Here is a 65,771-nt window from a genome sequence, read left to right on the forward strand (position 1 = left end):
GCGGGGGGACAGCATCCAATAGATGTTGGGATATATCTTTCTGGACCAAAGTGGTGACAGACGTTTATTCCTAGCGTCGCATCACCAGGCTGGCTAAAAAAGCTAAATGTGTTAAAAAAGCTCCCGGTATCCCAGTTTCATCTGTACAACCTGCAGTGCACCACCTCAGCTCACTACCCTCAGAGATTTGCCATTGGCTGCTGATGCAAATTGTTTGGTTGCTCATAATTAGCGTGCACAATGTGCTCCTCAGTGGTTTGCTTTGAAACAATTTGTCAAAGAGAGTCTTGTGGCATCATAATAATCAAAAGCCACTCTTGGATTAGTCTTTTCTTGGTTGGGATTTTGGTGATTTGTCTCCGGGAAGGGGTTCAATTCCTTGTGGCGCTGTTGCTGAACAATCCCGCCACTGTTTCTCCTCCTGCGTTATGGCTGATTGGGTGCCTAATTATGATCCTGCAAACTAAAGCGGGGGGAATGATCTCTGTGATCTCTACGGTTTATGTCGATTCGCTATTACAGGGTTTTATTGCTGCGTGATGGAGCCAGAGAACACAAGTCAAATGTTTTGAAAACCTGCAAGGACGCATTTTCTGACTGGAGTTTAAACCCGAGATGGAATAAAGTAATGAACTCACGTCTTACACCTCACACCAAATCAACTCTATTTCGTCTTGTGTGTTTTCTTAGCCACAGCAGCAATGTGGCCAAAGGAGGATAACAAAAGTCCTTAAACCACCAACACAATTTATTGTTTGTCTTCGAAAGTGATCCACATGACTTTGACTGTGTCACATTGTCTGACTGCCCCCCTAAGTAAAGGTGCGGTTAAGTCTCGGCAACTAAAGCTAACCCGGCTAAGGTCAAGGTCATGGGTCAAATAAACCAACTTTGACGAGAGGTTAGTCGACTTTGTTACCTGCTCTCTAAACATAAGCCAATACCTCTGAAAAAAACGCAACACCTTAGCAAGTACATTGGTCATATTTTGTCACTAGACGATGCATCTTCAGAAAGCAGAAAGCCGATGAGCGAATGTCATGAAAGCTGCAAGCAGCAATATAGGAGGCCAAGTAACAGGGCGCTGCACTATCGTACCTTTCTGGAGCTTAAGTCGAGAGGTCATCCGCAAAGTGTTTTGCCATTTTGTTGAAGCTGACAACAGTTAAAAGACATTACCTTCAGTATCAGTTGCTATGGTTCTGGTGTTGTGTTTTGCTGGTTTGCTCATTCACAGATAAAGCCAATCCAACTGTGAGGATGATCTGGCAGAGGTGTTATGTCTAAGAGAAATCCAAAGGGAAGCCACTTAGAGGGCCGTATTTATCACTCCCATTAGTAGAAACCACAGAGGAAAAACACAGGCGGGTATCGAGCACAATGGCGCAATTGTTTACCTGGGCTAAGGGAGGCGGATATTAAGTGCCTTTAATATTCACATATATCTGTTACCAGTTTGTATTGCAGGCTTCTTGTTTAGCGCCGAGCCCTGGGGGGGAACAGGTGGATGTTAGGTGGGTCGTCTCGCTGCGTCTGCACAAACCCACGCACACACACACACACACACACACACACACACACACACACACCGGGAGACAACATCGCAGAATGGATGGCACAGTTCAAATGTTTTTAATTAGCTAGTAATAGTGCCTTTGTATCCCGGATCTGTATCATTTGCATACCTCATGAGTTGGGGGAAAAAAGGGCGATTATGTTCTATCATGCCACCCATCGATGTTTTCTTTGGGCAAGTGAAGCTTGGCAGGGGTGCCGGTCTCTGCATTTTAACACAGAGCATTTTGTTTTAGGTCTAATTACACAGCAGGCAAAGGCAGTGGGGCCTGTTTCTTCCTCCTCTCCGTGGGTGACAGTTATTGACAATTGGCCCTGTCTAGCCATAATACGCCCGAGGCATCGATCAACCACTTCCAATGTAAACACTGCAGGGAGAGGAGCTTCAAATGGGGCAGGTTTTACCTTGACAACTGTAACTATTCAACAATTAGTCCCAGAATCCCTGGGTGTTTACACTCCTTGAAATGAAAGAGATTGCCTTTCCTCTGACAGTGGGGATTCTTCAGATTCGGCGTTTTGTTTTCATTGCCGCGGTTGTGAATGGGCACAGCGGATGACACCCACTCCAAGATGCCAGTCTGATTCTCCAGATATGTGTGTATGAATGTGTGTGATTGCCAGAGGGTCAAATGGTATTTGCATTCTCGGCCGCCTGTATCATGTTGCAGATTCAGAGCGGACCAAATCTGAACCGTTTGGCTGTCGCTTTATGGAAAATTTTAAGTTTATTTTTAAGTGTTTTTTTCTCATCCTCAAATACTCCTTGTGTGTTTCATGAGTGTGAGTTTGTGTTAAAGAATGCAACATCAAAGATGAGCAGCACGGGTCTCTTTAGTCGGTGTCTTTGCCCGCTGAGTGACTCAATCTTGTGTGAAAATGGTTGGAAGGGTCGGCGCCCGTGAGTGACCCTTAGCTATGTCCTCGGTCCTCTGACTGCCCCACGTCCGCATCCAACACTTAGTCACACCAGCTTCAAAGGAGGCCGCCCGTCACACCCCGCACATCAAAGGCCCACCGTCAGCATCCGCGCCAGTCAAACTGTACAAGTGAGGGAATCCATACGCACCTTTCAAGAAGTACCCGTGGGTGTCACATCCTAGCGGTCCCGAACGGACATGTGACATTAGTCGGGTATCCATTACATTTTTTTTTTGCACAGGTATTTTATATGGTCATGTTTTTGTGGTTAGAGTGGACAGTTGCTATGATAGGGAATGAGGGACATTGGGGATCCTTGTCAGTGCTGAAGACCCTTTGGCCATCAGGGCTCGCCACATAACTGCTAAGTTCATGTTAGTTTGAATTATTTATTAAAACAGAATTATTTCCTTCTGGTTGACATTAATGTGTGAAGAGGCAATGTCAATCAACACATTCAAGTGTGGAATCAACATACAAGAAGGCATAATACAGTAAAACAGTAAATCAGTTATTGAAGATAAATACACTATTTAATGTCATTGAAATGTAAAAAACATGAAGAATTTGGGCTTTGCAAGTGTCCAATTTAGTGGAGCGTGTCATGTATTGCGCACCCAGATGTTTACTGCTGCAAGAGGACACTGTTCACCACAAACAGTAAACAACATTTACAGCTCACTTTAGGCTTCAGGTGATAGAAAGTGAAGAGAAGAATGAGGAGAGTGAAGTAAAAAAAGGAGTGTTAAGAAAGGCAGATACATTCTGTGTATTTGACAACAATAGTCAAATTATAGCTAAAGAAGTTTTTTTACAGTTACCAGATGCCGGGTTGAAGAAACTATAATGATACCACTGAGAAACTCAAGAAATTCCACCTTAAAATACTCAGTAGTCCTCATGCTCCTATCAAATTTGGAAAATTGGTAAATTTGTCCTTGAATGCCCGAACACTCCAAATTATTTTAAGAAAAAAAAAATGTAGGGGAGGCAAAGATACTAAGGGAGGAGACAAGAGGGAGAGGAAACGGGAGCTCGGTCTACAGCCACCTCAATGAAAGCATTGACAACTTCCAGTAGATTCATCTTCCTTAGCACTGACAGCTCTAATCCCTTTGAATATCTCCAGACTGAGACACACACACACACACACACACAACGTCAGACTGTCATAGCAGCACTGTGAGCTGCTTTTCGGCCTCAGATCTCACGCTTTAGTAGAACACCGTTTTTCACGTCTTTGCTCTCGGGAGTTCACAAGTCGCTCACATGAGCTGTGAGCGCAGGTGGTCCCTTATTCTGCCAAAGTGATCCGAATCTGAATCTGCGTAAATTACAGCGTCTGAAAACCTCACTTTCACGACAAGTTCAGACGAGGATCGAGGCAGCAGATCATCTCTCTCTCTCTCTTTGTCTCATGTCTTCTTTTGGCCTTTGCTTTGTCTCCCTCATACTCTACATTCATTTTTGTTTCATTTGATTTGATATGTATTTCTATGTATTTTTTGTCTTCTCCTTTTTCTATATTTTTTATAGAAATAGTCAAATTTCACACAAACCGTTGACCTATTGGTCTGCTTCATCTCTGCCACCTTAAATTAAAATAAAATAAGATCGGTAGAATTTCTAATCTAAAGACATGCTCCTACAGCATTGTTTTTGTGGATGTAGTCACCACGACGTCTACTATTGGTTTCTGGTTGTGGAACCTCAAGTTCTGCAATTTGGCCGTCGCCATCTTGGTTTTTTGGAACCAGAAGTGACACGAGAGGGTGGAGCGAAGTACAAACGAACGCTGAATAAGAATTCTTTTGTCGACCAAAATACAATAAACGTTCATGAAGTGAGTGTAAAGTTGTAAGAAGAAAACACACTTAATGATAAATAAGCTAATATATATAGTTATCTTGCCCTCGATGGACTGGCGGCCTGTCCAGGGTGTCCCCTGCCTTCGCCCTATGTCAGCTGGGATAGGCTCCAGCGCCCCCGCGACCCTAATGAGGATTAAGCGGTATTGAAAATGGATGGATGGATATAGTTATCTATATAAAAAGTGAAATTAATTAGGCTTGAAACAATAAATATAAACATGGAAAAAGCATCTGTGAACATAATAAAGTACCCAAAAATGAATTATGGAGACAAAATTAATTGTGAAAGGAACGCGTGAACATAAATATGTCTTCTGTTCCGAAGGCTCCAATTTTGGACCTTGAGACTTTTATTTTTTTAACATCTGTTGTTTATTTCGGGATTAATATTTATTCCCTTCGAGCTAATTACAGATGCATTTTCTCTTATTTTCTCAGCGAACCTGTTCTGAACATTGTGGGAATGTGAGCAGACGGTTGTTCAGCTCTGTGGGACGGTCGCGCGTTCTCAGCCTGCTCTTTGGCTGTACAAACAAACTGAGCGCCGCGCGCCGATGGGGGACAAAAGGCAGGCTTATGGGCGAGGCGAGGAGGAGTCAGGTGGATCAAGGAGCGATGTGGGAAAGGTGGAATCTCCCGGCGATCCTCACTGGACCACCACTGGGAAGAGGAGCGTCAGATGTGCAGGATTCAGCGTTCTCCAGGGAAACCGGGAGGCTTTGACGCACTCACCTGCAGCGCATGCTTTCTCTCACACACACACACACACACACAGTTTCTCTTCGCACTTTGTACATTTAATGACTCAATAGAGGTTTTCTAATGAAGCTTCAAACGTCTGTCGTCATCTCCCTAAAATCGGAAGTATGAAATTAACACTATGCCAGTGTTTATATAATCCACTCGGGTTTGACACTTTGGATAGTGTGAATATGATAACTCTTCCATAGTGTTACTATCTAACACTCACAGTGTTGTCTTATGACACATGAAAGTGTATTTTTAACACTAAATTGTGTATTTGTGTTACATTAGTCTAGATGTGACATAACACTGAACAAATACAACAAATCATTGAAACAAATGTTTCCATTTATTCCGAAAATATATTCCAAGCACCATGGGCTTTACTTAACTACATACCGTATGCACATTCACAAAGAAAATAATGGTACAATATGTAGGCTCTCATCTTTACCATAAGCACTTTGTAAGTCAAAGGGCTTTGATTACAGCTTTCTCATCACTTTCACACACTTGGTAGGCATGGAAATGCTCACTAAAATGGTCAACCACAATCTTGTTCACTTCAAAAGTAGTACTAAACAATGTTGACTAAAAATATCTTCTTTATTATGCAAAACCCAGGCATATCATCTCACTGCAAATGATTAGTCCTGCCCTGTACTCTGTCCCACTGATTATAAACCAGTAGGTAGAAAAGTCATTCGTACATGCAGATCTCGAGCAAACATGTCACTATTGTACAAATGATTTCAAAGGTCCATATTCATTGTGGTTTAAAGGTGATGTCACCCAATGATATCCTATGGACATTTGATGTTTTTTTGCAAGAGATTTATTTATATTCTCGAAGTATCAATGGTGTATCAATGGTCTGATTTTTCTCATACAGGCTGGGTAATGTATCATGAAGTGATGTTTAGGGATCAGGTTCCTATGTGGATAGGAACCTGTTTGAACAATTCATGGTGTTATTAAATGCTTTAAATGTACAGTCATGCCGAGTGTAACAGATGGAGAAAATGTGATGTTGATTGTCTGCAGTAAAAGCAGCAGCAAAGTCCAGTTTTGGTCTCCCTCTGGCACAATGTCACCAAAAAGTAAAGGATTTTTTCTGACAAGATAAAGAGACTGAGCAGAATTGAGTCCTGTTATTGCCACTACCATCCAATTTAATCCTTGTACCCATAGTCAAAAGCATAAATCCTAGAGAACACAATATTGTCAGGATCTGGAGTTTTTGTGTCTTGTTTCATGTTTTATTTTGAAGTCCCTGCATGTCTCCTGTGTCCTCTGTTTCTCTTCACTTCCTGTCCCTGTGATTTGTCTGCCCTGTTGTTCCCTTCCCTGTCCTGTTAGTCTCATTCTCCAGTGTTGGTTGGTCCTGTTTAGATCCATGGTGATCGCTTGTTGTAGACCTGTTATTTTGTTTGATTCCTTGATTCAAGTGATTCCACGATTTAGGAAGAATAAAGTTTCTCTGCAATGTTGTCTGCGTTTGGGTCCTGTCTCTCGGTGCCTGCACACATGACACATATTTTGTTTTGACAAAACCGTTTTCTGAGAGATAACAATTAACAATAATTTAATTATTAATTATTACTTAATCTCCACCCCTTCAAGAATGTCGTGCATTATGTCCAAAGAAAAATTGTGGCAAACATGAACGAACTTCAGGCTGTAAAGAGTTGAATTTCTCTTTAAATCAAACACGGACAACTCATCCAGTGTGTCTCATTGCAGTGCATTTCAAAAAGCTCTTTTTCACGCAAGATTATCTTGGGGTCATCCTCATTGTAAACATTCTGTGCATCAGAATACCACACAACACAATAGAGAAATAGAAAATTACAAATATAAAATAAAGCAGAACAGACAAACTAAAATAGGGGAACCAAAGAACTGCATAAAAGGACGACATCTTGGAGGTAATAAAAGGTGTACCAGTCCGGTTTTGGGGAGTGGAGTCAGCAGGAAGAGTAGAGTGTGCTGGGGGAGCTGTAACAGTTCCTAATTTCATGCCACCATCTCGCTCTTGGGGACTGTTGTTGTGATGACGAGCTGCAGCGATGCGCTCAGCTGACCAGAGGGAGGGGATGGAAAGCGTGGAGCGATCAGGCCAGGAGCAAACAAACCCTCCGCGGGAGGCTTTGTGGATGCAACGGGGCCGACGAAGGAGTCCAAGCCCCCCGATGGCCGAGATGTGTAGTACACATTCTTCCTGTAGTATGACTCCACAGAGTCAATCTCATAACTCACTTGCGATGCAGTTGTGCTGTGTTGGAAACACACTGGCACTTTCCGTTTCCTCTCCTGACCAGGCACAACAGTAGGTAAAGGAATATTGAGAGCCTCTGCCTTCTCTGACGCACCTTGAAATATCTCGGCAAACTTCTCCTCAGAACTCAATGCTTGTATTGTGTGAATTACACCATCAATTAGCTTGTAGGCTGTGGAGTGGTCCAGGCTTTCTTCTTGCAGAGCGTTTGATGCAAGAGCAGTGACTTCAAATGCTGGGGTGGTGATATCCATGCAGAGGATGAATGCAAAGTTAATCGCATTTTTGTACATTTTTGCATCCCCTAGGGCCAGGTCAGGTGGATTTCTTTCACAGATCTCATTTAGGAGCATCATTATAGCTTTCAGATTTCTCTGAAGGGCCTTCAGTGCTTGTTCCCTGCAAGCCCAACGGGTATCTGATAGCCTCTTGAGCTCCACAATGTGTCCCTCTGGATGCAGTGACTGCTGCAATCTAACTAAAGCAGCATGGCGCTTTGAGGAGCCACTGCAAAAGGCATACAGCTTCTTCGTGAGGTTGAAGAAGGTCACAAAGTGCTTTGACTTTGAGGCTTCCATCAGGACCAAGTTCGGGCAGTGTGCTTTGCAGTGCACATCGAGGTCCTTCTCATTGAGTGTGCGTATTCTGGCTTTAAGACATGTGTACATGCCACTCATGTTGGCTGCTCCATCGTAGTCCTGGCCATACATGTTTTTCAGCTCCAGACCATTCTTCTGTATAAGGGAGACTACAGTATTCTCCAGCTCCTGGCCTGTTGTTGTATCAATGTTGCAAACCCTGTCTAAACGGCATTTATACAACACAAAGAAGATGCCTGCCTGTATATCTCTCCCTCTCTCTCTCTTCATTAAACATTACAAACGTCAGTAAACAGCTGGACAAGGCTTTGAAACCACGGATTTTGTGAGTTTTTTGTTTGTTTATTTTTTTAGGAAACGTCGGACCAGTTGCGACGTAATGTTTTCAGCGGCGCTAATGTTGTGGTTAATTTATCACCAAACAACGTCGGGGGATTGCACAAACACCGTCATTACCTGTTTGTCTGATGCTGCGGGTCAGAGAAGAATTAGGCTGCACCCGTTTGGCGGGGCGCGGCGGGGGCTTGTGAGCACCGCGGAGCATGTCGGGGCGAAATTCTCAAAAGAACTCAAATAAATGCCCCGTCATATATCAAAACACATTTGGGGGGAATTGATGACAGAGAGAGTCATTTTTATTCTTAAATACTGATGAATGAAGACAACATTGGGCTCCAGCAGAAGGGGCACTTTTCTCATCCAGGGCAAAAGGGCAGGTGCTTGAGCACCACTAGGGGTCTATCTGTGCACGTGCCTGATGCCTATACTAATAGCCTTTGTACTGGAGTTTAGAGTTCTACTGGAGTGAGGAGGACAGACGGAGAGACTTATACACGAGAGCTGTATTGGACTGTGGCCTCCTTTCTCTTCCCAACTCCACGATCGTGAACCTTAACTGACTATCGTCTTTGCCATTAAATATTGTTAAACTTTAAATCATTGGATCCTGAATTTTCCTGTGGCCACGGGACCCAAGGTTTTGAATTATTTTTAAAAAATGTACACACTTTGATAATGCTAGTGTTATGCATTAAGTTTATCCACATTGTGTTACAGACTCTCCATTTGTTTTACTGTTTTAATTATTTGTGTGTGTGTGTGTGTGTGTGTGTGTGTTGGCCTGGGTTTGGTTGCTGCTGAGACACGGATGACGCAGAAGTTCAACCCGAAATTTCAATTTCTGCAACACTTAACACACTCAATAGACATGGGTTAGAGAGCAAGGCAGAGTGGGAAAGGAGGAGGAATCGGACAGCCATCATACCATTCAGGATTAGGTTGCTTTCCAGCGTCATCGCCTCCCCCTCTTGCCTCGCGGCTGAGTGTGGCGGCTTGGTTCTGGAGAAGAAAAAAAACCTGATCGGTTGAGCGGAATAAAACATACAACCTTCCATCCAGATATCCAGGGGGACAGGGAGCAGCGGCTTCAGCATTTTCCGACCCGCCCCCGGCCTCCCTCACTCTGTAATCGGATCCCAGGATCCGCTGCTGCCCGGTGAAGGTAAGCAGCTCCTGAGCTCCGTGCAGCCCGCCTATAGCTCTCCAGCTCCGTAACCCACCGGACCCGGATCACCGGTATAATGTAGGCACAAGCAATGTTGAGTCCAGCGGGGAAAAATGCATATACTTAGAAATCAAAACGATCAGCTCACACATAATTTAGGAACATATGTAATAGTGGTATTTCTGGACCGTGCCTATTTGAATGGACGTGTTGATGATTTGGGTTGGGTGAAGGTGTTTTCCCCCTCACTGGGAGCTTTATCAATAACGTGTTGATCGATAACACGTAGATTGGAGTTCAGCACAGGGGAAGGACCCAAAGTGTTATGGCCCGAAACGTCCACTTTCGGGCACGCTGTGTGCTGGTGAATCGTGCGCCGGAGGGCCGGGCTGGATATGAGCAGCGGACAGTCAGCCAGAGAGGGGTTCTCTCTCTCGGGGTTGGTCACGCAGCAGCGGAGGCGGGACAGAGGCAGCTATTCAGCTCCAGTAGCGAATGTACATGTAACTTGTTGTGTCCGTGCGTCCGAATAATAAAAGCTTATTTCCCTGACTCGTGCTCAGACAGCTAGCATTAATGCAATGTGTAGTTGTATGTGAGGACTTCTGCATCCGCTCACTGGGCACGTCACCGTGAACCCAATCCGTTTCTCACACCATGAATATTTATTCACAAATAGAGACACTTGTAGATTTTCTTAATATACATTATCAAGATATCCCTCAACACATGTACATTATCATTAGTATGTTTATTATTTATTTTTATATTTGTAGTTTTTTTCTTCTGAAGCAAAGATGATAATCAGCTTGTCTTCTCTTAGTTTAGCTGCTAGCGAGGCTAGCTGGCTAGCTGCTAATCCGTGTAATAATAATAATAATAATAATGCATTTAATTTATATAGCGCTTTTCATAATACTCAAAGACACTTCACATAATTAAAACATCCTAAAAGTTAAAAATAAATAGATACAATTAGCACGGTTACATTATCATATCTGGGTTACTAACAGTTCTTATCAATTATTTAGTTTATGTCGTAATATTATTATGGGTATTGTTACTGTACTTATAATAAACCTATATTAATATATTATTCAGTGCTGACAGTAATCCCTTTATGTTGTTTATTGATTTATTACCGTAATATTAGCTTTTAGCATTAGCAGCTAATCAAAGCCATAACCTCAATCAAAGATTGCTGTTTGCACATGTGCAGTAGCCAAGTGTGTGTGTGTGAAGTGTGTTCTACCATCCTGCGCCACTAAGTTACTTCCAAGCATACCTAAGCAATAACTGTTGGTACATGTTTATTGTGGGGAAACCTCTCAAAACTTCACAGGGCTTTTCTTTCACCTTGTTTTCAATGAATATTATGTAATAATTATGGGCTCCAGCATTTTGGCCCCCATATTATTTTTGGACCCCACGCTAAGACTGCTTCAATGACTTGGGCCCCATCCTATGATAAAGACAAATACACGTTCACTAGACAAACGGAATAACTCAAAGTGCACTTTTATTACCATTCGTGAGAAAACGAGCTGATGGATTTCTCACACATTCGAGTTTGTAGAGTCTCACGTTTTCCTGTCAAATCTGGAGCGGCTGACGTACTGGAGATGTGAGATTATGCAAATGAGCACATTCACATGTTCGCCACAAACGTCACACACTTCATCCTCTGATGGGAACATCACAACAAACACACTCGCACACAAAGGTTGGGATTTAATGAAATCCTTGTCCAAGCTCCTGCATTTGCAGTCCATGAACACATTTTTGTCACATTTTTTTGTCTCACACTTTTTTCGACTTATGCTCTCATGTGAACATTTCAATGTTTTATTTCATATTCTGGCTTTGCAGGCAACAGGTTTCACTTCAGCATGTGAATATATTTTAGCTGTAACACACGTGACAGAAAATGTTGTTTTATTTTTCACTTATTTCGGTTAAAAACTAGCATTTGGCATTTTGTTTGGCAATTTTCCATCCGAATAAAAGTGGATATCCAGAAAACGAAGAAAACCAAACAGTATATACGGTATATATGTCAAGGTGTTGTGAAACCTGATTACTTGAAGATCATCGTTTAGCCCTGAAGTAAAGATCATGGTTAAAAGCACCATAATTATTTTCAATGGTTTCCCATTGGGGGGGAGGGGGGGACAAACATACACACCTTTATGGCTGTATTTGAAAATACAGCCTGCCATGTTTTTCCAATGAGCTCTGAGAGAAAACACGAGCGTGAGGATGGCAGGTCTGTGGGACCCCGGCCTGAAGTAAGAGGAGAGATTAGAGAGATTACAGTTAAAGAGTATCTCGTCCTGTGGAGCCCCTTCTAAACACCGGCTCCCATCAGAAGGGCCTGGACTGATGGAGGAAACAGCAGAGATTATACCGTTTAGCAGTAATCCCCCTCCGCTGGAGCAACGCCAGCACGGAGCAGAAGACCACCGCTCGACTGGAGAGACAAAGAGACAGACAGCGGCGGAGAGTCCACGTGTTTAACAAGAGTCAAACTTTTTGGAAAAGTTAATGATCCTTTCTAGCGTTCGGCATGTAACAGCAGAGCTGCACCCGGCGACGTTATTGGCAACTCCTGAACTGGAGGAATCACTGATGCTACAGTTTTACCCTTCTGTTTTATGAAACTTTACCATCGGAAAAACATTACGGTGTTAAAGCTTTGGATTTTATTCACCTTCCTGTACACATCTCTTAATGACAACGGTTTGTTTTGTGGTCAACGCATAGAGGAAGATGTATGTTGTACAGATTCATGGATAGGTTACTGAACAGGCCCAGGTGGCTTCTGGGCCAGAGACATTTTTTAAAGGGCCAGTGTGAAGGATATAGTATTCATAACTATGTTTTCATTAGTTCTTTTACATTAAGCCCTTCAGATCCGCTGTGTTGCAGCCCTGTGTTTCTACCATTTGCGTTTTGATGTTACCTGAAGGCCACCGTAGTTCTCAGACACACTTGGTGAGGTGACTGGAGGGTATTCAGTTTGTTCCAATCTGCAACTTGACCACCAGATGCCACTGAATCCTAAACACTTGACCTTTAGTAAGTACCCTATAAAGGGGACCCTAGGGTTCTCCTATTTATTATTTTATATTGTACAATTAATGAGTAATTAAAAGAAAAATCTTTTTTTATTATTTTTTTACCAAGAAATCTGGGATTTAATTATATATCATCCACTTGTACATGCTCTAAACACAACTCGAATAATAAAGAAAAGAATAGAGAATCCGAGGAGAGGGAACCTCCTCTGTTGCTCTCCTGAAGGTTTCTTCCCTTTTTTCCCTGTCAAAGGTTATTTTTGGGGAGTTTTTCCTGATCCGATGTGAGGTCCTGGGACAGGGATGTCGTATGTGTACAGATTGTAAAGGCCTCTGAGGGAAATTTGTAATTTGTGATATTGGGCTATACAAAATAAACTCAATTGAAAATTGAAAAAATTGAATTGAATAGAAAAGAAAGGAAGAGAAAATGCCAGATTTGGCAGATCTCGCCTGATTTTTCTTTACTAAATACTCTCTAATTTATTTTCTGCTTTACTTTATTACAGTCAACCTTTGCAGGGAGACTTATCAGATATTGTACTATGATTTAGGAAAGGTTTAAACAGTCAGCTGCATTATTCCTAAATATCTTTTTAAAAGTGCTTTTTTCAGACTGTGTGCCAACTTCATTTAATAATAACCAGACTGATATTTACATATCTGAACAAAAGTTTACAATCATTATTGTTATTATAACTCACACATTATTCAAATAACCCTTGTGGTTGCTTAGATCAACTCCTAAATAGTTTTTGTGAGGTTAATGTTGTTTGTTGGGAACAACAAGTGGAGTGGGGTTCTTTTTGCTTTATGATTGAGTCTTTTTATCTGTAGCGTCAACAAAAGTGAAAGGCTGTTCAGGTGGAGTTTTGGACCAGCAGCACCTGAGAATTCTGGGTCTCCTGCTGAATGAGACACAAAACTACTTCAAATGACTCGGCCTGCAGTCGTTGAGTGTTTCTCTCTCAGTTTGGGTGTTTTGCTCCTTTCACATGTCCCATATTTCCATAATCCCTCCATGTAAACAAGCCCTCGATGAGAAACTTGTGATTTGGAGCTTTCTCAATAAATCTCACATGATCATAGAAATTCAGGCCAATATGAGTCTATCTATTTAAAAAACAACAAACACATTTGATGCAAGAAAATATTTTTAACAGTATCATGTAATTGAAGTCTAAAAACTATATGTATGTATGATCATTCTGTGGGTGTGTGTGTGTTCAGTACCGGCATGTGTTTCTGTGTGACTTCTGTTAATCACACTTGAACTCACACGAGTGAGTCACGTTAAACTGAATAGTTAGACAGTTAGAGCGGCCAAGTCTGCATATTTATAAATTAAATTATCTCTGCAAATAGCCGTTGACTTGTATATGAATGTGTGTGTTTCTCAGATGTTTTAAAATGCAACCAGACAACCTGATTAATATAAAAACTGCCAGACAAACTGACTGACAGGCTCGCTGACTCAGTGTCTGAGAATGACAGTCAGAGATCGGAATGAGCGAGTCAGGGAGGAGAGACATGAAGAAACAGAGAGAGAGAGAGTAATGAACCATTTTGAAAATATAAAGTAGAAAATGACTCTGATAACTGGTTCAATGCCAGACCACACACATGAATGAACAGATATGGATATCTACAAACACACACACAATCACACGCACACACTAACACATGTAACAGACATACAAACACACACACACAAACGCTGCATACCTGGCTGGGTGGGCCTGATTGCTCGAGGCTATACGGTAACTCGTCTCCGTGGCAACAAGGACGTTCAGGTGACAATCAAAAGTCAATTATAAAAGTCACTTCAGTGGCGTGGTCTTGTCTACGTAATATACCTTTACATATATTTGTTCTGCATGGGGAAAAAATATAATAATAATGTGCATGAATTCATCACTAGAACTCTAGAAAACACATTAGCTTTAAATGGTATTTAGTGAATTACGCTCAGATGCTGGTTAATCCGTTTTACAGCTGAATGAACTCTTCTTCAACATCATTATCATCTAGGTGGATACACATGTTTTAACCTATAATTTCCAAATGCTATGTTCCCCCTGACTTGTAATTGTGAGTACATGAGTCATGATTTAATTAACGAGGAGTAGGAAAATGTTATGAAGGGATGTAATCTCCCCACTTCACAGTAATGCGACCACAGGATCACCGTACGGTCGAACCCCTGTGACATTAGGATAGGAAGTGTAACTTTAACTATTACATATTTCTGTTCCTGAGAATTATGTTAAATTGGCATCCAGCTCACTCAATAGACTGCCTGACATGTCAAGTTATTTGTTCTTGTTTTACATTAATTTACAGTCAATATGAGCTTTCAGCAACATATTCACTATCAAGTCAAATGTCAACGTTTTCATTAACATTATTGAGTTTTGGGGTTTTTTCTAGTACTTGTTTGTACCTGCAGAGGGCAGTGCAGGTCTAGAATTAGAAAGCTGTGCTGGGCTCTGTAACTGTGTGACAGCTGTTGAGTTTCACAAACTTTAGAAAGAGTCATAGAACAGTGTCCATATGCAGTAGCCTATATTTTGACATTTCAGCCCAGATGCTAAAACAACGTATTCATTTTTTATGAAATTCTATCAAAGACATGTTGAATAATCTGTCTAATCATGACAACACTTACAGGAAGGTTTGTAGGTTTGTGCACGTATCGTACTGTACTGTGTTTGTGCAACATGCAGTACAATAAACAAGCTTATCATTACTATTGTGTATCGGACTGGGATGTACCAGACTGACTGTGTTTCCTGTTTACCCGCTAGATTTATGGGAAGAAAAGAAGAAGATAATGTCCTCTCCCTCTGAGTGTTGTGTTCAAGTGCACAAGGTCAGAGGGGGGTCGTCCAAATCTCAGCATTACGTAACTAAAAAGTGAAACTATGTGCAAGGTTTTAGTAGGTAAGTCTCTAATAAAGAAATATGTGCACCTTTGTCTGATCCAAAGCTCGTCTTCAAACACAATAACGAGCGTGAAACATATTCTACTTTGGAGTAAAGATCTACTAAATGACAATATCAGAGAAAACTCTTTTGAGTATTGTATGTATTGTAAAAATTCATACATTTTGAAGACACTGCAAGTGAATACGGTAAAAAGAATTGAAACTTTTTATTTGTTATCTTTAAATGTGCAAATGAGGCATCATAGAATACTCAAGAGGAATTTAGGAAGTAATGCAAATAGTAAAAAGTTTAAACTAAACAGCAAAATGTGAATTTGGATGTTCTCTTTCCGCTAGTCTGACAATGACAAAAACAAAGCCAAAGTTGTTTGCTATCCTGTTTTCCGGGAAACGGGGATCAGGAGGCTCCGTCAGACCACCACTTGTGTCTTGCACCATATCAACTAGATTTATGTTTCCGCTCTTTCCTGTGGAAGCCTTTAAAACTCCACAGTTGCTGGTTTTAGGTTTAGTTTAGCCGACATCATGGTGTCAGAGAGGGACGTTCTTGGGGCTGCTGCGGTTTTCCTTTTCGCCCTCATTTCACAGAGTAAGTTTGTTATTTCTTTCATAACTGATTTTACGTAATTAGATTTGGCTTCTTAGTAATTCATGTTCAATGTTTTTTATTCCACTGAAGCATTGTGTTCCTAATCTAGGTTTCTGGTCAGCCACTATTCTAAAAGTGTCACCTACTTTTTAATTTGCTCATTATTCTATTCTATTTTCATTATTCTTTAGCAATGTAGTTTATAAGTTTGGATTACATTAAAATGCTCAAATGCCCCATAATTCTAAAAAATACTATGACAATAAACTCTCTAATGTTCTACTGTAGGGCGGTGTGACTTTGCACCTTTTCATTTTGTGCAAGCTACATGAAACAAGCGTTTGAAAAGTTCAAATAGTTTATGTTGAACATTTTCCTTTTGGCTGTGTGTTTTGATCGTTTCAGGTGAGGGTATCGTTGGCGGCAGAGAGGCAGCGCCTCACTCCCGGCCCTACATGGCCTCCATCCAGGTGCCGGAGGGAGAGAACATGAAACACGAGTGTGGAGGGTTTGTGATTGCAGATCAGTGGGTGATGACTGCAGTACACTGTCTGCCAGCAGGGTAAGGCCCCCTTCTTTTAACTATGTGGGAGGCAGGACAGGCAAAATTAAGAACAACGATATCGTACATTTGTTTTGAAGTTTTAAAGTTTTTACTCGTGCGAATATTCTCTGTGTGACAGCTGAGCACCGATATATCTACATATTGACATATTTATTTGTTCTGTTTTCGTAACGGATTTTTTTTCATTAACTAAACTTAACAGCGGTGTTTTCTTTTTGTTAATATGGATATCTCATATTATGGAGCAAAAAATATGTATTTTTAGCATCATCTTTCAAATGATATCCACTTATTTTCATTGGAATGTACATTATTGATGCTACAATATTATTGTGCTCGTTCCACAGGGCGAATGGAAGGAAAGTGGTGCTGGGTGTCCATTCTCTGAGTCAAGATGAAGAGACAAAGCAGACATTTGATATTTTGGAACTTTACAATCACCCTGACTTCAGAATGTCAAATTACGATAATGACATCACTTTAATTAAGGTATATAAGTAAAGTGTGTGTGAATTGTCAGTGGTACAGAAAAGTAAATTGTTACACGTTTGTGTTTTGGTTGATAAAGCCGACAACAGAACTCTCTCTAGACCTTTGAATTATAGATCTATCAAATCCACTTTGGGACGGTTGTGTGTGTTTTTTTGCAGTTGGATCGCCCATTCAACGCCTCTAAAGCCGTTAAAGCAGTGGACTTTCTGCGAGCGGGAGGCACAAGCCCCAGCACGCATGCAGAGGTGGAGACGGCCGGGTGGGGGTCCCTCGATAACCTGGGGTCCAGACCAGACAAGCTCAAAGAGGTGGTCATCGAGGTGGGCAGCTCGGCTCGGTGCAGACGCAGCGACTACTTTGGCGGAAAGTTCACCAGCAACATGATATGTGCACATCGACTATGCCCACACCCCTGTGAGCAACCGCATAAGACAGAAGACAGCTGTGATGTGAGTTGTACTTCCTTCTCTTCTACCAAATCTAAATGGGTCAATCAAGTTATGATGATCATGAGAAAAGATGTATTTGTATGTATTTCAAAGTATACAAATGGGGTTTTCTTTGAATACGTCAATTTCCCGTTAAAGTCCCTCTTTTTCTCTCTCAGGGTGACTCTGGGGGTCCTCTGCTCTACAATGGCATCGCGGTGGGCATCACGTCCAATGGAGGAAAGAAGTGTGGCCAAGTGAAAAAGCCTGGCATTTACACCATCATCTCCCACTACACTGAGTGGATCGACAGCATCATGGCCCTGCAGCCCGATGCAATGCCAGACCAGAGCACCTAAATGGCGGCGGCCATGTTTCCACCGCAATCAGCGTGAGAAAAAGCATGGCTTCCCCAGTACGGGAAACATACTGCAACCACCTGTACAAACAGATTAGCCATCACTTTATAAAGGAATCAATTAAATAGTTTTATCATATTCAGATGTCTTGAGTTGTTACAATGACATGCAGTACAATAAAAAAGAACCTATACACACACAGCTATCAAATAAATGTTTTATTGCAAATAACATAAATTCGTGATGAAGAGTGTAATCATGCTAATTACATTTGCTAACTGCTAACAAGCTGTCACTTGGTCTCACTCACAAGATTCAGCTCAACAGCAACCGCATCTTTTGAATTTGCATGAACATGTTTTTATTCACAAATGTATTTTTGGATTGCAGTGTTCATAATATTGTTCTTAAACCTATTCTGTTTGATTGCGTAATAAAGACACAAAGGTAACCCAATAGGTGTGCAGGTATAAACATCGTAGCATATACACAAGTAAGAGTTGCACAATAACTGATTTAATAAAAAAACGTTCAGACAGACACTTTTGAGTCCGTTTGTTGTCCATCTGCAGGATGGTGTTAAAGAATGTAACTGTTATGCAACCAAGATATCAACAAGCAGATCTCATAAACCTCGTCCCGATGGGGAAGTCCAACAGTAAACCAAATCTGCAGCGGTTTCTTCTTCTCCTCCCCTCCCTGCTCCCTTCAGAGAAAAATGGACATGAAGGATCCCTGGTGCTTCTGCTCCTCTGTGTGGTTTGGAAAATCCCCACACCGCCTCCAATTAGTTTCATACACATGTGAAATTCACTCATATGGTGGCAATTTCCTGCAAGCAAACCACGATGACATCATCTACAAAAGCTATAAATCTGCAATGCATTTCAATCCAGTGCAGAATCCCTGCAGGACTGATTCCATGTAGTTGAATAAACTCGTATCTGATACCGTCTTTTAAAAAATAAACAAATGATACAATCGCACATCTAACCCCAACGTACAGGGGTTGCAGACATTGTGCTGACCCCCTCCCTGCCTACGGGTCTGGAAATCAGGCATCTCTTAATAAGTAGTTCCGTTCCAAATCTCCCTCCCCTCTCTCCCCAATCCCCTTATTCCTCTCCTGCATCTCCTGCAGAGAAAACCTCCTCGTTGAGTAGGAGCGTCCTCCGTGGGACGCTACCAGCCTGTTGATCCCTGAGAGCAGGTCTTTCACCTGAGGATAGCTCAGAGCATTCTGGGACTTGGTCACATTCAGCTCATAGAACCGGCTGCCACACTTGCGTATGAGATCCCGGAGGGTTGCGTGGGCGCCGGCCACGTAGTCGTTGATCCCCTGAGGCCTGCGCTGGTCGCAGTCAAAGCGAACGAGGAGGACAATGGCGTGCTCTGCAAAGTCGCGCCCGAAGATCCTCTGCAGGTGGCCCAGCATCTCGCACTCGCCCTGGGTGAAGCGCTCCATTTGGAGCACCAGCAGGAAGACGTGGGGTCCAGGTAAGGACAAAGCCAAGCAGTCCTTGACCAGCTCCAGCTTTTCCACCCCGTCCTCGTCCCACAGCTCAGGGGTGTCCACCAGGATGAGTCGCCTCCCTGCTGCGAACACCTCCTTCCTCTCACAAAACAAGGTGGGCTGAGGGGGTTCCCGACTGGACTCATTGATTGAGTATCGGTTACCTGCCCTCTCTAGAATGAGATTTAGAGCAGAGGACTTCCCGCTGCCAGAAAGACCCAACAGGATGACCGACAGCTTCTTTGTGTCATCATCTTAAAGTCAAAGACGAAAAAAAGGATAAATGGCGGTTAGAGAGCATTTTCAGAATGATAAGAAGATTAAATATGGACCACAAAAGGCAGAAATAAGAGTACCTGACTTTGTATTCATGAGCTTTAACGCTTCATTTGGGGTCAAACAGTTTGTATTACATGTGTAAAAATAAATATTATATTAAATGATGAAGCGATGAATGACAAATTCAATCAATGTGTGCCTGTATCGCCCCCTAGTGGGGCACGTTTCTGCGCCAGAACGTCTCAAAATGCAGTTCAGCAAAACATTTATTTCACACTTTAACGATACTGAAGGTTTCTTCGCTTTTTTCCCTGTGAAAGGTTATTTTTGGGGAGTTTTTCCTGATTCGATGTGAGGTCCTGGGACAGGGATGTCGTATGTGTAGAGATTGTAAAGCCCTCTGAGGCAAATTTGTAATTTGTGATATTGGGCTATACAAAATAAACTGAATTGAATTGAATTGTTAGGAGAATCGGTCTTTTATGATTATTGCAAAAAAGAAAAGAAAAATAACCAGACTTCTTAATTATTGAGTGCATGTGTGCAAATAAATGTTTTTTTATAAATGGTTACACACTATGATTTCAATATTATTTATCCATGCTATTATTAAAAAAAAAAGGGAAAACATTGAGGGAAAAAAATCCTTTCATGTTGAGAGAAAGTTTTCTGAAATGTTCAGAAAAACACATGGTCCTGTACCAGTGACCTGCAGATGTAAATGTTTAGAGTGTGGGAAAAGGATTTCATTTTATATTAACTCATTCTAATTCAAAATAAGTCCTACCATCAGTGGCACCCATCTGGAGCTGCAGCATGGCCCCGTGGCTCATCACAGCCTCCTCCAGGCTCTCCCTCTTTGTCTCGTATTGCTTTTTTTCCGCCGCCTCCTCCTTTCTTTCCTCGGCATGCCTCGCCTTCAGCTCCTCCGTCTCTTTGGCTCGTCTCTCCTCTTGCTGTCGGATCAGTTGCTTGAACGCCCGCTCCTGCTCATCGACCTCTTGCACCTTCCGTTTCAGCATCTGCATGGCCGAGTCTTCATTGTTCCTTTTCGTAACCTTGGTCAGCATGGCCTCCGTGTAGCCGGTCATGCCGTTCACAGCCAGCACGCGGTCGAGCATCTTGAGGAGAGCGCCCAGCTCGTCTCTTGCTGTGGACGATGTGATTTGGCAGTACCTCCCATCGCACGTGTTCAGCAGCTCCAGGAGGGCGTCGTCCAGTGTGTCAGCAACCTTTCCATCGGCCAGAGAGATAACTACCAGGTACTTTAAAGCCTCGGCTCCAAAGTGGGCCTGCAGACTCTCTACCATTCTTCTCTCCCTCTTTGTGTAATGGCCGCCTTGGATCAGCAGCAGAAATGTACTGACTCCATCCGCGCAAGACTTAAAGCAGCCACCTATTGCCCGACTGATGTCCGCCTCTGTCATGTCATCTTTTAAATCTGCGTAAAGCAAGCTGACCAAGCGACCCTCCACTGTCAAGTCACAGACTTGATTTGGTCCCAGAGAGCGAAAGGTCAACCTGAGCTTATCCCCTGATCCATGCTGCTGCAGAGACTTCAGAGAGGACCATTGCTCCACGGTGGACAGGACCACCATCATCTGCCTCATGTTAGTTTTGCCGTCTGCCAAACAACACAGTAATTACTTTTTTTAAATACAGGATTACCATGTGTTTTAACTCAAATGCATCTGTTATTTTCGGGCCTTGTAATTGCTAACATTGTCCTCGTATTGCAAATGAAATTAGCATTGAATAGGTTGGAATATGTAGGATAGAACTACTTACTGTGCGACATGTCTTTTGCAGGCGCTCTTACAGGTCTTCTTTAAGATGCTTGTCAGCTCAAGTGAAGTCCTGAAACTGGATTCTCTGGCTCTGAGACGAGCATTATGAGGGCGAAGAAAAATAAAATGCTTCCTGGTCACAAATTTTCATGTGTGACCCGCAGTTTTGGTGTCAAGGAAGTGCATTCCAACCGGGAGTGAAAAAGCCACTTGTCTTCCACATGCTTCATAACTTTGTGCACGTTAAATCAATAATCTTTTGTAAAACACTCTCTTTTCTCTTTGTCTAACACACTCGCGCGCACAAACACACACACACCGTTGTTAGGCCAAACCCAAGGTCTATACTCTCACTTTAGCAAAAAACACATTGTGGTTTACCTTTTAGGCACCACTCTTACATTCTAAAATACAGTAGGTGAGTCCCCATAATGTGACAGATTTCTGTCCCCTCAATATGAAATGTGGCTCCTCCTTCGGTGTGTCAGTGTGCACGAACAGGCATTGGAATGAATCATTGAGCAGCATGGCACCTTGTATGGTAGCCTCTGCCATCAGTGTATGAATGAGGTAAATGTTGGCATGTGGCACTAGAAAGGCACCATACAAATGCAAGTCAATTTTAAGTATATGCCAGCATTTTAAAGGTCATATTTGAGGTGAACACTTGAATTGAAATTGAAACTTGAAATTTAACATGATCCGCAAACTCCTTATCAGTTGTCCTGATTCAGTTTCCTTTTCCTACATGATGATTATGTGCCTGTCCTGTCCTGCACAATAAAGCCAGTCTGACAGGCATCCTGTGATTGTTTCTTGTCTTCATTATTGCTGAATCAGCCTCACTGCAGATAAAACAGATGTAGTGTGTTAGTGCTATGACAAGTAAGATAAAAATGAGACAAACATCCTTTGTGAACATGCTGATTAACACCATAGACCGGGAAATCTGGAAATAATTTCGTAAAGAAAATATAAAATCATATTTTTTTCTGTTTGAATTAGCTCCTAAAATAATGTCTTAATCATCATATGTGATGACAAAACAACAACACATCTTATCACTTGTGATGTCAAAACAACAACAAAACCATGAAATGATCACCTAGAGCACATGCAGACTAGCATGGATGTAGCTCCAGTGTAAGAAGGGGTCCCCCCCCCCCCCCCCCATACACAACAACAGAGATTACTGAGGGATGCACCGCCTCCCCGTACTGGTGCGCGCTGGTGCCTGCCGCTGTCAAACGGCCCAAAACAAGACAGTACTACAGCGTAAAATGAGGGGAGACCGTCTGCATAATTCGGATATATTACTCTTTTTTTAACCGCTTAATTTGGCCAAAAGAAATATGATGCTTTACTAAATCTGTGTTTTGATAAATTATAATAATGTGTGGTATATTTTCTCACTTCCCCACCCCAACAGTTGTAATAGTATTCTGGACGCCCCTAAACATCAAGTGGTTTGCTCCGTTGCTATGCTATCTTGTGTAGACATTCTCCAGGGTGATGAAGAAGATGTAGTTAGTCGGCCTGAAAATACATAACGTCGTTCGTTCGATTTAAAACAAAAATTGTGTGAACCGGGGACGAAACTCACAATGGCCGGTATAAGGAGAGTTAACGGGAAACTATCGGGAATTAGCCCAGCTGTCAGGTAACGTCACTATCGAGTTAGAAACGCCTCGGTGAAGCTGTCAAGCTAACCTGGCTACCGTTAGCGCAAGACGATGTCCGTTATTCGTCGTCGTTTTAACGTCACATGTAACATTACCGGTTAACAGTAACGGCTAACGTTAGTAATGGAGGTCACACTGTGAGTAATTGCTCATTGGCTGGTTAACAACGCTAACGCTACATATATTAATTTAGCTAGCCCGGCCATAATACCCGTTCTTAGAAATTCCCCGCACGTCAGTGAAGTGTTTCTATTGCCAAAACCTAAAGCTAACAGTAACAGGTAACCTAATGGCAATTCATAACGAACTGCGCGGAATATGTGGGAAGAAACATTAACTTTTGCATTTCTCAAAACAAACGCTAATTATGACTAACCAAACTAATTTATTATTTGCCTAACTGTGCTGAAACAATGTCATAATTGTAAGATTGTATACGACATTATATTTTATGAAAAGAACAATGTCTTAGATTAGATTAGCGAGAACATGTTATTAATCTCTTGTGGGGAAACTCATTTGCCACCAAAAAGTCATACAGACATAAAAGATGCTCCCCATCGAAATGTGTGCATTAAAAAGACCTTCTGAGTCCCGAGGCTCACCGAATGAGCTTCTGAGTCCATTAAAAACACAACTTAACGCCTTATTGATCCTGTTTTTATCAGGTTTAGAAACCTGTAGCACTCATGAGATTTTTAACGTTAATGACCAAAAATACAAAAACAAAGTCCAACTTCTCGCAATTTCTGAGGTGGTTTGTTGTTATCAAACTATGAGATGTGATTGAACTCGCTGGAAACCGCAAGTGGGTTGGACAGTGTGTTGAGATTTCTGTCCAACTGCTGTTTCCAAGGTTAATAACTAACAAAGCCATAACTATATATAATACATATTTTTCCAGTTGCTGTCGCCTACGTCAGGTTCAGTCTCTGCTCTGTGAGGGAGGCATTGCCACTCCTGATGGCATCCTGTGCTCTCTCGGTACACTTTCTATCTTGATCTTTTATTAATTTGGTTATCTTGACTGGTTAACACTGCCAACTGTTAATGCTAAATGAAAAACATTGTTCTGAACAGATGGCGAATAAAACAATTAATATGGTAAATCCAAAACAGCCAATGAAAGAATACAAATGTGATTTTCAGGAATTGACAGCAGATATAATGTGGGGTGCACTGAGCTAGCAAAATACCTGTTCTATGGACTATATGGAAGAAATGCCCTGATTCTTCAACATGACCTAGATGAGTTTCCTGATGAAATGCTGGATGGTGAGTTCTTCCAAGTGTTGCTCACTACGTTTGTAATCATATTTCGGTGCTCGCTTTAGTTCGTATCCATTCTGACACATTGCTTGTCTGCCTTCCAGATGTAATCCTGCTTATCAAGGCAGATTGTGTCCATCTGTACTGCAACCCAATGAACTACAGTTACCTGTTGCCCTACGTGTCCCACTGGAGGAACCTGCATCTCTACTGCATGACAGAGGCGGAGGTTAGTGCTTCAGTCTTATCTGCCTTGTTGATTGCACTTCCTGTATGCTTCAGTTAGGAGCAGGAACTTTATCAAGAATATTTTGGCATGTGGATGTATCCATCTGGCTAAAATGTTAACCCTTGCCGGTTACTATTAATCTTTTCTGTCAACTTAAATGTTCCACCCTGTCTACACAGGCTGCACAGTGAAAGCAGCATATTCACTTTCATTAATGACACAGTGTGTTCTAGTTTTCACCAATGTACCTGTGAAGTGTGTGTGTGTGTGTCTCAGTCCCTTCAGGTAATGATTGCCATTGCTGACAATTGTAAATATGACCCTTTGCAGCAGTGTTTTTGATTGTTAATCCTGAGGTTAAGTCTTTTTTGTATTTGTCCTCCCTCCACACAAAGTATGAAGATGAAGAAGCAGCAGAAGAATTCAAAATTTCCAGTTTTGTCACAATGGTGCAGGACTGCTATCGTATTGGAGTACCTCACAGCTGCCAGGGTACATATCATCATGTTTAAATCTCCACATTCATTCATGACACGTGTGAAAGAGATAGTGAAATGTATTCATTTTTTAGATCTCGTTTCTCCAACAACACAGCTCAATGTTTGCTCTTTTTTCCGTTTAGGACACATCCAGAGGTTTGACATGTTTATGGTGGAAAAGTGGCCCCTGATTCAAGCATTTGCCCTGGAAGGCATTGGTAGAGGGAGCTTTTTCACCATGAAATACAAGGTACCTTCAACAGTGATGCAACATTGAAAGATATTTCATGTTAAAAATGTTTGTAGCACAACATTGTACTTGTGGTCCTACACTTCTTGTTTAAACTTGTTAAATATATTCCTGCCTTTCCAGCTAATGGACATGAGTGAGAATCTATGGCAGGTTTACAACAGACTCGACCCAGTGTCTCTGGATATTCTGCTCACAGAGGTAATACCAAGCTTCTTTTTCTATTTGCCATAATGTTCTGTTGCATGTTCATGTCCAGAAATCTATTTGGAATGATCAGTAATTTGTTTTTTAACAGCAGTTATTAATAAAAAAAGTTTATTATGAAAGTTAAGTTACATTATCCAACATTTCTTTTGGGCAGCTAATTAATCAGGCCGTCAGTTGAAGTATTATCAATTGATTTTGATAATTAAGTTTTAGTCAGTCATGAGTGACATTCAACTTTTCTTTATAGTCATATTTAGTATGTGAAGTTGTGACCATGGCCATTCAGTGTGATACTGTATCTACTCTAACCCTAGTGTTGTATTGTTAGGACTTGGTGAACTTTGAGAAGCAGTGGAGTAGCTTTTTCTCCAGCATGGACCTGGAGAGCCATCTGTCCATCTTGGAGCTATCTGAGGCTCAGGCAGGAGAGGTATGTTTATTACCATTTATGGGACTGGAGATGTCTGAATAATGCAGTTTGAAAATATGTCTGTGTAGTAGTCAGCTAAGTGCACTTGTGTCTGCATAAAGTGTATTCTCAATCCACAGGCATTCCGTACGTATTACTCTCATGGACTGATCTCAAGCAACATCACAGATAAAAGGTATGCTTTTTATTCAACAATGGCAAACTCTGAAATTCTATTAATTTGTTCATTAGTCTTGTGATTTCTAGAACAAAATTAAAATTAAATCGCTTTATCACATGTTTCTTATTTCAGTAAAAGTCAGCAGCCCTTCGTGTTGTTTGGAAAGCATTCGTCCTCAGAGGATTTGGAGGGTTATTCGTTCAACTTTGCCTCAGAGAGTCATCAGGTCCGCAACACAGGAGCTGAGGGGTCTGCAGCCAGACACATGGTGAGAAGCTTGAAATGGGAAACAGTATGATGAGAGCCAGCTAACTTTGTAAATCACGTGCATGATAGGATATCTATTATTGGCTTGGCATCTGCCAAAGTGGTTATTAGAGTAGAAGACCTGTCACTGTGGAAACTCATTACTTACTCCACTAAACATTTTACATAGGAAATAGTGGTTTGCTGCTACATTAATGCTCTGAATACCTTGTGTTGAAACTTCAGTGTTTTCTAAATCACATTGCTCAAGTAAAAAAAGGATAAGTGGCCTGCAGCACCACCTGGTGAAGGGATTTTGGTACAACTAGTGTTAAAAAATATCTTGAACATCTCGTCAGGAAACATGTGATGACTGACCCCGTGTCTCCTGTAAATATGAGATTTAGGTATATGTGCAGCATTTCTGTCTGTGTCATTTGTGAATTGGGAACATGCCATGACTATCAATCAAAAGAAACACTTTTTCTTGTCCATTTAGATTCTGCAGTGTGTGTCTCCCAAAGGACCCCTAGCCTGCTCTCGAACCTATTTCTTTGGGACCACCCACTCTCCATACCTTGGTGAGGTTTTACTGTGTGACTTTGCCTATTTCATATTAATTAACTGCACATTTGTAAAGAATATCAGTTAAAAAATGTTTTAGGTTTTTTGTACATTATTGTCCTTTGCATCACATTTCAGAGGTAATCCTGCTGCAGAGCATCGTTTATGTACACAGAAGCACCTACTAACCCTCAGAAGTGCTCGTGTGAAATGTTGCTGTGTGTTGAGTTAAATGTCGGGTCCAGAACATGCTTGGCTTGCCTGGGGTTAACTGTAATATGAGAAGCCCTTATTTGTATCAGTTAGTATATCATTTGTTTATTTCATCCACAGGAAATCAAAACACAGAGAAAAAGAGAACAGACGTCTTGTAAGTGATTTAGTTTGGGATCTCACGGTCAATATTCTCTTCCCTGTAAGTTATTGTTTGGCTATTGTTCAATGTAACAGAACGTCACAATGAAAGAGCTTTTTTCTTTTTTCAGACTTTTGTCACAGATCTATTCGGCTGCTGTTCAAGCAGTCCTGTCAGGAATCAAATGCTACTCCTTTACCTCCAGCGCTACCAAGGTAAGAAAGACAAGAGCCTTTATTGTAACATGTATCCTTCAGAATAACATGCACAGTTTCTCATTAAGGCATGTTTATTATCCCAGGCCAAGGATGTAGCAGAGAACACGTTTCTAGTGGCTTTGGACTCAATGAATTTAAGTCGGTACCGGAGTTCTCTCAGGTACAGCTTGATTTCAATTTTTTCACTGTCACCCTTTCTGTGAGACTTTTAGCCAAGAGGAAATGTCATGTATTTGTTTGAATTGGTTTGATTCGATTTTCTTTGTTCAGGTCCAAATGTGAATTCAGCATACAAGCAGTGAATATGCAAGGAAGGTGGGTGTTACCTAGTTCTTCATTTGCAACTCGTGGAAACATTCATTAGTCTTCGGGAAAAACATCGATACTTTCTTGAAAACCTTTTTGTAAATTTAGAATTTCAGAACCTGTTTTCATTTTGTTTTCAGGATCATTCCTCTGACTGATAAAGACAGCCGTTACGTAGTAAAAACAGTAAGTTAGAGAAGCAAATGCATTTGTTTCCCTTTTTAAAAAGCATGTTCTTTTCTTCATCTAACTAATTTAACTTTTGTTTCAAGGCCTCCATGAATGTCCATGACATTCCAGACCTGCAGTGGGACGGGGGCGACCTGGGCTCTGTGGTCTTCTCTGAATCATTCTTGGAGTCCAGCATCAACATTCAACAGAAAGGTTCAATACTGATTAAGTCTAATTAGAATGGATTGCTGAGTGATTCCTGAAAGGACATTTGAGTTACACACTGTAATAAATACAGTGACAAATTAGGTCACTGTAAAAAGAAAAAGGCAGACGTTATTTTGAGCACGAGTATAAAAAATCTTTTTCTTTCTGTTTTCTTGCTCTGAGAATCATATTTGTAATTAATCTTCCTTGTTTGTCATTCTTTGACTTTGTTGTTTGTGCTTCATTTCAAACAAGTCTGTTTCCTCTCCTGCAGATGGCACTGTGTCCTCAGACAGCTGCTACACCATCCTGACTACAACTGTGCCTCGATACGCCTGCTGGCTGGTATGTGTGTTTGGAGTTTTTTAGTCTAGGTTTTTTTTTTTACAGTTTAAGTTTTACAAAATCGCACATCTCAGTCTTCTTCTTTCCAGAAAACAAGTTCTCTCATCCTTAGTTTAAGAATACACCATTTTATTTCCCCCCAGCATTGTTTGTCAGAAGTCTTATGGTCATATTGTTTTCAGATGGAATCTGATTTCAAGCAATCTGAGCAAGCCCAACATCTTGCAAAGGTAAGTTCAGAAGCTTCATGTGTCCACTGCAGTGTATGACTACTAGATCATGTATGTGTGAACATGTGACCTCATCACTTACAGTATGTGTCTCCAACAGAAAGAGGAAGGCACTTGTCTGGGAACTGCTCTGACTGCACCAGATGCTGCATATGTGTTCTCCAGCAGCCAGCTCTCCACACCTGAAGAAGGTGACACTCTCCAGTAATATTGACATTTCTGACATGTGGTCTATATTTATATATGGTAACAATGCTGCCGTATAACCTTTGATTCATAGATTACTAACTTAGCCTGGAATTAATTGTCAAAGTCAACCTGTCGCATTTCAAACAAAAATGAAATTCTGTGAATCAACTAAATAGACTTTTAATCAATGCTTTATTCACAGTATTTAATTTCAAATGTGACAGCACATGTACAATATATATTGTGTTTATTTATTCTTACCTTGTTATGTGACAAAGAGTCGTGATTCTGCCTAACTTTTTATATTTCTTCAAAATGTTAATCATAGGAAAAATCATTTTCCTCTCTGAGGGACTCCTGTTTATCCATTCTCAATATGGGAGCATTACACTGTCCAAGGATCACATCAGCACCATCAAGTTCTATGATCCGGTAATATTCACATGTTATGACACATGTATGATCACATATATATTTTTCTGCACAAGTTCTGTTTTGTTGTTACATAGTACATTCATGATTTAACTGGGATAAAACACAATAACATAAATCCATACGCAGTTGAATTTCTGGTTCCAACCTGTGTATGATTTATGTGTTATGTCTTAATACCAGGACTCCAGCGCTGTGGCATCTCTCCTCGTGGAGTATGACAGCAGCCTGCTCCCCAACCTTCCGTTCCCTCTCCACAGCGCCGACCACTGTCTGGTGTTTGCTCTTCAGCCCAGGTCTAAGAGCCACAGGGCCTTCTATTCCAAGGTAAAACCGTAAGCCAGTGACCTCTGACAGGGTTTGAGATTCAACATTCAGATGATTCAGTCTCCCATCATGCCTGTGTAATATCTTTCAAAAGGAGCCAGCTGCCATCTGTCTACAGTAGCCCAGAACAGACAAACCAAACACTGGCTATATAGAGGGCCTTTTGTGATTTCCTTTTTGTGCGTCGGCCACCGTCGTTCTCCTACACACTTCACAGGAGAATTTTCAGTTGGTTGCAATATGCAGCCTCACGCCTAGATGCCACCAAATCATATACACTAGACTCTTAAGTGTTCAAAATAACATGGTAATATTATCAAATGGTCTTTTTAGGTGTGTGTGTGTATATATATATATATATATATATATATATATATATATATATATATATATATATATATATATATATATAGTCACATTTTTAAGGGATCTTGAGTTGTGGATGAAATATAGGATAAGATTTAGTTTTTTGTGTTGGTTCAATGTGAAACGAGCCATCTTCTTCATCATTTTATGCTCATTAAAGATACAGCTGCAGTTATCTGAACCTTAATCTCTTGGTTTCAGGTTTTGTCAGTGTGGCGAAAATCTGAATCTGGACTTAATCTGCAAATGGTGGACCAAAAGCACCTGACCTGGAACCAGAAAACCATGTAAGACAACTTTTATAGCTTTTAGTTACAATTAGTTATCTGTATGCTAGATTCCATCATACATTCCTTGGAGTATGGAAAGTAAGCAGTTTGTCCTTGAAATATCACACATTTAGAAAATGGCTTTGATCTTATTTGATCCAATAAGGTCAATTCAATAAATACAATATTGTTTAAATTCAACCAATTTTGGACATATTTGAGTGTGTTTCACTGAACCCATTTCTCTTTATGTCACAAGATATTGATAATCCCATTGTTAACAAACTTTGTGATTCTGTAAAATAGCGAATCCGTCTTTTGATGCTATATACGGTCGGTATTGTAATACATTTTTCATTTCCTCTCAGGCACAACAGACTGCAGAAGCTCCATGACAGTCAGGAGCCACCAGTGGCCAAACGCAGGGGCAGCCTGAAGACTTCATACTCCCAGCTGCCAGAGCAGGAAATGTTAGTACACACTCGAGTCACTCAGTAGAGTAATGAAACCTGATGCTGGGTATTGCTCAATCACGTGTATGTCTTCCCAAAATAGCATGTTAAGCCTGTGTTTCTGGACACAGTGTTTTCATCTGTGGTGACCAATCCACACTTGAAAGGTCTTTTCTGCTGAGAGAAAATATATAAGATAATGACTCTTCCTTATCTGTCTGAGAATAAACGGTGCGCCCGCATATTCTTTCTTGCTATCGTAGCTGCAACAAAGACGACCACGTGCAAGGATACCTCGGCTTCTCGGTCTTCCCACATCTGTCTCCTCGTATAATTGGACATCCAACTGTTTTAAGCATTTGCATCCAAAATTAACATACCACAGTGCTTCTAAAAACGTGTCGCTCTCTTTTGCGAAATGTTTCATTCTAATTCTCATTTCTAAGCACTCTGTTCCAGTGTTGTGCTTTTATGTAAATGTAACTGCAGAAACTGTAACCAATAGGACGCGTTGGAAGGAAAGTCTTAGCTGTGAAACTGTAGTACGCCCTTTTGTCCTTTTTCTACCATGTTCAGTTCCCAAAATACTTGTTGCATCTACTCATGCCAGTCAGTTCTGACCCCATGTCGGTTTACTCATTCTTGTATTCTGGTCCACGCCAGGTTTCTTCAGCACTTTGCCTTGAGTAGTATCGGTCAGGAGCCCATTCTTTATGACCACCTGGGGGTGCTCTTCCCCTCTGCAGAGCTGAGGAATCCAGTCAACAGTCAGGGAGACAAGGTGAGCACATTGACTGAGGTGCAGCGGATCTTCCTCGTTTGAAAAATATGGACAAGAAAAAACATCCTTGGTTCCTTTTAAAGGATGCTTTGGCCTGTCACGCTTAATTTGGCTGAGCCAGTTCTAATCTCATATGGTCCTTTTTATGTGTGCAAAGGTTGTTATAACCATCATTACTGGATTACCGGGAAGCCATAAGAAAAGACTCTGCAATTTCCTGGTCCAGTTAAACAAGGAACATGGAAGGTGAGAGCGATTCCATCCAGCAAGGTTCCTTCAGTTTGCATTTTGTTTTTGTGACAGTGCTATTATTTCTACTCGTATATACAGTATGTTGTAGCTATTAGCAACACAAACATTAGAATTTGATTTTCCTTTCATCCGTACTGCAGGTGGGTGGTGTACAAGCCTGGTCCTGACAACTGTGAGGGCTTCTCAGCCTCTCACCTTCAGCAGTATTTGTCCAGCTTCCTGCAGAGCCATGGAGGCAAACACCGTCTGTTGGTGCTCTCACCTGGGTAAGAAAGCTGAGCTAAGCTAAAAGGAACCATTTATATGCCACAAATACTATCATTTTAAATGAATGTTATCTGACGTTTACTAACAATGTCATAGAACATGAACCAGATCTTAGACCTCATCAGTCTGACGGCACTTGAAGAAAACGTAAAAGAAAAGTAACTGAATTGATTTAGCGTTCATTGTCCGTGTGTGATGACTGGTTAATTTGTAAATATTTCTACTTGGACAGATACACAGATGTTCTGGATGTGGTCCAGGCTGTGCTTTTCCACCCTGACCCAGTTGTCCAAGCGCGTTTCACCATCGGCGCTGTCACTGCTTGTGTGGACCCCCTGGCCTCTTGCGTGGAGCACAGGTGACATTTCTTTCTCCAGCAGATTAATTAGGTCTCAACACGGCGGCTGTCTTAAAGGGGAGGAAAACAAAACGAGCTTTGACTGCCATAAAGAAATGTATATCAGATGAATTCATGCCCACTTACATCAAGCTGGTTGTTGTTTGACGAAATCGCACAATTTCTAACTGAAGTAGACAAAATTCCTGACTGATGGGATTTCCAAACGGACTAAAACCAGAAACCAAGTGAAATGTTATGGATCACAATAAGACCAAACAAAAACATCCTTTGTAACATGTGACTGCTGTTATCATTCTAGAATTTCAAAAATGTAAATGTTTACTCGAGCCCGATTTGACACTGGAATCTTAAAGAAGCGGATTTAGTTATTTTTCAGGGGATAAGCTAACGGCTCCCTTAGCCTGGAGCTAAGTGCAGTGTGTGCATGTGTGTAGAAAAAGGTTCTGAAGTTGTGTGTGTTTAAAATCATATCGCTTTCAACTGCAATATTTTGAACAGTCAGCATACTGGTATGACCCAATTGATGAAGGATGAGTAATTTAATTCTATTTTGCGCTGTTCCAAACACAACCAAATTAGTGACTCAGTCACAGTCCTGCAGCGGCTTCACAGTAAACGGCATCAATGACGCAGCTGTACACATTTGAATGAGCAGCTTCCTCAAGAATAAGACACCATGAATCCATACGAGTAGCGAGCGCTCACCGCCCGTAGACTTCAGATGTTGCTCTCACAAGCTTGAGACTTGCTCCTTCACTGAGGACGGCAGTTGCACTCAAACAGGATTTACAGCAATTCATTTGGTGACCCAGTTTCACAACAAATAACTCTGCAAATAACTCCTGCAGCACAGTCCGTCACTCTGCTATCTTTCCGTATGCTTAGCATTTTTTTTTTATTTTTTATAAACACCAAGAAAAGCTTTCATTCGTTCCTTGCACAGTTACCGGTCTCTATTTTTTGTTTTGTATGCAGCTAGCTAGACGTGGGTATTTTTTCTCTTTTTGTGCTAAATAGAGGCTACATATGCTGAACCACACCAGTTATAGAGCCGTAGATTCAATTCAACGATGTTTCTGAGTAACGTATGGACAGACGGACCCAGATGATGACAGACAGGGCCGGATGTTGGAGGTTTCCAGGACGAGGTTACATGACCCTTTTAGCTATTAAAACTCAAGGCTGGGTCCCTTTTACAGAGAGGATCAGTCCTACATTTAATCTCGCTCTCCTTTTGTTACAGGCTTTATATGTAGCTTACAGAGCTTCTCACTGTCGAAGATTGACTGAGCTGCTCCACACAATATGACATACCACTCCGGGTAATAGGCTGTTTTCCACTGCACAACCGAGCTGCGTTGGCCAGTGATACGTACATACAGATGAAGTCAGTCTAGAGGGTCTACTTTTTCCAATACGCTTGGAAAACTACTTTGACCGTCTTTTGGAACAGACCATTTATTTGAAAAGCTAGTGGGTGTTATAACAAATGTAATAATTAGATTCTGCACATTGCAGATTGCACATTGCACAGTCATGGTCTAGCTAGCTGAGCTTTAATAATACATCTTTTGTATCCTGTGCCGTACATATATTGAAATGTGTTTATAAAAGGTTTAGTTAGCAATGTGGTTAGCACTGACTTTTTCCATATGAGGCATCTTCAACCACCCCCTCCCATCACTGCCCGTTTCCATAGATTGTGTGCAGATCTGTGGTGCTAATTGGGAGTGGTTAGCCCAGTTTAGGCCTGACCTGCCTGTCAACCGCCTGCAGCATAGCCCCTCTAATCCCCCAGGTCCACATGTGTGACCAACACCCCCTCCTCAGTGAAGCTCATCAGTCCGTCATGATCCAATCTTTGTGATGAATGTAGACAGTTCATTACATCAGGACAGGAAAGATGAATGCCTTTCAAATTGCTGATCCCCCAGCCTGCAGGGGAGGGTCTGTGGTGGCCGCAGGGGGACTCGCCTCAGAGTCACGGTTATTCAGAAAGTGGTGTATAACACGGATCGATCTGAAAACTCAGGATGAATTATGTTAAGATTAAATGAGATTACAGAAAGCTTTTACATTGGTCAGTTGGCAGTCACAATTGTGATGTCATCCTATAATAAATGCCCCACAATTGATAAGCGGACTGCTAGCCAACAGCCTGTGAGTTATTGTTAGTGACGATATTGTGGAACAAGACAAGGGTTCAAATACACAGGGTTAATAATTAAATACATGTATTACCATTTGTATATCAATTACTCTCCATGTGATGACATTTCTTTTCTCCCTTTTTTATCAAAACGTCTATTTATGAACTCTCACACGACTCGTGCAATATAATCCAAGTCTCTTTTTTCCGGGAAAAATGTGTATTTAAATGTGTATTTAACTTAAACTTGTCTGTCTCTGCAGGTTTGCATTTCCTAAACTGTTGGAGCAGTGCAGCCAAGGTAAGTCCTGTCTGTTGAGAAGTTTCCCAACAACAAAATACATTGAGGATAAACTTTGAATACTCAGCAAACATCATTTTGACGTTCATTGTGTAATGCTGCTTTAGAAGCTGTACAGCATATCCGTTCCAAACGTTTACTGTGTTCTCTATCCTTTTTTCAAACTAAGTCAGAGGAGAAGTTGTACATTTATGACAAAAATAATACTCTCACATCACAGTAAATTAGCAAATCCAAAACTAACACCAAGTGAAGAAGAAATATATTATATATGTGAAACAACGCTTTTGTTGTTGGCTTCTTTTTTTTTTTACTTGTGAAATGTGTTGTGGTGCCATTCACCCAGCAGGACCTCTGTTCAATTGGGATCTAAATACTGAGAAGTTCTAAGTACGTTAACATTTGATCATAATATTACCCACCGTGACATTATTCTCTGCCACAAAAGTTGTTTAAATAGTTTTACAGATCGTGTAATATGAAAACCTAAAGGGTCAACCGGTAATAGGCTCAGCACCCGTTGCCCCAAACATCACTTAATGTTTGACAGCCCACAGATTACATTCCATCTTGTATTCCGACCTGACATATTGAAGAAGAGTCTGGCTGTCTCATCATTATTTAGTATACCTTTTTTATCCCTTACTTATTGTTTTTAAGTAATGCAAAAGCCAATTTCCTTAAATAAATGTAGCTTGCAGGTACAACACGGCAGCAGTAGTGCACAAAAAAAAACCTAGTGTGAAATATGGTATTCCTACATGATTTTGTATTTCCAGTTCATCCTGGAATTCATATTCCCTTTTTTCGCGCCTCGTATGTCAGGTATTGTGAGTACAGTGGTGTTCACCGGGCTGACAGCAGAGCAGAAGCACCCTCTCATGCAGCATGTTCAGCAGTTGGTACGCTCCGCCAACCCCACCGCTGCCTTCATACTGGCAGAGAGAGGAGCTGTCACCAGGTAGGCGCCCGCAGAATCATGATCAATGCCGCAAACAGTCATTTAACTGCATTTATCTTTGCTTAAAACATTCTAAATCTATATTTGAATCTGTTGGCACAGTTAGAGCAGTAATGTGTCATGAACAGTTCCCCGTGCATGCTGTACTTTGAGTAAATCATTTTGTAATTAAAAGCCCGTTATGTATTTCAGAGGTTTTTGTAATTATTTGCAAAGTGAAGTGTTTTTGTTTTTGTGTTTTCTTTTTATCAATTAGGAATGAAGATGTGAATCTGATATTTTTGGATAGCAGCTTCAGTGAGCCACAGATGCTGAGAGCACGTTACGTCCTCTACCCTGGATGGTAAGACCCTCACCCTATGTACCTCTTAACGAGTTGTGATCCCCGCTTGTCCTCCCGTGTCCACACACTGAGCGACAGATTGCCGCCGCAATCCCTCCCTGCAGGTTAATTGCCACTCGGCTGCTGTGGTGGGGGTATCGGCCTGTAAAGCCCCTCGGGGCATCTTGTGTTCTATCCCAGGCTGCCTCGTGGCAGCACAGTAACAAGCTGTTGGCCATGCAGTTGCCATGTACACAGACGGGGGTCTCCTTCCCTTTGGGCCAGGTCCATTCAGATCTCATGCCCCAGTTGTCAGCCTAATATGAACCTCTGCTAAATCCTCCCCTCAGACCATACACTGGATAAAACTGGCCAGAGTCTGGCCCTTTGGAGTTACTGATCTTTGAGCTTTATTTAGTGAGTGTGTTCTTCTTCCTACACGTCCTAACCCTTCCTGACCAAGACAAGAATCTTTTTCACCTGCCGATGAGAGTATCTACGTTTACAGATTCCTCGTCCTCTTCCACAGTTTTACCAGCGATTCACAAACACTGGCCTCTTTCATGTGGGCAGCTGGTAGAGCAAACAACTTTCCAGCCAAAGACAAAATGTAGCACAAACATTTGGCCTGCTCTCCACTTAACTTTCTCACCATTTGTGTAATGTGCAATGTATTTCAGGTGCAAGGGGCGCTTCATCTCCGGTTGTGGGTCTCTGGTCCTCACCCAGCAGCGCGTGGCTTTCAACCGCCCCCTAGAGAGGCCTCTATTTGTCACCCGCTGTAAAGGTGAGACGGAGAGGCTCTCTCTCTCTCTCTCTCTCTCTCTCTCTCTCTCTCTCTCTCTCTCTCTCTCTCTCTCTCTCTCTCTCCCCTCCCCCCCCCCCTTTTTCTTTTGACTCTTACACGTGACAGGAGCTCCAGATATGAGCTGGCAGGGTTTGATGATGATTACATAAGCCGACCTTTCTCTCCAAATATGGAGACAACTGGGGTCTCAAAGTAATTGTCCGCTGTTGCTGCAAAACAATCTGTATTCCCAAAGGATGCACTTGCTGCCAATTTTGCTTTGGAAGTAAAATGATCATTTTAATTAATATTTAATAACACAGTTCTAATTGCTGAAAATGTCATTGCTTTTCTCTAGCACTCAAGGCATCACTAAGCCCAAGCCCCTTCCGAGGAAACGTGTACAATGTTTGGGGAAAAGTCCGATTTTCTGGTAGGAATGACTCATTTTCTTTTAATTTTTGCCTTCAAAAATACATTGCCACTTTTCCTGACTTTTGACATTTTCAGATTATATTTTGAATTCCAGAGAACTTGCTTTTTTGTTAAGCACTGCTAAACAAATGTGACTTTTTTCATCGGTAAATATTTGACCTGCATTTGCATTTCCCAGTTTTGGGAATTATTAGAGAAAAGGTTGCCCTCAAGGCAGGCAAGAAGCTCCTGACGGTAGGAATATTGCTCGGTTGTTGTTTGGTGTTTAGAATTCAGCTCATAGTCCATCGGTTTGGTTTCCTCCGTATAGTTTTCCCACTCTTTTTCTCATCTGAGGACCTGTGTTGAGTTGTTGCATGAGGAGAGAGTGCAGGTGCCTGTGAGGAGGAGACGTGCAGAGAATGTGTAGATATTCGTCGCGATGGGAAGATACAGTAGTACGGAACGAATGTGGAGGCTGTACCATCCTTATCCTCACATTTCCTTGATGTCAAGTGTGTATTACAGTCCCTGTTTTCAGGGTAGTGTATCATTTACATCACGTTATATTTAGTTGTTTTACTTTATTTCACTTGTTGTATGTAGCTGTTGAACATTCAGTACATATTTCACATTGAGCGAGAACGTATTTGACGTGTTTTGATCTTTTCCTTTTTGCCACACACGTGAGTTCTGAGTCGTTTTTGGGAACGGAGAGGCTGGATGGATGTTAAAACATTAACGCCCCACCAGCATGCTGTTACCATATAAAGCTGCTGTCGCAGGTGTTGAACAAGGTGTGAAGTGTATGTGCCCCTTCATCTCTGGAACCTCCAGACTCAGACAAGCTGATGGAGGTGAGCTACAACACATTGAGCGGGAGCCTCAGCATCGTCCCAGACCACAGCGCTGACCCTCTGACCCCGGGCCCCGGAGAGACCAACGCGTCCTGCGTCCTGATCTTTGATGGCGTCGGCCTCACTGAGGACGGACTGAAGGACTGGCTCAGGCTGTGTGCCAAGCAGGTAGGCATTTAAACTGCATTGCTGTTGTGGAATGGCAAAAAAACACCTTGAGACTCAGATTTTTTTCTTTCTGATCAACATAAAGCTGCGTACTGTATGAGAAAATAAATTGTGTAATCACAAGGCTGATATTTCTCTTTGGTGTTTACAGAGGCAGAAAAAGAAACCTAAGAAGACTAAAAACAGCCTTTCACCACAAGAAATCAAGAGCATACACGTAAGCGTGTTTATATTAATAATTATAGATAGTATATTATCATTTAATCATTACCACTGGTAGAATGTTGTGTGGACAGGACATTGAAGCTACTCTGTGGAATTGTGTCCACTTGAGCTAACGCCTGCTTTGTTTGTAAGTATATCGAATAACTAGTATGCACACAATGCACGTATGCACTTTCCCGCTGCTGGCATCATGCTTGGTGGCTGTAAGAAATTCAGCAAGCAGCAAAAGTTGACTTCTAGTTGATGTATCAATCTGGATCTGAATGCAGGTTTCAAAATATCCCCAAAAATCGTGCTTTTTGCAAATATGTGGAATGAAATGCACCGAGACATTTTGTTAGGCCCTGCGGATACATGGACATGATTACTTTGTGACAAACAATGAGTGTAAACATAGCTGTTTGCTCACAATAAAACTCCACAGCAAGAGGTAAAAGATTATGAAACCATTGATGCTGTACAAGCAGGGAGATTTTCATTATCTTCAGACTGTTATGGACGTGGGCTTGTTTCAGACAAAAACGTCAGGCGTTAAGTTGAGCAGTCGAACACTTGAGCCGATGTTGGCAGTTCCTTTTTAGGGAGTCCCCACAGCTATTTAGTCTGAAAACCTTTGACTTTACTTGATATTATATGTTTCTGTGCAGGTGACCAGGCACCTGGACCGACTCCCACAAGGCTACTTCTACAACGGTCATAAATATGTTGACATCTTTGGAGAAAAACTGAACTTCCATCCCTGTATCCTTATCATGGTGGTCACTGTCTATTGTGGAACCTCAACCACAGCCTCAAATACCAGAGATCTTTTTCATATTCCAAATATTAAAAACAAAACCATACTGCATACAGTCTATGTGAATTACAGATTAGGTAATACAAATCAAGGTCTGTGTTTGATAAGTCATAGGAACATTTATTTAAAGTTTCTATCTATATTTAATGTCCTGTCTGTGGTGATTGTGCTGCTGTTTCCCTTACATTGCCGTTACCAGACATGGAAGACTTTATCACGGAGTACCTCGCCGAGGCCAACCAAGAGGTCGAGCTATTCAACCGTCAGCTGGAGCTGCAGGGACAGCCTGACCTGTTTGATCCGTGATAGAATCTGCCCGTATGTCCACTGCCTCCATTGGTCTTATTTGAACTCTTAAGGGAACCACTGTGGGAGGGATAGGGAGGGCACAGGGCTCATGCACTGAACACTCTGCCAGAATGGTCAATGTGTGGTCGCACCACATGAAGCTGCTGCTAGAAGCCCATTCATTATTGACGTACTGAGTCACTTTGTTTCCTAATTTGGTGGCATTAAAAAGGTTGAGTGCAGATGAGCTTTTAAACAATTACATCACCCATAAATACAATAATAAGTAGGCATGGCAAGGCGGTTTGCCTTATTCCCTTCGGTAACACCACTAACTGTACAGTTAGCAGTTAGGCATCATATTTATCAAGTGAATGCGACACCTTAAATTAAGACCCGCTAGCCAAGAGATTAGAGTTGAGCACAACTGCGGACAAATCTGAAACATAACGCAACACAAGACTCCATCTTTAAACCAGTGCGATTACGCCACTAAGCCTGCAAGCGATGAGACTTTCACAATCGGGGGGAATTTCCGACCGCACGCTCCCGTCAGCCCTGTGCGTTTTCTGTTTATCACAGTTGGCAAATTAATGCCTCTATTTCTGGATAGGCATGGATGGCCGTGTGATTCTGGTGGGCTCCCCGGTGGGGTTTCTCAAGAATCGCTCCTCCTCTGTTGTCACCCAATCCACGGCCCACCTGTTATCTTGTCTCCGTGCCACGCTGCAAGCAGAGGGAGCGCTTGGCCATGAAGCTGTAAACATTAGACAGCCTGCTGGCTGCAGACAACTGATGGACAATGCCATTAATCACATAGCTAAACGCCATCCCAGTGCTTTATTTTAAGACTCATAAAGTGAATCTAATGAAATTGCAATAAAGCAGACCTCCGTCCTTGCAGCAAAGCGTTGTCGTTGCCAAACAGCTGAGGTCATCAAGTACACATTGAAGCACTGAGCTGACACTTCCAACATGACCTTAAAGCTCTCGATTCTGGTTATTTGTTTTTTTTATAATGCTGCTAGTTAACGGTGAGAAACCAGGGAGAAAGTTAAGCGAAGCCTCACGGCAGCCTGGTGTGGATCACTCATTCCATCATTTTGGTCAAAATGTTCATTTGTGGTGTCAACATAGTTTTTTATCTTTTTGGGTAGGACAAGGGGGGAAATGAGATAATCCTGGGAATGTTAGGGTTAACATGAGTTGAGCCTTTAGCGACGGGTTATAAGGCCTTGTATCAGCGTTGTGATGTCACACTAATATTCTATGCATGTCTTCCTCTCATCAGGGGTTTCCAAGTTAGTTCGGAAAGCCGTGGGGAATTTCCGCGGCAAAATCTGCGTCGTCATTTGTGCAGCTGCACATTTGGGCCGCGTGACACCACTTTGTGATATCTGCGTTTCAAAGTAAAAGCGCGGTAAACAAGTGGAGTTTTTAAAAGCTGAGGCGTGTAGGAACCCTGCTACAAGCTCGGGAGCTTTGACGGCTTTCATTCCTTACGGGGTCAGCAGTGTAGCATGAAGCCTAATCCACTAGTTTTGGGTGCTAACTTTGTCTCGACCAAATTAATTTTAGCGCACATAGAGTATGTGCATATGCTGCTGCTGCTACAACAGTACGATATATTGCATTGGCCTTTGTGCACTGTACCCCAAAAAATATAAAGAAACGGCCTGTATTCACCGAGTACGAGATTCTCACCGCGTCAGATAAGAGAGGAAGGGTGTTTCCGTTAAGAGGGTCATGTAATTCGTGCTTGCAGTGCTTGTTTTTTGGTTCCTATCTCGGATATTATTAGATCAGTGTTGCCTGTCACAGCGCTGGCTGTGTCGTGCTTTGCATGTCTGGCTATCGGCGCTGTCAACAGCCAGTAAAAAGAACCAATGATTTAGTTTTAGAGTGCTAACATCGTTAGGCAAGTTCTTTATTGTGATTCAAACAATCCTGAACCTGAACTCACCGACACTGCTGGCCCCATCCGTCCTCTCGGCGGAGTCCGCTTTGATCCAAACAAGCCATACCGTCTCATGCTAGATGTGCCACTGTCTTTTAGAAGCATAATACGATGCATAGAGTAGCACATGGCAGTGCAGTGTGCCTCCAACACGTATTACCCGGCATGTTCCGGCCAGCAACAGAGAGGAGGAGCTCACCCGAAGTTACTCATTCCTCTCTTTCACTCCTTCTCTTTTACCCTATAAAAGAAGTGCAATTGTACCTGGTGTTTTTATATATATATATATATATGGAACCTACAGTACCCTCAAGAAGCTCTTTAAGGACCGAGCTAACAAACGAGCTGCTAAATTCTCTGTCTCTCACAGCTTGTCCTCTGTGGTCCGCTGGATTCTGGCTTTGAGAGCTTGTCGCTCGCGAAACACCATAAATGACAACGTAATGCAGCAAACGGATTACAGTGTTATGCTGTTTAAAAAAAAAAAAAAAAAAAAAAAAAAAACTGGACCACGATAATACGTAACATTAATCCTTTGTTGACAAAATGATGACTGGTTGCTCTGTTGAAGGTTTCGGGGATGCACTCTGTTGTGAGCAACAGTTGCTGTGGACCTGAGGTTACGTAATACTGCAGAGAGTTCCCCAGATTGACAGGGAAATAGTTGCCAGGCTGACGTTTGGGAGACAGAAGGTTCCACAACTTTGAAACCTGCCGCACGCGCCAAAGAAGCAGGAAAGCGGAAACTATATTTGACCGAGAGATCAAAGGGGAGTCCTTAAAGAGCTGAGGGTTATGTAAGACGTTTGTGATATTTAAATGAAATTACCACTAACACGTATACAGTATACGACTACTACTACAAGTACGTCCACACTATTTTGCATGTGTTGAGATGTCACGTGAGTATGATACACGCGCGTATATTCCGACAAAATTGCCTTTCACCAGACTGGTACAACAAAGAGAAAATAATCACGTTTATTTTAAATATCTGCTGAGAAATTTGAATTACCTCGAACACGACAAATAGTATTTTTGTAAGACTGTGAATTGAGAATCCTAGACGCAAGCAAAACATCTTCTTTTAGGAAAGAAAAGAAACAAAAGTACTCAAAAGAGAATCCGATCGGTTGTGAGACGTCGGGTTTCTCCGATCCAGCAGTGCCTCGGCTCCGGCTAAGAGAAGCAGAGATTAAAGCTGCATTCAGAGCCTCCATCCCGCTCCCCGCCACACGGGTGCGAGGTGTTGTCCGGCGAGTGTTGGTGAAAGGAATCCATAGAGTTGTTCTTTAATGCAATGTGTTTTTACTAAGTGAGAGGGTAATGTAGGCGATGTCACACGAGGGGGGGAGGCCGCTGGAGGGCTCCGGGCGATTCAGGTATTCCTGCAAACTAACCAAAAAAGATGTTGGCACACGGGCTGGGTACCACTGAGAATACTGAAACTAGTACATGCTTCAATTGTATACGTACGACTATTTTTAACGTTGAGGTGCATTACTGTCAATGTATCCTTTTCACATCAATAACAGTATCTTAAATAATGGGAAATACAGATCTATTTTTGTATGCCCAGCCCTAGTTGGTACAGAAATCTTGACGTTTTGTATCAGAGTGCGAACAAAACAAAACGAGGATTGAGTTTGTTGGGTGACCCCCACTTATATTGCATAATGTGGGGGGGCCCCAAAGAGCCCTCCACAAGCCTCTCAGTGTGACCGCTACGCAGCCCTCTGGCAAACTGAGCACCTGGTGTCTTCATCCGGAGGCGAGTTACAGCTGCAGCTGAAGTTATAGGACAAAAACAAAGTTTGGTGTTAATTGGTTTTATATAAGGGTGGGGGGGGGGGGCTTTTGTTCTTTTCTAGTTTTGAAGATTGGCTCCGGTGTTCAAAAGGGCCAAATGCGTGGAATATATACACTTCTTGAAGAATTATTGGAGGCGGCGGCTTGGAAAATGTAATTGTGAACCGTCCAAAACATTCCTCAGGCCCTCGGGGGACTGCTGACACTAATTGTTTGAGCTTTTCTGTCCCATCGAGGTTCAGAGGGAATCACAGGCGCTTCACCCCCACAGTCCGCCCGGACGGAGAGAGGGATTTGCTCAGGTGTTCTTATTATTTCCTTCCCTGAGATTACACAAAGAGCCCGAGTGTTGCAGAAGAAGATGGGGGTGAAATTGTGGTTAATATCTTATGTCTGTAGCGACGTTATTGTTATCTGAGTCGAGTAACAGAAACGATTCCCTATCGACAGGCCGTCCAACGTAAACCGAAAAAATAACTCACTTCAAAAGTGCCAAACGGACTTCCACATTTAGTTTTGAGGTGCGAAAAACCGAATTGCATTTGCACAAAAACTACTGTAACTTCTGTTTTTTTCCTGTGACTGATGCTTTTTATAATCTAACTGTTGTTTCTATTGCACCACGTATACCATTAAATATTTATAAGGTGGATCTGTGTTTGTTCTTTTGTCCCTTAATGCAACAGTTAGATTTCAACCTTAAAAGGTCTGCATGCTCTTGCTCTACTCTGATTACCTTAGATGTCAGCGGCTCGGCCCAGAAGAGACAACAACATGCATCCGAACCCTGCAGCAGCACCCACTGAGGAGCTCTTTGTTATTGGGACTGGGAGACTAAACAGAAATACTACCCCTAGTCAGTGTGTGTGTGTGTGTGTGTGTGTGTGTGTGTGTGTGTGTGTGTGTGTGTGTGTGTGTGTGTGTGTGTGTGTGTGTGTGTGTGTGTGTGTGTGTGTGTGTGTGTGTGTGTGTGTGGCTATTAATGCACTTTGTGAAAATAGCAGCTGAAATACTGCTGAGAGAATGTGAAGAGTGTGTGTATTTAAAAGATAGGAAGATGATGTGTGTGTGTGTGTTTTAATAGAAAGGAAGATGATGTGTGTGTGTGTTCAATAGAAAGGAACATGGTGTGTGTGTCCGTCCTTGTATTGTTGCCAGGCAGATACAGTCCTCCACATGGCTCACCTCTGACATCAGCGTTTCCTCGCCTCTCTGCTGCCACCACCGCCAGTTTCTCCCCAGCGACTCAAGGCCAGACCCGCCCCCACCCTCGTTCCCTTGTCGCCCAGATACGCTCGACGCACTCTTACCATATCGCTCCCTTCATTAACCGCCCTTTTTTGTCTCCTCCCCGCCCCTCTGTTGTATTTTTACTGAGTCTATTTGTGTGCTATTATGACAGCCGCATGTAAACACTCATCACTCTCGCTGGCGTCTGCCAAATCCTGCAGAGTGGGCCCGGGGTCACTGCAACAATAGTGCACCGCTCGATTTGTTCACTTTTCTTAAGCTTTTAAACTGAAGCTAATATGTTGCACGCTTTGGCGCGATGGATAGGATGGCGCCACCGGCCTCGACCCCAAACAATAAACTGTCCCCTGGGTTTGACTTGTTTCGAGTTTGAACAAGTGTTTCTGTTATTTTGTCCAACCATTTACATCCTGTGAGTCATAGAAACACCTCTCTGAGTTACTGAATACAGTTCAACAGCACTGCAGAGAGCGTCCCTCAAACTCAACTTTAATGAAGGTAGGATTCATACTACCGTAAGAGGCCGCATTGGTTTGAGCTAGGCGTGTTTAATAAACTGGTAACTGTGTGAAAAGAGGATTTTCCAAAAAAGTCTTTGATTATTAATTCGATTTTTTATCCCAATCGGGGTTATTATAGTAAAAAATAAAGGAAAAACCAAGAATATTGTGAATTGACATAATTACATTGGATGATGTTATGCTGCAACTGCCTCACATCAGACACTATTAATATAGGTATAATACAATGATAAAAAAAATTGCAATGTGAAAAAAAGACTCCAGATTTAGATATTGTTTTCACAGTATATTTTTTATTGCACGCTTTTTTGACAACCATCATTTCATAATGCAGGATTATTTTTTCAAATCATGAAAATAATGCACAAATGCACTCTTGATCTGTATGACATCACAGCTCAGCACCATAGTCCGTTTCGCTACCGAATACGACCTCGATCAAATAATAGCTTAAATAAAAAATCAAAAACAATTGCCAGGTAAATTTGGTATTGCATTTTTATCACACAAAGTTCACACATTCACCGAACCATTTTTTCAAATTCAGTTTCCATTCACCTCCATTATGACTCCTGCGTGTTGTGTTGATGCCGGTAAACCTGAAAGATTGTCGCTCACAGTTCGGATGATTAGCAAATGTTTTCTACATGAGTCCGATTTATTAGTCCGTATCAATAACTTTACTACGCAGCTGTGATCAGAGAACGATCCGTCTGGTCTCCTCCGGCCTTTTGTTTGTCACACTTCTCCCTCCAGCTGCTTGATGTCAAAGGTCAATAAAACAGCCATGTCACTGGACTCTCCCGAGGCGGCGGCCAGCTTCAGCGGTTGGAGACCGTTCCCGCTGAAAACCTCGCCCTCCCAGACTCTGCTCTTGTTCAGTTTCAGATCAGTCCGCGTCTCTCCCATCATGCTCACCCTCTGGGCCCCGGGGACCCTCACCCTGAAGCGGACCCAGGCGAGGGGCTCCAGCAGGCCCACGCGAGGCTCAAAGAGCACGCAGCCTTTCCTCCAGGCCGAGTAGACGCTGGGGAACGAGGCCCCCGGCCGGTCGCAGCTGTTCCTTAGAACAAAGTCACACATGGGGCTGAAATCTCCGCCAGGGGTGATCTTGGCGTACAGGCCCAGCCGATACACCCCGGCGTCAGGCAGGCTGACGCTCACCGTCACCTTGCTGTCCGTGTACGTGCTGAAGAGTTGCCGCGACAGCGGGACGCCCGGCGGTTTGTTCTCCTCTCGGCTGAGCACGGTGTGAAGCTCGAGGTCCCGCTGGTTGTGGAAGGTGACGTTACACTTGCCCTGCTGGGTGCTCACCAGCGCTGTCGGGTGGCTGAATTTGGACAGCCCCGCCTCTAACGTGCGGGTCCCCGGGCCGCACGCCGAGCCCAGGTTAGGAGGGTAGAGTTCCTCCCGTCCGACCACCTTCCCTTTGCATTGCAACAGAAAGTTTCCAGCGTTCTGGAACTTGGCTTCTGTCTTCTCGTAGTCTCGCACAAACACCGACAGGCGGTAGAAGCCGCGCACGGGGCACAGGACGTGGCAGGTCAGGACATCCGGTTGGATCTGAGTAGCCAGGCAGCGTTTGGCCACAGCGGCTTCCAGCCCCGGGTGGACCAGTTCGCACAGCACCATCAGAGGCCTGGACGTCTTCAGCGCCAACTCGAAGACGCCTTCTTCGGTCTCGGCGGCCTTGCTGCCCTGGCTGCTGCCCGACACGCCCAGAGCTCCCGCGACGGGCTGCAGGCCCCAAGACAAGAAGGGGTTCTCTGGGATCTCCTCCATGGCCCTGGGGATCGGGCACTCGACCGTGAAGGAGCAGACCCAGATCAGAGACGTGGTGGCCGTTTCAGGCCGGGCAAACACCTTGACGTCGTACACGCCGCTCGCAGGCGGCAGCAGCTGCAGCTTCATGCTGCGGTGGGAAACCGTAAGGAGGCCGAAGGAGGAGTTGCTGCACTCTTTCTGCTCCGGGGCCCCACAATGTAAAAAGTCCTGGTGCTGCGTGATCTCATAGGTAAAAGTCGCTGGCCTGGAGAAGCTGAGGGACACGTTTGCCTCGCCATCATCTGAGAAGGAAACCAGAGTTTTTTTCTCTTTAACTTGAAAAGATTGATCGATAACGGTGGGTGGGCACAATTGCTTGAATCCATTTCACAGAATCAAAAAATATGCACATCATTTGATTTACATCCGGGGTTTTTTTCCGTGCTTAAAAACCAGCAGAGCTGAGGACGAACCTGTGACGATGTGAAAGTGATGAGGCTGAATCAGCCTGAGCCCCATGGTGAAGAAGGCCGAGGTCTTGAACACCCTCCTCTCGAACTCCTCCCGGGTAATGGGCGCATCCAAGAGCTGCCATTTGTCCTCATCGGGGAAGTGCGATTCCACGAATTCCTCTGGGTCCGTTAGGAAATAGAAATCGTCGAACCTTGTGGGGGTGGGGTGGGGGGGGCAACAGATGGTTAGAGACTCAACTCGCAGCTGCCTTTTCACCTGCGTGCGCGTGATTTATAAGGCGAAAGAGCAAACCCAATCTTAGCTTTTATGGAAGCCTTCGCAAACCTTTTGACGAAGCTTTCGCGTTGCACGTCTACTCGGCCGGCTCCCCAACAGGCGTCCAATAGGAACCACTGTCCCCCGAGAAGCACAGAGTTCCACAGGTGATCCGATTTCACATTCTTGAGGCTCTGGCCCTGAAGGTAGCCGACGCCTTTGCTGTAGCCCGGCACCTCTTGGCACTCAATGCCCACCTCTCTGCGAACACAAACCGAACCGAGTATTACATTTATACATTTTAATCCGGTGTGCTTGAGCTCATGGTCAAGGTTATGTTTGTGCGGTGGGTCTGAAATACGGTCACATTATTTCCACTGAAAATATCTTGAACTCCGCAGGGACCAAGGATGCAGCACAATACTGAATAACGAGCCGGAGGAATCTCTAGTAGAATGAGCGCTGAGCTGCTTTTGTGTTTGTACCGACCGCTGAATGAAGAACTCAAATAGAAGAAGAAAAAAAAAGGAATCATATTTTGTGACATGTTTTTTAAATATTTTTCAGTACATGCAGGACGCGGAGACGCGTTTTTATTCTTTCAACATCTCAAACGAGACATCGGGGTTACATGTTGTCGCGTTTACCTGCACATCTCTGAGCAGAGGCTGGAGTAGGCGCAGCACACGCCCCGGCCGGCGGCGATCACCTCCTCCGGGGAGGTCAGCTTCTCTGAGCGGCCGAGGTACCCGCTCACATCATACTCTACGAAGAAAGCATTCCTTTTATTCCTCAACGACGACTAGAGTGCCGCGCAAATGTATTCGTCCCCCTGGGTTATTTGTTTCTATTTCGTTGCACTACAAACAGGAATTAAAATGGACTTTTATTTGGATTTTATGGAACAAATGCACACAAAATGGTACAAATTTGGTGAAGTCCTCTTTTGGCATGTTTGTTGTGCTTTACTTTATTAAACGAATGATTTGACTTCTGAATGTAATCTATAAAGCACTGAATCTTATTTAGAGCCGTCATAGCAAAGGGGGTGAAAACACACACATGCACACACCGCTTTTCAGTTTATTAAGTATATTACTATACTTTGTGTCAGCCCATTACATAAAAATCCCAATAAAAGTAGATTTTAGGGGGAAACAAATGACACAAAACACCTCCTGAAATGTGTTCACAGAACACTTTGTGGAAGTATATGCAGTAAAATACCCACCGATGTTTTGGCACAGCCAGCCCCAGATGGCACGGAGCCTCTCCAGCTCATTTCTGGCTCCGTGTGTGATGCTCTGCACTATCGTCTTCACGTCATACACACACTTTTCCTTCAGCTGCAACACAAACATACACACACACACACACACACACACACACATTCACAGTTAGATACAATGTGTTTTTATGGGTTAACAAGTCCTATAAGTGTTATTCAATATAGGTATCCAAAGATGCCGTCTTTATGGGTTCATGTAAGCCGTCCCCACAGGCTGCCTGACAGCAGCATCCTGTTTGCCAGCGCCTCTCCGTGTCATTTAGTGTTCTGAACAAACCAGGTCACTCTGCTCTGCTCGAGGATGTGAGTGTTGCCTGAGAGCTGCCGTTATGGTTTTATTGCGGTAGATGTTATCATCGCTCAATGCTTCTGCAGAGCTCAGGAACACAAAGATTCCAGCTCTGCTGAGGGTTTGTTTGTGCTGGTTTCTCAGTGAGCTTTGGTTCTGTTTCTATCCTGCTGCACATCTTTCTGTTTAAGATAATAATGTCTGTCGTGCACCGATATTGGCCACTGTTTAGGTTAAAGATTCAGTTTTTATCAATAAGACGCAGATTTGTAAACGTGTTTGCACTTCCTGTGTCGTGTTACACCAGGATGTTCTGTATAAGTGTGTCACCTCTGCTCCGGCCCTGACGACATGAGAGTCCACCCTGTTGAAGACCTCCGAGTTAGTGAACAGGTCCTTTCGACGCCCGCTATTCCCCGCCGCCGGATGGGGCGCCCTCTGTCCCGGGTGTGTTTTCGGCTTCAGGGGCCTGTGCTCCTCCGCCTCCTTCCTCACGGCACTCTTCTTCACCACGGTGATGGTCCTGGCCGCGCTCTCGGACGACAGCTGCCTCTTCGCCGCGGGCCTCTGGTCCTCGCCCTCAACCGTCAGCTTCTCAGACACGCTCGGCCTGGAGGTCGCGGTGCTCTGAGAGGTGCCGCCGCAGACCAGCAGCCGGGCAGCCACCGTGACTCCCCCAGGGGGAGGCTTTGGACTCCCCTGGGCCCGCTTCTCATTCTGTACCAGAGCTCCTGTAATAGCGACGGGGCTCGCTTCGCCTAAGATCCGATTCTCCCGGAGGTCATGGAGCTTCAAGGCCTTCACCTGAACGCATCCCTCCTGGGTCACCTCATCTTGCTGAGAAAGGCGTGCAGCACAGGAGAAGGGGAAGGAGAACTTCTGAATTGCAACTTTAGCTGACATTATGCTGGGAGCATGGCGTCCTCAAAGAGAAGGTAGATACTATTCAAAAAGACAGAAGCCAGTTTCTTTTTAGCCAATACTTCAATATCTGAGCAGGTAGAGCTTCAGTGCCAACACATGGCTGCTGTGATAAAGAGTGATGCAGAAAGTACATTCTATATAGTACATTCTGCGTAAGACAGTGATGAATTGGCAATTATACCATGGCTATTCATGACCAGAAATTAACGCAAAGGTTGGAATCATTAGTCACTGTCACAGCGACCAGCGCAAAGAAAGTCAAAGCCCTCACCAGATTAGTATATGACCTTATAACTTCCTGTATGTGATAAACCTGCAAATAAATGGCCGGTTCAACGCGTCCTGAAAAAATGAACAACTTGTGTGGACGCACCGGTGGAAAAATGTTGTAATTATTTTTGGCCGTTTGGCACAGCGGAGACAGCGTCCTCCAACCGGATGACCCGGGCCGAAGCCCCAGTGTTGGACAGTATCTGCCAAGGCTCAAGTGTCCCCCAGAGGAGCCACTAAGTCCTATCAGTTCCTCAGGCACTAAACCCTGACCTCTGACCTTCCTGGAGTGCGACTAAAGTGAAGGATATCGTGAGGTATCACCACTCATGTTGGAGATAATCCAATCCCAATACTAAAATAGAATCCCAATATTCAGCACTTACACCCCCCCCCCCCCAAAAAAACATGACAGCATCTTAGTACCACTGATCTTCAGTGTTCATGATGACTCTTCAAAAGGCAGATTTATGTACGACTTACAAAAAAAAAAAAGAAAGGTGGGTGAACCCAGTCTGTGTGGGTTAGAATGTCGTCACATCCCTAAAAGTCGCCAAGCATTTTACTCACCCTGAGAGGATTTAAAATGCCTGCTGGATGTTTGCTGGAGTGTCGGCCGGAGATGTTTCCACTGTGTGTTCTCAGTGTTCCCCGGTTGCAGTGGGGGAGGCTTATATACTCCACCAGTGGCCTGCCAGCACAGGCCCCAGAATAACAGGCCTAAAAATACTACAAAGCAGTTAAGACCAGCCAATAGAGTAAGCCCCAACTGGTGTGTGTGTGTATGTGTCAGAATAGCTGAGCGCACGGGCGAGTGTGAATGTGTGTGTTTGCGTGGCGTTGAAAGGGCGGGTGGGAAGCTTGGCACGTGGCGGAAAGGTCCGAGCCAACGAAGGGTTCATGGAGGGTCCTGGCGTACGATAATGCCCACGTCGACATCAAACGCACCCACAGTCACCCCGGTTTCTGTTCATCTCGGTTGCATTTTGCAAGGCACCAGTGTGAATATATATATATATATATATATATATATATATATATATATATATATATATATATATATATTGCTTTTATAATAATAATGCATTAAATTTATATAGCACTTTTCGTGATACTCAAAGACACTTTAAAAAAAGAGTTTGGGGAGAGTTCCAGAGGGAGGGGGCAGATATAGAGAAGACTCTGAGAACAGGGGTGATGTGATCACGGGAGCGGGAGTGGGTGAGCAGGCGAGCAGCAGAGTTCTGGATGTATTGGAGTTTGTTTAGGATTTTGGATGATGTGCCATAAAGATGAGATTAGACTTGTACAAAGGAGGTCTTAATGGTTGCACATTTAAATCTAAGTTAAAATCTGGTTGAATCGAACAGGTCAGTATCAGATGCAATGTCTCCAAAACATGTTACAGGCTTACAACATCTACAGTTCCTAACACACACCATGTTCATTAAGGAGGGGGAAAAAAACAAACATTTCAACCTGAAAAGACGATGTTTGGGTTTCTCTGGAGCAGCCAGTGCTGGATTTTGTGGTGATGCATTTTCCAGCTGACCCTAGAGGAGGTTTCTTTTTTTTGTGCATCTTTCAGTTTGTCACACACACATCTGGAGAGACGTAGTTTTCACTGGACAGGAAGGGGATGACAAATCTGAAAAGTTACCAAAGCTGTCAAACAACTGAGTAGTACACGGTACATTATTTGATTATTTGTATCATTTATTCAGTAAATACTGGTGAAATATTACAGTGAAAACCTTATTTACAGCATCAGTCTAATATTTCCCTTCTGAGATGTAGTAATGGTGTAAAATGGCACAAAATGGAAATACTCAAGTGAAACCCTGTGGAATCTTTCCGTTTCCTGGGCTCCATCATAACCCAGGACCTCAAGTAGGAGCTCCATCACCAAGAAGGCTCAGCAAGAAAGATTGTGGCCGACCGCTCTCACCCTGGACACAAACTGTTTGAGTCCCTTCCCTCTGGCAGGAGGCTGAGGTCCATCAGGACCAAGACCTCACGCCACACAAACAGCTTCTTCCCGTCGGCAGTCTGGCTCATGAACAGAGCCCGGGTCCCCCACTGACTGACTCAGGACAATCTCCTACCGGTCACTCCCCTGCACATCCCTTCATACTATTGTTATCTATATACCTGTGCACTTTATTTTATTTTGATATTCTTCCATATTCTATTGTAAATGTATTTGAATAAATTCATATTTCTTGCACTGTGTTTATTTGTCTCATTGTCCAATGTTATGCACCACCCACCAAGACAAATTCCTTGTATGTCCAACATACTTGGCAATAAATGGTTCTGATTCTGAAATACAAGTATTTTGTACTAACGTATTTGTGTGAGTGTACTTTCCACCAATGGGAGCAGTGGAAACAGGCCGTTAACATGCAGGTTCACCAGAGGCGCTTTAAACTTCTAAGATGTATGTGTATGCATATGCATAAATACAGCCGAAAAGGAAAACTGAATACGGCTTTTGTAAAATTGAACCACCACAAACAAAAAAAACAATGAAGAGAAAGAAGGAGAACTTGTTGGTTGAGCCCACAGAGACAGTTTTACATAACACCGCCATATGCTGGTGTTGATGTCGACGGCAGAGGTGGCCGTCCCTCAGCCAGCTGACTGTGAAACCCGCGGAGTAATAATGCCATCTGGAACAGCTGTCAGCCAAGTAATCTCGCTCTGGCTTATTAGGAAGAGAGGGTTGGGGTGTGAGGGAGGGGGGGGGGAGATTCTCTCCAACTCAGAGAGAGGAGAAACACACGAAAGGGGGGAGATGTGAAGCATGATATGGCAGAGAAATGCAAAGGAAATCACTGCATTACACATGAGGGAACTTCTTTTAGAGAGAAAATATGGATTTCAGTTCCTTTTTGGTGTGTGTGAGCTGTAGATGTCTGGTATCTGCTCAACTTCAGTCCAATTTATTCAGCAACCTTTCACACTATTTAACCATCAGACATGAATAGACTGTGTGTGTGTGTGTGTGTTTTCAGGACAGTGGTCAGTAAATACAAAACATTCCTCCTGGGATCAAAATGACTACAGTTATTTTTACAGATGTAAATGTTGTTGTACTTTATTATTTCGAGACCAATGACAGTGTACACTCTTGAAAAATGTAACTCTAGTGTTATCGTTGTTATTTAACACTCAAGGCCCTCTTACTGTTTTTTCTACCACACAAACTCCGCCTGCAGAGGAAGACGGTGAGATGTTGAACGTCCAGAAGAACAAGTAAGTGGACCTGGAGTTACGATTGTTTGCTGACAAAAAATGTCTTTCACAGTGAAACATTTTTGTTTGAAGTTGATTTGAATTGCAATCTGGACGGTACTCAAGACAATAGGCATTCAAAAAAGAAAAGAATAAATGCATTGATAGTACGGGAAATAAAGGTGCATTGGAGGAAATGTATCACAAGCGTGGGGAAATAAGATAATATGAAATTTGGACTTGAAAGTGGCTAAAGTTGGAGTGAATCAGGAGGTTATCCATCTTCACCATGTTTACTTCTGACTGGAGGCACAACACTGCTTCCTTGAGATCTGAGGGACGAACTGGGTTTGTATTCTTCAAACATATCAAAAACATATTTTGGCCTTCGGCTGTTGTGTGATTTAGAGAGGAACTTTAAAAAGAAAAATTCTATAACTATAACTAAAACGTGTTGCTGTTGTCATTTTGAGAAGATCAAGAACAGGAGCGCATTGCACCCTGCTGGAGATGAAGGCAGGAATGAGTTTCTCTAAATCTCACGTGGACATGAGACCTCTGATTCCTGCTATTTTTAGAGGATACAAAGCATTCTGAGTCCATTAAAATGAAAATGTTTCTAACTTGGATTTTAGTTTTATTAGCTAACTGTAAGGGGGGGGGGAAAAAAAGAAAAACGAGAAAGTTGCAGAGTGCAGAATGACTGTTATGATCAAAGGTCTGACTCCCACCTACAGATACAAATACAAGTTTGATCAGATCTCTGGGATACAACCATAGTAAAACATGTTTTTAAAAGGGTGTGCTGCATATAGAACATCTACCTGGGAATAATGTGAGCATCCAGACATACCTGCCAAAGGCCTCCCCTTCCAACAGCTGGTGAATGCAGCTTTAAAACAGCATAATGTGGACAGATGGCCCCTGTAATAACGGATGGGTTATATATTGTAATTTTAACCGTTGTGTAAAAAAACCAAACAAATCAATGGTAAATGTGGCGAGAAGCTATTGTACTGTATAGATAGCATACACATGCTTGTTATTCTGGATCCTTTTGCAAATAGTTTGGGTGTATTTCACATTAATTATCATACCTTAAATTGTCTATAATCAACATTCTACATTGGCACAATTTTAACCCTAACAAAAAACGACCAGAAAAAAGACTACAAATGACCCAAAATGACGACAAACTGATGCAAAACAACCACATAGACACATAAAACATAGACAAACAATAGATGCAAAATAAAAAAAAGGAGACAAAAAAAGACATGCACAATTTGTAAAAAAAAAGATGCAAAGCGAATAATATAGATGCAAAACAACCACAAAATGACCACAGGGAGGTGTAAAACGACGACAGACTACCCCAAAAGACCATCAAACAGACACAGGTTAGACACAAAATGACCACAAAGACACACAATGACCACAATGATAGATGCAAGACAGTCAGAAATGGACGCAAACAGACTAAAAGTTGATTCTTTGATGGTCTCTTTCTTCCTGATGTTTCAAAACATAATTTTAAAAAACATCAGCAGCATCTGAAAACATTTATTTTCATTCATATTTTTTATATAGAAACTTACATTCAAGTTAGATTTTATTTTGAACATGTATCAAAAATCAGTCAGAGGAGCGTTTTGATTGCCCTTTGACCTCCATCTTCTCGGCAGCGGTATCTAAGGGCAGGTGTCCCCTCAATGGCCGCTGGTCGTAACATCGGACACTTTGGACAAACCGACCGGTCTCGTGCCTGCCGGGTGCGGTGGGCGTGGTCACTGTTTCAGGCACTCGGCGGGCGCGTGCTGTCAGCGACACCTGATGATGATGATGATGTTGATGATGAGCCGGTTCTTGAGTTTTAATTTTTTTGTTTTGTTTCTTTTTAGCCACCGGACACAACAGTCGCGTGGGTTTTTACTTCACGAAAAGACCCTCCGACGTCACGTGGACGTGATGCAGCCTGTGCAGGACGACGGAGAGGTGACGCGGGGGGGGGGGGGGGGGGGCGGAAGTCGATTTACTGTCGGTAAGAAGATGCGTTTCGGTGTTTGGAAGTTCATGCTAACACGCGGGTCAACTGTCGTCACGGGTCACTGTGTGTTATGTTTTTCTGTATTTGCACAACTCCAAAAAACTGATGTAATGCTGCAAACTACTGAAGCTACTTGTCATGCAGGATGTCATAGCTGTCTACAGAGTAGAGTGCATTGTGTGTGTGTGTGTGTGTGTGTGTGTGTGTGTGTGTGCGTGTGCGTGTGTGTGCGCGCGCACGTTCAGAGAGATGGAGAGATAAAGACAGATGGAGAGAGAGATTCTCCTTAATTAAATGGGACACACAAACTGCAGCAGAGGAGGGCCAATTTATAAAGAGGGGAAATTAGGGAGAGTGGAAACAAGACTTAAGAAACAGCCTTCATTATGGAGTTTGAATTGCTTTGCAGTGTGGCTGATATTTCCCAACTGTGACAGCCATTTAGTATCAGTATAATATTAGTAAGTGCTGCAGGGAAAGCTGCAAACTACAAGATCTACTGTACAGTCTCAGACAAGAAAAGCCCGAGAAAATGCTCATCTTTCACTACAGAATGTATAAATCTTTTTGTGCACTCCACATCACGTGGTGGAGTTGCATATGTTCCTCAATCTTGTGGACATCTTTGCCTCAGTGTTTTGTCCCAGACGTGATCTGAAGCGCCAGGAGACGTGTGAGGAACACAGCAGAGCTCGGCACACATGTGGATAGAGGAAGCACACAACTAAACGGTGTCACTGGGGCCAGAACGCATGCAGACAAGCGGCTTGGAAGCCCGAACATGTGGCGTCTGAAAGAAACGTCACGCTTTGTGATACTTTGAAGCCTCACATTTACATTTTTAGGGCCTCTTGAGCGGTAGAATAAACTGTACCTCAGTAGATTAACAACATTCTGAGCACAATGGCCACTGATGAGGTGACGAAAGCGCGGCATTCCCGCTGCCCAATGACAATTCAGAAGAGAGCTGTAATTGCTCATGTGAATTCTGGGAAGAAGTCAGAAGTCAATCAGTTAATCAGAAATAATCAACATTTATTGGACAGTAATAATAGCTCAGCTGGAGCGGTTTCTACGAAATTACATACATCTACTTTGATATATGATGTAAAAAAAGAGTTCTCCTTCATACTGTAGGCTGAATTATTTTTTTCTTTATACCACATAAAAATTAAATCAAGGACCTTGTAATTTTGAATACTTCACTGAAAGACTCTATTAGCCTTTTGAACCTGACTTTTTGTTATCTTGTATTTTTAATTGGTCGTTGCACAGTAGAGGCTTTAAAGCCCTGAATCCTTGCAAAAAAATAAATAATCCATATTCCTTTGACCTTGAATTTCCCCAAACAAGTACTTTTTCCACATATCATCCAGTGTGTGTTGTGTAAGGACCTGTCTTAACCAGGATTACCTCCTTTTTATATATATATATATTTATTTTGTTGCCATTTGGCTGACACTTTCATCCTGAGCTCCTCGTGGACTTGAGAGTGCATCCATGTTGTTTTGTTCCGGTGGGAGTCGAGCCGCTATCTCTGACGCCGTTAATGCCGTGCTCGACATGTTGACCTCCACCCGGGAGAATACACCATGACCCTGTTAGTACTGTACAGTACTCATTCAGAACATGTCTATATGCAATGCTATCTTGAAACTTTTTTTTACTTTGTTTATTGTTATTGGGATGTCATCAAGTCCCGTCCAATACCGTATTATATTTTCAGGGAAATATAAAATAATCAAAAAAAACGGTACATAGTGATAATACAATTTATTAAATAGAACAACACGGAATGAAAGAAAAATCCCAAATCAAACAATAAAATGTGAAATTAAAATAAAAACAAGCTATGGTATTAAGGTAAGATAATAATAATAATAAAAAACTTGCAGAGCAGAAACAGCTGTAAGCAGGGCTTTTTCCTTTTTACAGAACAGCTGGATTTTCTCTTGATATGGTTAAGAAACGGATTCCATACTTTATTTAAAGTCTTGTATGGTTAGGGTTAATCAGTATTTTATTTGCTATAACTTGTGTGCACAAATTATGACTTCTAGATATGTAATCATAAAGATATATTCCCCAGGGACTAAAACTCAATGTAATCACATTTATACTAAGACAAATCCCTGAGTGACAGTGATGATTTCATGATTTGTGTGAATTTGTGACTTTCTCTTCTTCATTACGATCGAGAGTTGAAACCCAACCACTGAATTAGCTGAATGGACTCTAATTATGACCGGACTATGTCCTTGCATGCGCAGCATTTCATTGACTAAGAAGATCTGCAGATTGATTCAGGCATACAAGAAGTATTCAATGACAGTTGAAGAAAGGACAATATTGGCCCGAATTGTTGGTAACCCAGCAACACAAGTTGGAGGCACATACAGTTACAAAAAAAGTAACATTTTTCAATTTGTTTCCCAAGCTTATTATGCTAGTTTCACAAAATGTACCTTGGAAAACTGTTTTTCAAAACTGGCAATCGGGTATTACTCATTAGCTTACCCAAGTTCTTGAATATATTCAGTATTTAACAATTTGTAGATATAAAGCAACACATATTGTAAGCGAGTTCAGAATAGGCCTTTTGTGTTTTTCTGCGCTTCATCTTAGCTTTACTGAATCCTCTTGTCCGTCTTGTATAACGGGGGCTGCGGTGCGTTCATGGACGCGTGGGGATTTGGGTCACATTGTTAATTGTTTGCTAAGCGTCATTCATTATTGGCTGTCTGGAGGGACTGCAGTCGAATCAAGTAGCTCCTGGCTCAGACTCAGCGACTCACTTAGCTTCCAGCTCCCTCGGTCGTTTTGAGCAGCGCTCTGTCTGTGACGTCAAATACATACAAACTGGGAGCACATGTAGGTAAACACAAGATCGCTAGTAAAAAGTCAGAGTGTTTTTGTCCAAGCAATAGTGCAGAAATGTAAATGTTGTCAGTGCACAAAGATATGAGAAAACTGAAAGTCTTGCGAGTAAAAAACTTATATCATTCGATAGATCAATAACCAATCACTGTGATGCCAATAGCTGATTCATTTTGATCTTTCTACGGTAAGACGCCATCTTGGATTACTTCCACCGCCATGTTGTTTTTTTACGCAACCAATGAACAGAAGTTACCGTATTTGGAATGTGGAGGAGTGACGTAGAGACGCCCGTATACGTCTCTGGTAGAGAGACCTGTCAATCACAGTAAGCCCGCCCTAAAGCATACCCTGCTCTATGGTCTGTTTGACTCTAAATAAACCATAATTTACTAAATGAACTTCATGCTGCATTAAAGAAGACTTGGAATTAGAGATTGAGACCATACACTCAACAATGTTTACTGAGGTCATAAATCAAGAGAGAAGTTGAGTCATTTTCTCATAGACTTCTATACAACCAGAGGAGTCGCCCCCTGGTGGACAGTAGAGAGAATGCAAGTTTAGAGATACTTCCGCTTTTATTAACGGAGGTTGCGTTGAGATACATTATGATGCTTTGAACCACAACATTCATTTACTGGCCGAAGGTAAATCATAACGCTATCACGATGCCGTAAAATGTAATTTTCTAAAGTGTAGTTTTTGGAAAGAAACTTGAATAGATCCCGTTGTTTGAAGAAGATGTTTTCACAATAATATAAAATATATTTTAGATGTGATGACTTGTAAACTACAATTTTTTACAGTCATGCAAAAGGCTTTTGAAGACGTGAACTCTGGGAAACAGAGATGGGTGTTTTTCCATGTAGAAAATTATGAATCGAGAAAACATTTACAGAATTATCAATGACAATAATCATTAGTTAGCAGCGCTGGATTAAATGTTTCACGGACACCTTACTGGAGCTCTTTAGCCAAATTAAGAAATTAAGGTAATATTATTAGACTTTACTGCTCATAGATTTCCACCACTGGTCAGAATACCACTAAGTATGAAATTGGAAATTGGAAAAATAATCCATGGATAACCATGATGTAAATATTGGCTTATGATCTACCGGCACACCGATAATAATAATAATAACTTTATTTATATAGCACCTTTTTAAAAACAGGGTTTACAAAGTGCTCTACATAGAAGCAAGGCAAAACACCGATAAACCATTTGGGTCTACAGTCAGAGTGTGTGTGCTCGAGTGAGTGAGAGCGTGTGTTTGGTTTGTTTGATTTATCCGCGTGTGGTTTCGTGACGGACGCATTTTGTTATTCTCCTTGGCAAGCGGCACTCGGCCAGCATCTGAAGAACGGACAATGCAAGGCAGGAGCCAGGCAGCAGGAGAGGAAATCCCACCCAGTGTTTGTCCACTAACTGTTTCTCTGCTGTCTTCCTGCTCGGAGCAACAATACAACAAGGTCCCCTTTGCAGTTTATTGCAGCGTTTCTTTTTGAAAAAAAATAAATATTAATAGCACAAAGTAGGAGCCTGTAGGCTTGGGTGATAAACATCAGGAAATTATAATTTTCTCCCAAGAGATGGGTAGAGATTTCTAAATTAATTCTTTAGCAACACATCAGATTAGGTGAGCAGCACGTGCAGTATTATTACCAGTGTTATTAGATTAATTACCATGACTATTAATCTTTATTTTTGACATTTTGGTAAGGATGGAGGGACAAACCCTACCACTTCCTGATGTCCACGGTGTCTGAGCTAGAATCGTGTTTAAATTGAATGTAGTCCTGACTTAATTACTGCAGTGTTTGGACACATATCTTGCCTTAAGAATGGGCTCAGTGGCAATTTAAATGATGTTCCAAGCAGATCAACCTATGAAGCGTTGCACTAGTGTTTTGGTCAGAGTGTGATTTACAGCGCGGGCTGGAGGAGGCTGGAGGGTCCGTGTTGCTGATTTGACTGTTTCACTCACTCACTTGAAAGTTAGAAAGTGTCCGAGTCAGCATTGCTTCCCCGTAAGGGCTTTTGGAAATGTAACGACAACAAACATTTCCTGTGGAGTTGTGTCTCTGTGTCTCTGTGTCCTTGTGTGCGTGTCTGAAGAGGGGAAACCGGAGGCCAAAGAGCACTCTCCAATTCAATGCTGCTTTTTGCTCTGCACCTTTCTTTGTCTGACCAATCCGAGATCAGACTATTTTACTATTATTAAATTGATGCAGACCTAACTCTTCCACTCATTTTCCTTTTTAGAAATAAGTACCATAGAAGAAAAACAAGAATAGAAGTGACATATTTTGATAAACTGACCGTTGGAGCCTCTGCAGCTTCCAGCAGAGGGCAGTGTGTCTGTGTCTCTGTCTCACTGGACGACATCATTTATCCGTTTGCTTGTAATGATATTCAAGATATTTGTGCTTACAGATCCTTAGTCATCCTTTGTCTATATTGCATCACAGAGACAATAATCCTCTTCTATAATTTGTCATTTATTAACTTTGATCTCTGCCCCGCTCACTGTGCTTGGGGGGATTCATAAAGTCCATTTTTATTCGGGCATTGTGAGAAGAATTTCCATGGTGATAGCAGGAGCAGAGAGATTAGAGAAGTGTGTTTGAGAGCAGAGGGTTGCTGGTTCTAATCGGAGAGCCTGTTGGAAGAGCAGGGGGGGGGGGTAAGTGAGTAAGAACCAGTCACGTGCCTCTCGAGCAAGCAGGGCCGTTGGACGTGAACGTGTGTGTGCTGTGTGAACGTATGTGTGTGTGTGTGTGTGTGTGTGTGTGTTCAGTCAGCCTTTCCCATGTTTAGATGAGGGCTGAAACTTCCCCAGCGCGCTCGCTGCACTGGACTTCTCATGTCTTACATCCCGGGTGTGTCACGCAGGTTTCCAGGACGGCTTACTCCGAGCGAGCGGGTGGGATTTACTGAGTGGCGCTTTGCTCGGGCACGTTGTTGTCGAGGATTTGATTCTGTCAAACTCGTGGCAGCCATTATTTAAAAAGGCCAAAACAAACAAGTTAACCAAAACGGGGCGGCGCTGGCGCCGGTTAACATGCTGCGAGCTGAAGGAGGCAGCTTCAGGACCAGGAAGACTCAATTATAGCATTATTTTTGTTTTAGCCAATTATTGTTAAGTGAGAAATGTTGATACATTTGAAAGGTTGGTTTAAAGTTTTTACATTTAAAAACATTTTGGACGAGAAACTCTTAAGAAATAAAAACATCGGGTGTTATAGGAAGTGGCCAATTCATGATTGTGTTTTGGGCGAGATTGCGTGTCGAAATGTGCCGCAGTGTGAGAACGTTTCCTGTTTCCTGAGTGTTTGTCGCTGTGGTCACCGCTGTAACTTCAGGACAATGGAAGGTCAAAAAGCACCAAACCTTTGCCTTCTTCTTCCAGCAGTGTGACGGGGACAGCTGAGCCCAATGTCGACATTTATTTATATGTGTTGAGCACGTTGTTCAGCTATCTTCCATTTACCTCGGAAATTAGAAATTAGAGGCTGGGAATGACGTCCCACCCGAGTTCACTGCATGTGCAACACGTCGTGAAACTTAAACAATGGTTTGACCTTCCACAGCGAGACCAGTTGATAACAACACATCACGGCAGTATTTTGTGCATACAAACGCCGTAGCAACGTGTTCACCGATGTTAATGAGACACAAGTTAGGCAGAAGTGCGAATAAACAGGACATTTATTCTTTTTTAAAAAAAACTTTTGACGCAAGGAGCGGCCATCTTGGAGTCGGTGGGGTTCGTCCGACTTTCTGACTCGGAAGTCCGAACGTTGCATTGACAACCTCCGAGTGGGAACTCTGGAAATTCAAATGGAGCAGCCCTCACTGATGGTGTGTGTTCACCGGCGCCATCTCAGTCACAGTGAGCCGCTTTCGCCGGAGAAAACGTAATCAAGTTGTTCTTCCTCAAAATTAAATCTGTAGCTAGTTTGTGACCTGATATATGCTCTCGTTCCCAGGCCAATATGTATAGCTATGCACTGAACACTGCTACACACACACACACACACACACACACACACACACACACACACACACACTCATACAGTGGGTATTGAGGGATGGTATATACTGCTCCTGCAGTGATGTGTGAGTAACAAGAACCAGCTGCTCCCCTCATCCTCCTTCTCATCCTTCTTCTGCTCGTCGTCGTCGTCTCTGTTCTCCTTCCCCTGTTTTCTTCATCTCTCTTTTCTCCTTTGTTATCGGGATTATCACTGTGCCTCTCTCGTCGTCTTGGAAAAAAAAAAAAAAAAAAAAAAGCAGACGTCCCCTAATTTGCACACACGCGCACAGACAGACAGACACACACACACACACACACACACACAGACACACAGACAAACACAGCATATATGTTCACACATGCACACAAAAAACGACGAGCACACACAAACTGTTCACGCCTACATAGAGACAGGAAGACAAGACAGAAGCCTACCGATGCAGACACTGAGGTGGAGTTAAACCACACACACACACACACACACACACACACACACACGGCTGCTAATGAAGGTTGTTCCCAGTCAAAAGGAGGGAGTAGGATTCCCTTACTGATTGATGGCTCGCTGAGGCAATAGCTGCCGCTGTTAGTACATCATTACTTGCGACACTGTATTGCCATTAAAACCAGACTAGTGCAGACGCAGCTACCTCAGGAGCCCCCGCGGCTTCTAAAAACATAGTCGGCAGGTTTTGAAATCACCGAGTGGAAAGTCTTAACACCGGCGCAGAGGCACGGTGGCATCCTAATGATGTTGTACACCAAATCCTGACATCTGGCACAAGGACAAAAGGACAACACACACACACAGTGCAGCACCACAGTCCTGTACAACACTGGACTACAAATCGGTGGAATCACGTTTTTCACCTTTTTCTGCGGGCCCGGGCACAACATGGCTGCATAGTGCATAATAGAATAGCGAGCAACGGGATCAAAAAGGACCACGCTCTGAAATGGCACTTAGCCTCACACGATCAGCGGGGAAAGCCGCTCTGCGCTGGCTGTGCCATTGTTTTTTCCCGTGGGGAGCGATGGCAGAATCGGTTGCATTAGACTTTCTTGTTGTCCGTCATTTTGACAGACAGGGTTGCATAAGTTCCGTCATAATCCATTATTGCACGTCATGATCATTTAAACAAAAATATTATCAGACAAAGGGCTTTTTAAAGGCAGAGTCTGTGATTCTAATCCAACACACTTTTTGTTAAATTCAGCGAATATCTCCTCGCAGTCCGTTCTGTGTGTACGATGAAAGACAACCCAGCGCTCATTCACAGCTGCAGCTCTGTAGATGGGAAATAAACAAAGTGGATGGGACACGGCCACAAGTTTTTTTTTTTTTATTGAGTTTTTTAATTAAGCTGTCTCTGTTAATACAGTCGGAGCCTTCCTTTGTTTGTTTGTGTGTGTGTGTGCGTGTGTGTGTGTGTGTGCTGAATGCCAAAAAGCAACAGTTGCATGCTTCCTTCTGCGCCGTAATACAGTTGTGGGTGTACTTCGGTACACACAAAATAGTTCCTACATGAAACTGTTAAAAACAAGAGTGTGTCTTTTTCTAGCCGGGTCATGATTTTCTTTAAAAGGGACATTGCCGAGAAAAAGACGCCGTTGAGTTTTTCAAGAATAATTTTGCGCTTTGAGCACCACATATAGTCCCATTATATGGGAGAATGGGGCAGAGATGGGCTGATATCTGCAACACCAAAACAATCCAGATGTATAAATACCACGACAGGTAACAGGATAAATATGTACTTTAGATTTTTGGGGGGGTACTATTCCTTTTAATATGGATGATCTGTATGAAATGCACACTGTTACAGTCAGAGCTCTATTTGCATTGTGGGACTCGCTGTGAAACCTGTTTTAAGTTGTGAGAAACGTGGTTCATCCTGGTTGATTGTTGACTTTGAGATCACCAAGATGTCGTGAAGTGCAAATCAGTTTGTGTCTATTGATCCCCACAGGGTTGGTCGGAGTAAGTATTTGTATTCTTTCAACATGCGTCCTGTGGTATAGTTCACATTATTATCTTGTCTCCGGTCTAGTCTGAGTCTTTTTGAAAACAAAACCTTTTTGGTGCGACCACCCCTCGTTGGCCTTGTGAGTGTTAAACCTCATCGCAAGCACACCCTAACTCTGTTTTTTGTTGTGGTCTGCTTTCTAGCCTTTTTCTTTTTTATATCTCTGTTTTTTATTTATTTTTGAAGCACCAGGAGGGCTGAGCGAGAGACAATCCCAGGCCAGCAGGGGGGGGGGGGGGCAGAGAGGGTCCTGACTGCTAAACTCTCTCTGTGCACCTTATTGCTCTTTATTGGTCAAGGCGGTTCACAAGTGGTGATTCATCTCTCTCACACACACACACACACACCAAGCTGTGAGCTTCCTGGAGGCCATTCCAACCGGCTTCATAACACCAGCCAATGGCGAGACACCGAGTAGCCGGAAGATCATTCCACACGCTTCCAACTGACATTTTAACACACGGACACCTCCCACTCCAGATATGTGGTGGAACCACCTTTTGATGTCAATCAGCTAATGAGAGCGAGGAAAAAAAAAGTTAAACTTATTTTTTACTGTCGCTCCGAGCAGAAACAAGAAGCCCTTCAAGCCCTCAGCTAGAGTCTAAGGCATGATAGGATTTTGTTTTTGAAGGGGGGGTGGGGGGCGACAGCAGCAGCCTATGTCAGGCTATTACAATACAAGGTGGAAATGCTCACAATGAATAAATAGAATATCCATTCAACATTGCCAACAGCGCAAACTACGGCGGGGGGGATTCAGAATTCAGAAAACGTCCCACTGGGACGGAGAGTAGCCATTGCTCCACTTGCATAGCAAATACCTGTTTGCGGCTTCATTAATCCTCTGAATATCGGATCAAAACATGCGGTTCTATCGAAGCGACGACTGTC

The 65,771-nt window shown here is 42.7% G+C and overlaps 4 protein-coding genes across 5 annotated transcripts; 2 read left to right on the forward strand and 2 right to left on the reverse strand.

The window, feature by feature from the left end:
- Positions 1-16,000: 16,000 nt before the first annotated feature.
- cfd (complement factor D (adipsin)) lies at positions 16,001-18,491 on the forward strand. The gene is made up of 5 exons (XM_034525704.1): positions 16,001-16,106; positions 16,512-16,668; positions 17,019-17,160; positions 17,322-17,612; positions 17,771-18,491. The coding sequence occupies exons 1-5, from the start codon at positions 16,043-16,045 to the stop codon at positions 17,948-17,950; spliced, it is 834 nt and encodes a 277-aa protein (XP_034381595.1). The 5' UTR covers positions 16,001-16,042; the 3' UTR covers positions 17,951-18,491.
- On the reverse strand, positions 18,154-22,093 carry LOC117725492 (GTPase IMAP family member 8-like). Its single transcript, XM_034525703.1, has 3 exons — positions 21,531-22,093; positions 20,530-21,366; positions 18,154-19,717 (listed from the first exon to the last, which is right to left on the reverse strand). The coding sequence occupies exons 1-3, from the start codon at positions 21,538-21,540 to the stop codon at positions 19,005-19,007; spliced, it is 1,560 nt and encodes a 519-aa protein (XP_034381594.1). The 5' UTR covers positions 21,541-22,093; the 3' UTR covers positions 18,154-19,004.
- A 923-nt stretch (positions 22,094-23,016) lies between these two features.
- c22h20orf194 (chromosome 22 C20orf194 homolog) lies at positions 23,017-43,645 on the forward strand. Of its 2 annotated transcripts, XM_034562971.1 has the most exons (37): positions 23,017-23,189; positions 24,116-24,195; positions 24,361-24,486; positions 24,585-24,709; positions 25,105-25,201; positions 25,332-25,438; positions 25,562-25,639; positions 25,977-26,078; positions 26,198-26,253; positions 26,371-26,506; positions 26,984-27,065; positions 27,382-27,418; positions 27,534-27,618; positions 27,705-27,781; positions 27,892-27,936; positions 28,068-28,113; positions 28,200-28,311; positions 28,580-28,650; positions 28,833-28,880; positions 28,981-29,071; positions 29,398-29,501; positions 29,685-29,828; positions 30,396-30,481; positions 30,832-30,933; positions 31,579-31,696; positions 31,854-31,942; positions 32,089-32,214; positions 32,448-32,573; positions 34,989-35,026; positions 35,852-35,987; positions 36,244-36,330; positions 36,990-37,096; positions 37,455-37,529; positions 38,348-38,535; positions 38,687-38,752; positions 39,408-39,501; positions 39,756-43,645. In XM_034562971.1, exons 1-37 carry the CDS (start codon positions 23,134-23,136, stop codon positions 39,860-39,862), a joined length of 3,450 nt encoding a protein of 1,149 aa, XP_034418862.1. In that variant the 5' UTR covers positions 23,017-23,133; the 3' UTR covers positions 39,863-43,645. The 2 variants fall into 2 exon arrangements, with proteins under 2 accessions (XP_034418862.1, XP_034418863.1); XM_034562972.1 differs by lacking the exons at positions 35,852-35,987; positions 36,244-36,330; positions 36,990-37,096; ... (3 more) ...; positions 39,408-39,501; positions 39,756-43,645 and adding an exon at positions 35,123-35,778 and having other exon boundaries at positions 34,989-35,081.
- A 2,475-nt stretch (positions 43,646-46,120) lies between these two features.
- On the reverse strand, positions 46,121-50,355 carry ky (kyphoscoliosis peptidase). The gene is made up of 6 exons (XM_034563534.1): positions 49,783-50,355; positions 49,107-49,221; positions 48,523-48,640; positions 47,945-48,136; positions 47,620-47,810; positions 46,121-47,448 (listed from the first exon to the last, which is right to left on the reverse strand). Exons 1-6 carry the CDS (start codon positions 50,353-50,355, stop codon positions 46,121-46,123), a joined length of 2,517 nt encoding a protein of 838 aa, XP_034419425.1.
- Positions 50,356-65,771: the final 15,416 nt, after the last annotated feature.

This window comes from Cyclopterus lumpus, chromosome 22, assembly GCF_009769545.1.
Source record: "Cyclopterus lumpus isolate fCycLum1 chromosome 22, fCycLum1.pri, whole genome shotgun sequence".
Taxonomy (NCBI): Eukaryota; Metazoa; Chordata; class Actinopteri; order Perciformes; family Cyclopteridae; genus Cyclopterus; species Cyclopterus lumpus.

Bases quoted from the DNA above. Each gene is read 5' to 3' on its own strand.
- cfd (XM_034525704.1), top strand. From the start codon at position 16,043: ATGGTGTCAGAGAGGGACGTTCTTGGGGCTGCTGCGGTTTTCCTTTTC. The intron at 16,669-17,018 runs GTAAGGCCCCCT...CTCGTTCCACAG, and splicing joins GTACACTGTCTGCCAGCAGG to GGCGAATGGAAGGAAAGTGG. The intron at 17,613-17,770 runs GTGAGTTGTACT...TTTCTCTCTCAG, and splicing joins AGACAGAAGACAGCTGTGAT to GGTGACTCTGGGGGTCCTCT.
- LOC117725492 (XM_034525703.1), bottom strand. The intron at 19,718-20,529 runs GTAGGACTTATT...TTTGACTTTAAG, and splicing joins CCAGATGGGTGCCACTGATG to ATGATGACACAAAGAAGCTG.
- c22h20orf194 (XM_034562971.1), top strand. From the start codon at position 23,134: ATGGCCGGTATAAGGAGAGTTAACGGGAAACTATCGGGAATTAGCCCA. The intron at 35,027-35,851 runs GTAAGTCCTGTC...CTCGTATGTCAG, and splicing joins GTTGGAGCAGTGCAGCCAAG to GTATTGTGAGTACAGTGGTG. The intron at 35,988-36,243 runs GTAGGCGCCCGC...TTTATCAATTAG, and splicing joins GAGAGAGGAGCTGTCACCAG to GAATGAAGATGTGAATCTGA.
- ky (XM_034563534.1), bottom strand. From the start codon at position 50,355: ATGTCAGCTAAAGTTGCAATTCAGAAGTTCTCCTTCCCCTTCTCCTGT. The intron at 48,641-49,106 runs GTGGGTATTTTA...CTTTCTTCGTAG, and splicing joins CTGGCTGTGCCAAAACATCG to AGTATGATGTGAGCGGGTAC. The intron at 47,811-47,944 runs GTTTGCGAAGGC...CACCCCCACAAG, and splicing joins CGCGAAAGCTTCGTCAAAAG to GTTCGACGATTTCTATTTCC.